The 71,921-nt window shown below is 40.6% G+C and overlaps 2 protein-coding genes across 7 annotated transcripts; one reads left to right on the forward strand and one right to left on the reverse strand.

Moving 5' to 3' along the window:
* The first annotated feature begins 15,185 nt into the window (after positions 1 to 15,185).
* On the forward strand, positions 15,186 to 55,751 carry LAMP2 (lysosomal associated membrane protein 2). 6 transcript variants are annotated; one of them, XM_057717459.1, is made up of 9 exons: positions 15,186 to 15,390; positions 25,072 to 25,190; positions 25,891 to 26,107; positions 30,691 to 30,849; positions 31,785 to 31,972; positions 32,769 to 32,891; positions 36,151 to 36,214; positions 36,809 to 36,973; positions 48,811 to 55,751. In XM_057717459.1, the coding sequence occupies exons 1-9, from the start codon at positions 15,327 to 15,329 to the stop codon at positions 48,951 to 48,953; spliced, it is 1,242 nt and encodes a 413-aa protein (XP_057573442.1). In that variant the 5' UTR covers positions 15,186 to 15,326; the 3' UTR covers positions 48,954 to 55,751. The 6 variants fall into 6 exon arrangements, with proteins under 6 accessions (XP_057573442.1, XP_057573440.1, XP_057573443.1 ...); XM_057717457.1 differs by lacking the exon at positions 48,811 to 55,751 and adding an exon at positions 46,031 to 47,437 and having other exon boundaries at positions 15,188 to 15,390; XM_057717460.1 differs by lacking the exon at positions 48,811 to 55,751 and adding an exon at positions 39,312 to 39,457 and having other exon boundaries at positions 15,188 to 15,390; positions 36,809 to 36,967.
* Positions 55,752 to 66,834: 11,083 nt separating this feature from the next.
* Positions 66,835 to 69,446, reverse strand: LOC130841249 (cell division cycle protein 16 homolog). Its single transcript, XM_057717305.1, is given in 1 exon segment — positions 66,835 to 69,446. A coding segment is annotated over 1 exon segment (1,581 nt). The 5' UTR covers positions 69,145 to 69,446; the 3' UTR covers positions 66,835 to 67,563.
* Positions 69,447 to 71,921: the final 2,475 nt, after the last annotated feature.

Raw genomic sequence — 71,921 nt, forward strand, 5'->3', positions numbered from 1 at the left:
ATTTTAATTATGTTTAATTACATATGTACAGAAGTCCCACAAAGAAAATGAAGAGTCCCGGGCAGTCAAGGTTCTTGAGGCTTCTGTACCTTCCTGAGCTAAGGAGAAGGGGATGGAGTCTGGGGCTTCAAAGAGGCAGAAGACAATTCACAGGAAGATGGGAAGAGAAAATGTTTAGTAAACAAATGTTTGCCATGCCATGCAAGGGAGTCTTTCTGATATAAAATTTCCCTGTAATAGCTCTCTTCCTGGTACAGGCCCCCTACCTCAATTCTTCTAGGCAGTTAAGGGGAGGCAAAAAGCTTTTCCTGAGTCTACTGGGGTTTAATTGCCTTCATTTCAAAACAATACACATGCCAAAGTGGCATTTTGGGGTGGTGTGTTCTGCTCCCCCTCGGAAGTTTTTGAGTTCTCATTTTTTGGGTTTGCTTAAGGTAATACACACCTGAACTTTTTTTTTTTTTTGAACACACGGCATGCAGTTATCTCAGTTCCCCAACCAGAGAGGGAACTCGTGCCCCCTGCAGTAGAAGCGCAGAGCCCTCACCACTGGACCACCAAGGAAGTCCTCTTTTTTTTTTTTAAAGTTTGGGAGTTGTTTGAGGTTTTCTTACAAATATACGTTTGAAAAATCCCCCAAACTGTTGCTCTAAGCATCTTTTGTGTTTTATCCAAAACACTTCAACGCCATGTATATCCATGAGTATCTACATCAGGGACAGCAGTGATTTAACTCTCTTCCCACTCGTTCTTTTCCACTGAGTAGAGGAGAGAAACTTGGAGAGAATAGGCAAGCACTAGCACGGCGATTAGGGGTGAGGAGGAGGTGAGATAAGGACTGAGCGCCTGGGGACTAGAGGGAAGTAAGAGTGTACTTGTCCTCAGGTGTTTATAGCCTGGCCAGTCAAAATGAAATCAAACGTGTATGCAATATTGGGCAGGCAGATTCTAGGTCACACAAGGTCTTATTCTTTCATAGCCCTACCCTGTGATCTGGCCTAGTGTCAGCACAGGGAAGAGAGTAAATCCATTCCTTCAACAATAGTTACTGAGTATCTCCTATGTGCCCGGCACTGTTCTTGGTGCTTAGGATCTATCAGTGAACAGGAAAGACACAAATCCTGCATTTTGTGTCATTAGCATTTTAATGGGGGAAGACAGACCCTAAACAATAAACATAATAATAAATAAATTGTATTTTATGTTAGGAGGAGATAGGTGCTATGAAAAAAATGGGCAGGAAAAGGGAGTTTGAAAGTGCATGAGTGTGTGGGGGGGTGTGGGGGGGGTGTAGGGGTGTTTCAGTGTTAAATAAAGTAGTGAAGATAGGCTTCATTAAGAAAGTGACAGGTAAGCAAAGACTTGAAAGAAGTGAGAGAGCCATCTGAGGGAAGACTATTCCAGGCAGGGTAGGGGAGGGATAAATTAGGAATTTGGGATTAACAGATACACACTACCCTATATAAAATAGATAAACAACAAGGACCTACTGTATAGCACATGGAACTATATTCAATATCTTGTAATAACCTACAATGGAAAAGAATCTGAAAAAGAAAATATGTGTATATATGAATCACTTTGCTGTACACTTGAAACATTGTAAATCAACTGTACTTCAATAAAAAATAAACTAAAAAAAAAAAGGTTGTTCCAGGCAGAGAAAACAGTCAGTGTTAAGGCCCTGGTGGTCCAGTGGACAAGACTCCGCGCTCCCAACGCAGGGGTCCAGGTTCCATCCCTGGGCGGGGAACTAAGATCCCACATGCGTGCTGCAACTAAGAAGCCCGCATGTCTCAACTAAGACCCAGCACAGCCTAAATAAATAAATAAATATTTAAAAATAAAATAAAATAAAATAATTGTTTAAAAAAAAAAGGCCCCAGGGTGTGACTGTACGTGAGGAACAGCAAGGCTGCTAACACCGGTGGAGAGGAGCAGAGCGTCTTGCTTAAATGAGTAAATGGCTAGACAAGATGTTAGCAAGAATGCAAAAAACCCTACCCATACTGCAAGTTGAAGGTATGAGTACTTGAGCAGCTGCTGAGTTGGGAAGTAGCTATCAGATGAAGATGGTTCTAGGTAGATTTCCTGGAACTTGAGTGGCAGAAGGGAGGGGGGGTGGGGAGAGGGCAAGGAAAACAGAGCCAGGGCCTCAAACTGCACCACAATCATTGTCCAGATGTGCAGATTTCCAGAGGGCTAGATGAGAAACCAAACTCTTTACTGAGACCATTTTAATATCTTACTGTTAGAAACTCTTCCTTCCTACTGGAATGAATCCTGGCTCCTGACTTCAAACTAATCTTCCTATTTTCTCTCCAGAGCTGTCCTCCTTCTTCCCTGTGTTCGCCCTGTAGGACTTTGAAGACAGCTGCCTTGTTAGGACTTCTGTTCTCCGGCCTGAGCAAGTCCCCGTGGGGAGATCTCCTAGTTCCTCTCCATGCTGGTCTTCCTTTCTTGGAGGCTCTCTAGTTTAATGTTCAGAAACTGTGGTACCTAGAACTGGATCTATGACTGGGGGTCAGAGTCCACAGGGATATCACCTCTTTTGATTGAGTTTTCTACCTAAGTGGTCCAAGCTTGCACTTTACACCTTCCTTTTTCTTTTTGAGTCACACTGTTGACTCACATTGAGTTTGTCAGTAATAAGAACCTGCAGATCTTTTTCATAAAAGTTTTCACCAAGTATGGTCTCTTTCATCCTGTACTTGTGAAATAGACTAAAAACAAACGAAAAAGTTTAGTTTTATCTCCCTGGTTTAGACCCACTGTACCAGTCTGTTCTACATTGTTAGAAATATTGATGCCTTTGAATCTGAGTCATCAGAGTAGCTCGGTCTCCTAGATTTGGATCATTTGCAAAGTTTATGACCACTTAATTTTAAGGAAAATGTTCCTATCATTTAAAACACAATTTTCTTTTTTCTTTTCCATACTTATACTCACTTCTAACGCATTGGAAATTAGCACTGTCACTCGATGTGAATCATTAAATACTGAACAAATCTTGGTGGGTTTTTTTCCCCTTTCTTTAGAGCAGAGAACTATGATTGCTTTTCCCGTATCTGACTTATAACAGCTACAGATTAATTTTCTGCCAAAAGTGTATTTTTAAGCAAGTAAATGGATCACAGACTTTTCTAGATATATTTTCATTTAGAACAGAGTTTCTCAAAATGTATCCCATAGACCAAATACGTCTGAATCACCTGGCTATTTTCTAAAAATGCAGATCCCTGGGCCACAACCAGACTCTTAGATTCTCTGGTAGTGAGGCTCAGAAATTATCATTTGACGTAAAGCACAGGTTATTCTTATGGACACTAGAATTTAAGAGCCCTGCTTTAGGACTTTCACGAAGTGATCTATAGCAGTGGGTCTGAACCCTAGCTGTATATGAGAATCACGCAGAGACCTTTTAAAACCTATGACACCCAGACCACATCTGGAATTAAGTCAGAATCCTTGGAGGTGGGACCCTAGCATCTGTATGTTTTAAAAAGTTCCTCAGGTAGTTCTAATGTGCAGTCATTATTGAGAAACACCGCTTTTTTAAAGTATAGTTGGTTGAGAAACACTGATTTGTATGTTCCACAGTATAGAATTTTTTTAACGTCTTTAGGTAAAATCTATATTTTATATACAAAATTGTATACCTAAAGTTCTCTTTTCTTTTTTTAAAATTTCATTGGGGCTTCCCTGGTGGCACAGCGTTAAGAATTTGCCTGTTAATACAGGGGACATGGGTTCAAGCCCTGGCCCAGGAAGATCCCACATGACGCAGAGCAACTAAACCCGTGTGCCACAACTACTGAGCCTGCACTCTAGAGCCTGCCAGCCACAACTACTGAGCCTGAGTGCCACAACTACTGAAACCTGTACGCCTAGAGCCCGTGCTCCACAACAAGAGAAGCCACAACAATGAGAAGCTCGCACACTACAACAAAGATTAGCCCCTGCTCGCCACAACTAGAGAAAGCCCTCGTACAGCAACAAAGACCCAACGCAGCTAATAAATAAATAAATAAATTTATTAGAAAAAATAAATTTCACTGAAGTATAGTCAATTTACAATGTGTGTTATTTCCACTGTACAGCAAAATGATTCAGTTATACATATAGACATTCTTTTTTTAATATTCTTTTCCATTATGGTTTATCACAGGATACTGAATATAGTTTCCTGAGCTATACAGTAAGACCTTGTTTATCCATCCTATATATACTAGTTTGCATCTGCTAATCACAAACTCCCCATCCATCCCTCTGCCACACCCTTCTCCCTTGGCAACCATGAGCCTGTTCTCTATGTCTGTGAGTCTTTCATTACAGTATAGATTTCAGGGTTAAACAATATTTAACAACTTGTCAAATCTCAAAAAAAACTCTGAGTTCATAAAATGTCACCTGCTTACTTTGGACTTTGAATTACTTGTGCTGGAGTGAAAAAAGAACTTGTCAGGGACTTCCCTGGTTGTGCAGAGGTTAAGAATCCACCTGCCAATGCAGGGGACATGGGTTTGATTCCTGGTCTGGTAAGATCCCACATGCGCAGAGCAACTAAGCCCATGCACCACAACTACTGAGCCCATGTGCTGCAACTACTGAAGCCTGAGCGCCTAGAGCCTGTGCTCCGCAACAAGAGAAGCCACTGCACTGAGAAGCCACTGCACTGAGAAGCCCACATACCGCAACGAAGAGTAGTGCCTGCTTTCCACAGCTAGAGAAAGCCTGGGCACAGCAAAAAAGACCCAATGAAGCAATAAATAAATAAATAAATAAATAAAATATTTTTAAAAAAAGAACTTGTGAGGAGAGACACAAGGTGCCTCTTATTCAGCACTAAACATTCCAATAGTTTACAGACACCATTATTATTCAGACAAGGAAGCTTGATGACTGTAGCACCATATTAAGCACTACTGGCAGTGCTGGGGATAAATATGCTAGTAGAAGGCATGCTCCTCAAGGAACTTAGTCTAGTTGGAGAGTCAAAATGAACCTAGGAGAAGCTAGAGTAAAAAGCTATACAAAATCTCATCTTAATGAAGTACCGAACTGTAGGACACATGTTAAATGCTAGTTTAGAAGCTCAGCAGAGGAGGGTTTGAACTACATCTTGTAAACATTTCATGATTTGAATTGTTGGTGGAGCAAATGGACAGTTTCCTGGATGAAGGATATTAGTTCAGATGACTTCAAGTGCAAGTAACAAATTTTCCTGACTAACAGTGACCTTAAGGTTATATGCACATTTATTATCCCACTTAACAAGAAGTTGGGAGGTGGGCAGTCCCAGGGTTTGTGTAGCAACTCAACCATCTCATCAATATTTTTCTCTTTTTGCTCTGACATCCTCAGTGCAACAATGATTTCTCTCCTCATGGTTCCAAGATAGCTGCCACAGCACCAAACATCACATCCTAATTCTAGTACCTCAAGCAAGAGGTTGATGGAGTGTTTTTCCACATTCATCTTATTTTGTGAGAGGAAAAAAATCTCCCCCAGAAGCTCCCTCAGAGTCCTCCTCATTTCTCATTAGCCAGAACTAGGTCACTCACTTGGTCATTCCAATATCCATCACTAGCAAAGGCTTGCATGAGTGGATTAGAGCAATTGTGATTCATCTTTTGGAGCTGCACACATTTTCACCTGTAACATAATCAGGTTCTGTCACTAAGGAAGTAGGGGGAATGACTCTTTGGTAGGTAACAAGTCATGTCTGCCACAGATGTAATGTCAATGAAAACTTATGCAGCAGTAAGGAGACCAACCAAGCTAGAGCTGAGAATGCATATTGTGAAGATAAGACTGGCTTCATTGAGAGGAACTAGATTGTGGAGGCCTTAAAAGTTAAGCAGAAAAATCAAGAGTTAATATAGTCAGAAAGAGAGAGCTAGTGAAGGGTTTTGAGTAGGAAGAGGATGTGGTAAGAGCAATATCTGAGGGAGATCAACGTGACATTGGTGTGTAGAAAGGATTGGAGTCAAGGAGACCAGCTAGACAATTCAGGCCTGGTCTAGGGTGGGAATAGAGTGTTAAGGATGGATTCAAGAGAAATAGTGAAAGAAACATAACAGAATTTGGTGGGTGGTTAGTTTGGGATGTGGAGGAGCTGGATTAAAGATAATGTCAAGACATTAAAAGCAATGTCTACAAATCTTTGTAAGGAGAAAGGAAATGGGGAGGGGCACCCGTCTTGGGGAACAAGAGAAATGATGAGTTTGGTTTAGGAGAAATGAAGTTGGAGGTGACAGCTGTTTGAGTGGGTATGTCCAGTAGGTAGATGGATTTTCAGAGATTAGAAACAGCATGTGGTGCTAGATACTTTGCACAACAGTGTAATGGTTAGGAACATGGACCCTGGAGCTAGACTGTCAGGGTTTGCACTTAATAGACATGTGACCATGGGCAATGCTATGATTAAATGTTTGTGTCCCCCCCCCCCCCAAATTCATATGTTGAAGCCCTAATGCCCAATGTAATGATGTTTAGAGGTAGGGTCTATGGGAGGTAATTAAGTCATGAGGGTGGCGCTCTCATGAATGGGATTAGTGCCTTATGAGAAAAAACATGAGAGAGATGGTCTCCACCGTGTGAGGACATGGAAAGAAGGTAGCTGTCTGTCAACCAGCTCTGGCTCTCACCAGACACTGAATCTGCCAGTACCTTGATCTTGGACTTCCCAGCCTCCAGAATCATGAGAAATAAATATTTGTTGCTTATGCCACACAGTCTATGGTAATTTATTATAGCAGCCCGAGCTGACAAAGACAGGCAAGTTACTTAACCTTTCTATGCTTCTGTTTCCTCATCTGTACAACAGAGACAATAATACCTACTTTATAAAGTTGCTGTGAGAATTACATGTGAAAGGCTTACAACAGTCTGTGGCATATAGGATGTGCAGCTGTTACTATTTTTTGGTGTCACCAGCTTGCAGGCGACCCTAGAGGCCTGCCATGGATGTGCTCTTCAAGTCTTCTCATTTCAGCTGCTCTTTTTAGAACAAAAGATACCAGAATTCTTCATTATCAGACAGGCCTATCTTGGAAACCCAGAAAGAACGTAGGATTTTAGACTGGTACAGCTGAAAGTGACCATGGCGATTTTCTAGTCCAAAGTTTCTTGCAATTTTTTTTTAGCCACAGAGCCCTTTGTTCAAACAAAATTTCTCACAAAAAGCCACGATCTAAAACAGAGAAAACTGAAGCCATTCTGGTTGGTGTGGAGTGAAAGGCAGGACGTCCTGCCCACCTGCTCTGAGATACTTTCTCTGACCCCATGGACTCCCTGGAACACACTTGGAGAAACACTGCTGTTGTTCAAACCCTTAGACAGTAGAGGAAAGTGTGATTAAGTGGCCTGAACAGGTCACAGAGCGAGTAGTGGCCAAACTGGGATCAGAAATTGGCTTTCCTGGGTTTTATTCTGAGGAGTGTGATCGAGTATTAGGTGTGAGCCCTGTGTTGGATGTGGCAGGAAGTTTGGTGTTTCCATCCTGGTTCACAGGCCTTCAGGTGGATGTGTCTACCCCGGAAGCCACCCTGGCTCTCAGAAATCACTGTGTTTGGGGAGGAAGGGAGGGGAAATATGGATGGAAAGAAAGGGATGCAATCAAGTGAAGTGTGCTTGTTTTTCTTGCCTCCTATTACATCCCTAATGAAGGAGTTGGCCAGATGGACGGTCTTCCTCAAAGCCCATTGTGAAGTCAACAAGGACTTCCATGAACAGTCAGCTGGAAAAGGGAAGAATAAATAACATCTGGAAGAGGGAAGTTGCTAGGAAACTTATACATTTCAATTCATAAGAGTGTTAAGGTCTCCACGTAATAAATTCCGGAACTGAACAGGGCCCTTAGTGTTTTCCTGGTCTTTCTCACTGACATGAAACTTTAATGAAGGGGGCCTTTTAGAGCACAGGGTTTGAGCCAACTGAGAATAAAGCACTAGGCAAAAAATTCAGAGGTAAGAGTTCTATTCCCAGCTCTGCTGCCTACTTGGCCAAGTAACTTGACCTCCCTGGGCAAAATGAAGAGATTGAAGGAGACAAGAGATCTTCTGATTTTTTTTATACTTTTTATATTTGTTATATTTTTATTATGCTTAGTTTGAAGAAGGGTGCTGATGGAGCTCTTCTGTTTTAAATGTCTATCATTCCCTATCAGGAGCCTGCAATAAGTGGCTGCCATCTTGTGCCAAAGAGCTGGCAGCAGCCTCTTCAGTTATACTTGAAGCCTCAGGTTATTGTCACCGTCAACAGTGTCATAAAGGGCGCGGGTAAGAATCTCTGGCTCTGAATCCTCTCCTCCAAACCCCGAATGCAAAGGAAAGGAATGATATGACATTATTGCCTAAGCAACACACCATCTCACAGTTTTGTGGGTCCTAATGTCCTGGGATCCCTCTCCTTCATAATCTATTCAGTTGAAAGAGAATTTGGAGAGTCCAGTGAAGAGCTAAGTGAGCTGTGTATGCGTGTGTGTGTGTATGTGTGTGTGTGAGAGAGAGAGAGAGAGAGACTAAAAAAGAAAGAGAAAGAAAGAAAGAGAGAAAGAAGAAAGCGAGTGCAACAGAGAAAGTGAGAAAGTGGTAGAAGCAGAAGTTAGAAGTTTGGCCCCAGTCGGCTGGCTGGTCTAGTGGAAAGAAGGCATGTATCTTGCCACTTTCCCTGATGTGACACAGATGGAAAAAACTTGGGAAATATTCTGCTGGGGAGACCATTCTGCCAGCTCAGCACTTAGGTCATATGATCTCCAAAAGCCAGAGCCTATTCTTAGATCTGTCATTCATTCTCAAATTCGATAAGCATTTACTGAGCACTTACTATGAGCACAGATGGGTGAAAAAAATGGCCACATCCTCTGCCCTAAAGAAGATCACAGGCTCTTGTGGGATCCAGGCCAGTGAACAGACAATTACAGTGTGCTGAATGCCATGTTGAGGGAAGTCCAGGGTTGTAGGGGAGCACGTTGGTGAAACCCCCTTAACTCAGCCTTGACTGGTTAAAGAAGATTTCTCAGGAGAGTCATGTCACCTGAAGGAGAAGCAGAAGCCAGCCTGGTGTTGGAGGAGGTGGGAGGAGGAGTGTTCTAGGCAGAAGTAGGACCACAGGTTATTTTAATCACCCTCTTTGTGTTTAGCAGCGTTTTACAAACGTTCTTCATTGAACATATATGCATTTATGTAGAAAGAATTTTAAAACTTGAAGGATAGCAATGACCCTCCCTTAGTCAGTGAGCACCAGAGAGAACTTCCTTTGGTCTGTGACACACTGGCAGAGAGAAGGGGACACTACAATTACTACTAATAATAACAGTAAAGGGAATGTTTGTTGAGTGCTTACTATATGTCAGCGTTTTCCATGTAAGGATACCATAATCCTATGTGATAGGTACTGCTATTATCATCTCCATTTTTTAAAATAAATTTATTTATTTATTGGCTGTGTTGGGTCTTCGTTGCTGCGCACAGGCTTTTTCTAGTTGTGGTCAGTGGGGGCTACTCTTCATTGCAGTGCGTGGGCTTCTCATGGCAGTGGCTTCTCTTGTTGCGGAGCACCGGCTCTACAACACAGGCTTAGTAGTTGTGGTGCACAGGCTTAGTTGCTCCACGGCACGTGGGATCTTCCTGGACTTGGGATCGAACCCATGTCCCCTGCATTGACAGGCGGATTCTTAACCACTGCACTACCAGGGAAGTCCCTATCATCTCCAATTTATGGATGTGGAAACTGACGTCCAGAGGTCACACAATTAGTAAGTAGTAGAGGCAGGAATCAAATCGAGGCAGTCCAATGCCAGAGCCCCGCTCTCAACTACTGCACTATACCACCCCTTTTTAAATGATTAAAGTGACACACACACACACACACACACACACACACACACACAAGACCAACTAGTATTTAAAGTTGGACCTCTTCTAAGAAGTAACTTCTTGCCATCAGCTGAGTATGTCCCTTCCCCTCCAAGTCGGGAGGGGGTGTGTGGAGAGGAAGATCAGATGCACACAGAGCATGGATGACCCAAATTTTCCTGTGCAGGCTGCATTGTCCTTGCGTGTTTCCCAGGGCTGAGAAAGGGAAGGCAAGGAATATTAACGAGTTGCTAACCCGTCAGCACCGTGCCAGCAGCTTTACAGGTGTCATTTCATCCCCACCACCACCTGGCGGGAAGTCTCATTGTTCCCACTTGCATTGAGGAGATTGCAGCTCTGAAGGGTGCTGAGGTGCTGGGGCTCAGGGGCTGGAGCTGCGGGTGGTGCATCCTGTGAACGAGTTCTGATGGCTGAATGGGTTCCAAAAATCCACTTTAGCATCACAACAGCTGGACCCCACTCTGCTCTGGCCACACCAGCAGTGCTTACCTTGTGGTAAGTTTCCACTTTTCAGAACAGCGACATAAGTCTAAATGATTTATTAAAATTCCCTTATTATTAACAGTATTGTTCTGAGATGCAATTCCTATGTCAACCACAGGGTGATGCTGCAGATAGATCTAGGGATTTGGGGAAGAGGGGTTTAAGAATATTTGTGTTTTTATAAATTATGGTACACCTACACGATTAAAGCTATTTAGAAGAATGAGGTAAAGCTATATAATTTTTAAGGACTATGTTCAAGTTATGCCACTAAGTGAGAAAAGCAAGTCACTAAATAATATGTAGCACATGCTCATAGTTACCTATTTTTAAAAATGTGCAGGTACATGCATAATTTTTTCCTGAGAGATTAAAAAAAGAGATTGTTACCAGTTATTACTTTGAGGAGTGGGACTGGAGTCCACGGGAGGTGAAAGTGTTTCCTTTAGCTTTTATACTTTAAAAAATTATTTGATTTTTTAAAAATGATTTGCACTCATTAATTTAAAAACCATTATTACAAAAACAATCCGATTGTTGTAAAAATTGAAATACTGCAGAAGTTCATGAAAGTCCCTTCTCCCCCACCTATTTATTTATTTATTTATTTATTTATTTTATTGGCTGTGTTGGGTCTTTTTTGCTGTGCGTGGGCTTTCTTTAGTTGTGGTGAGTGGGGGCTACTCTGTTGTAGTGCGTGGGTTCCTCATTGCCGTGGCTTCTCTTGTTGCGGAGCACGGGCTCTAGGCACGTGGGCTTCAGTAGTTGCAGCACATGGGCTCAATAGTTGTGGCTCACGGGTTGTAAAGTGCAGGCTCAATAGTTGTGGTGCACAGGCTTAGTTGCTCCGCGCCATGTGGGATCTTCCTGGAGCAGGGATCGAACACGTGTCCCCTGCATTGGCAGGCGGATTCTTAACCACTGCGCCACCTAGGTAGCCCTCCCCCACCTCTTAATCCCATCGCCCAGAGGACAGGTGACCTCCGTTTGGGGCCTCTTTACTCAGCATCAGGAGCACCTGAGAAGTTGCCAGGAATGCACATTCTGGTGCCCCACTCCAGACTTGCTCAAACTCCACAGTGAGGCCCAGTAATCTGTGTTTTCAAAAGCCTTTTTGGTGATTGTGATGCATGCTCCAAGTTAAGAACTTTAACAGCTTAGACCAGATCTTTGGGGGGGCAGGTTGAGAAGAATCCTGCTGCAGGAAACGAATAACTGCAATGGCCTGTTTCCACTCACCCAGCGCGCTCTAGCTCGAGGTTGGCAGCCCTTGGAGCACACTGTGACCTCTTTGTTGGGATTGAGTGATGACCATACAGTCACAGTTTAGAGGTTTACCCAGAAAAGGAGAAACTAAAAAACAGATGAGTAGGGAAAGGAAAAATGGCAGAGGAAGAATGCAAATAAAATAATTACATGATATGGGGACAAAAAAAGCTTGCCTGCTATTTCCGTAAATAAAGAATGTTACCCCCATGAAGCCATCAGCCACTGCAGCCACCCCCGACAGTGCGCCCCCAGGGGAATTCAGAATGGAGGAAAACAGGATACAGGCCCTAGATCGTTAAGATGCATATCTAAGGAATAATTTCAATGAGCCCAGATTCTTGCATTTCCCCATAAAGAGAAAAGCCCTAAAATCATTAACTTGAGATGTCTTGTTTTTTGTGATTAGCAGTAACTTTTTGATGTTTGCCTACATTTTTTTTTTCAAGCAAAAACTTCCATGTATCCTGTCTCCTCTCTTACCTCTTTGGAACAGTTCCTCAGAGCTATCTGAGAGGCTGTCTCGGGGGCTGTAGTTCTCAGTAAGCTCCCGGAATAAAACAACTCGCAACTTTTAAACAGTGTGTTTTTCTTCAGTCAACAGTTGGCAGGTAGATGACACTAGTAACTCAGGGTCACTAATTTATTTAATAAGCATTTATCACTTTTCCATTCTAAATCTGTATCTTTATGTTCATTTCCTCAGTCGGACCCACTCATTTCATTGTCTCATCATTTACCAACTCTGAGAGGGTCATTATTTCTCCCACCATTCAGTGTGTTCACATTTAGGGAAGTGTTTGCCAGTGATTCCCTGCTCCCCGGCTAAAAAGTCTTGAGCTCTCAAAGCAGTTCAAAAGAGTCAGAATCTATCTATGGCAGTGGGGGGGGGGGGGGTAGGTGTGTGTGGGGGGACTGAGGAGTTTTGCCCTGGGAGAAGGTAGGTCTGGTAGGGGAGGACTTGCACGTAACAGTGCTCTGTTTATAGCAGTATCAAGAATCAAGTCCACAGAGGTGAAGCTCAGATCTTAGGGGATCTCACAAATTTCCCCAAACCACAGACCCTAGTCCCACGTACGGATCTGCCATCAAGTGGGTGGGGGTGATTGGAGACAGTGCACAAAAAAGGGAGTAGTTCTCAAAATGTTGGGGGGAGGACATTAAATAACTGCGAGTAGATACTCAGACCAAATAAGGGGTTGAGAATTTTTAGCTTGCTTCTCCTGACAAAATAACCCAACCTCTACTCACCCCAAAACATTGTTCTGTCTCCTGAACGAGGTTGTCCCAGTCAAGGAACCAGCATTTGCTTTTGTCAGGGGAAAAGGTGGTGATGGGTGTGGATTCAGATTGTAAGCCTGCTGATATTTCCCCCGAGTTCCATTTTTTCATTTGATGACGTCTGCAAGAAGTTCAGGACAACAATTTGTTAAATGGGATATTTGACTCATTGGGATACTTTGTTTTCTTATATTTTAAACAAATGAGCATTTACTCTCATAGAATCCTAGAATTTGTAAAGCTGGGGTTACCTTAGAGAGATCCTCACTGGCCCATTAATATTGCCTTGGGGAGTTTTGAGAAAAACACAATGCCCAGGCCCCACTCCTTATCAACTGAATCAGAATCTCAAGGGGTGGGACCAAGGGGCATTTCTAGTTTTTAAGCCCTACAAGTGATCCCAATGTGCAGCCAGGATTGAGAAACAGCTCTAGTCACACTATCTTGTTTTATGGATAAAGATACAGAAGCTCAAAGAGATGAAGTGACTCACCCAAGGTCATGCTGCCAGTAAGTCATATTTCATCGCCAACTCTTCTGACTGCCCATCCAATGTTCTTTCCACTATGCTCTTTTGTCTCTTCTTCCAGAATTTGGAGTTTCGTTGAACATTAAAGTTATTCAGTTTAAGTTGAGGGAGAAGGGACAGAGTCCCTTCATTAAGAATTGGGGGGGGGCTTCCTAGGTGGTGCAGTGGTTAAGAATCCGCCTGCCAATGCAGAGGTCACGGGTTCGATCCCAGCTCCAGGAAGATCCCACACGCCACGGAGCAACTAAGCCCGTGTGCCCAAAAAAAAAAAAAAAAAAGAATTGGGGGGGGGGTGCAACTTCCGAGTGCTCGACTCAATTTTGGGTTCTGCAGGACATAGCCGATGCCTAGCCTTATTGGTAGTGGGGCAGACGATGACCTTGCTTTGCCGAAGGCAGTGCCTAATACTGTAGTGTATGTCAGCCCCTCTTAGAGCAAGTCACTTGCTCATGACTCAGTTTCACCTATTGACAGAATACATTCATTGCTTAAGTGTTCTTACTTTCAGGAATTAATCACATTAAAGTAAAGGACAGTGGGGGTAGATATTAATATTTGAGCAGGGGCGGGTGGTAGGGTGAGAAGTCATAGGTCCCACTTAAGATCTCGTAAAAGCTATAAACTTCCCCAGAAAAGTACACATACAGAAATCTTGCATGTAAATTTTGGGGATTCACAGACACCCCGCCCACCCCAAGTTCATCCATTGGAACCAGATTAAGATCTCCTGGACTAGATGATTTTGAAGCTCTATTTTAGTGTTTCTCAAAATGTAGTCTGGGGACCATAGGAATCAGAATCACTTGGGGTTCTTTGTTAAAAAAAAAACAGATTCCTAGGACTGCTACAGACCTACTGTTTCAGAATCTGTCGGGAATAAGGTTGAGGATTCTGTATGTTATTAAAAATCCCCAGATGATTCTTTTGGAAACTAACATTTGAGAATCAGTGCTTTATCCCAACGTTATATTTTTATAGTTTTTGAATGCTTTCATGTGTTGAATATTTTAGGTTTCCTCTGTCCAATTATCAACTATACCAAATAGTGTGTTTAGTATGAATTCTTTTTTTTTAGTATGAATTCTAATTAAAGAATATTTACACGCGTATAGGCAGAGGGAAAACAACCTGAAGGATGGACAGATAGATAGATAAAAGCTTCGCTCTGTGCAGTACGAATATGGATGACCTTTGTTTTTTCCCTTTGTCCTTCTCTTTTATTTCTCTCTTCCTCATTTTCTTTCTTTCTGTATTTAAATACGACTCTTCCTCTTTCTGAGTTCAGTTTCCCCATCTGAAAAACAGGGTGTTGTAACTAGATGAACTTATAGGCCAAGCCCTGCTCTGGCATTGAGTGACTCCCTACCACCCTCTAGCTCCCTTGTCCTTAAAATGATGTGAACTGCATGGGCAACAGTGTTTGGAAAATAATCATGTGTTATTTTTGTAGGTATTACGTTGAGATGCCTCGCATCCATTCTTACTCCAGCAAAAGTATTCTCTTCTTCAAGGAGTCGGAACTGAAATAGCCTCTACCATCTGCAACCCCTCACCCGCCAAGAAAAAAAAAGTTCGTTTCTCTTTAGACTTACGGCCGTCCGCGCACATCTCTTAGGAGCTTAAGCCTGAGTGTGAACCAAAAAGCCAGGGCGTGGTCGCCCCGCCCACCGGCCCCTGCATCACCACCTGGCTGCTTTCAAACGCGGAGATTGGCTGAAGGCAAGAAAGAGCCCCGCCCCTGGTCTTATGACCCGCGCTGAAGCGCCGAGTCCTGGTTTTTGCAGCGTTGTGGTCGGTGGTCAGTGACACTCTTGCCTCGGTTCCGCGAGCCTTTTCTCTACTATCCCTGCTGTTGTCGCCGCCGCTGTCGCCTGCTCTGCGGAATCATGGTGTGCTTCCGCCTCGCCCCGGTTCCGGGCTCCGGGCTCATTCTGCTGTGCCTGGTCCTGGGTGAGTTGTCGGGCCCTCTTGCTTAGTTCCTAAGTCTGGGCCCGGGGCACCCAGTTCAAAGGCCACAACCTGAAAGACTGGTCCGGGGAGAGGGGGTTGAGAGGCTGAACGACTGACACTGGGCGTTGGCGCTTGGCCCGAGGTGACGAGCGATGACCTAGAGAAGGCCCGACTGAGGGATGGTGGGGGAGAAGGGCCCACGAGAGTAAGACGGGGCATTAAGGGATGGGCGGTGGACGCCGAGGGAGTAGGTAGGGGAGAGTGAGGGGTGGAGCAGATCGGGGTAGAGAGAGTAACTTGGGTGGAGATACTAAGGAGTAGTGATGAGCGGAGGAGGGCGGTACGTGCAGATTCTGGCGTGGCGCAGAGTCCCGGTCCTAGGATCAGGGAAGAGTTTTGAAGATGGTGGAAAACTGTGGGGCGGGAGAGAAAACTGGGGAGGGAAGAGACTGCCTGCTTGGAGAAGCTTCGGGTAAGGGGAGTAACAGATATGAGTAGATTCTGAGGGGCAGCGAGAGGCTTGGGGGGGGGTGTAGGAATTTGAGGCTGTGGAGGAAGGGTGATTAAAGAGATGAGGAATGATGATGGATTCGAGTTTGGTACTTGAAGTTTTGATGAGGAAGGGGATCTAAGGTGGCTGGGGCAATTTTCAGGCGAGAAAACTTGGACTCAAACCGCTGGAGACTAAAAGGGATGAGTAGGAACTTTGGTGGGGAAAGAATATCTGACTTCGAGGTGCTGAGGACATCGGTTTGTTTGTTTTGGTTTTTTTGTTTTGTTTTACCAGTTGTGTTACTTCCTCCCAGCTAGACCCTGACAAGAGTCCCCAGATGTTGAGGTTTTAGGGGTGGTATATCTGAGTCTTGTATACTGCCTCTTTGCCTTCAGAAACTTCATTTCTTCTTCCCTCTCACACAACTGGCCTATTACCTCGTTTTCGGAGGAGGAGGGTAGGTAATTTCCTAAGGATTTGGGTTGTTACCAGGTCCCAAGAATAACTGGCTGAATGTTGGTTGATGGTGCTATGTGTGCCCCACCCCCACCCCCAAGCATTGGGTCCCTGAGGCCTTTTAATGCCTGAAAGGTGAACTTTGACCAGACTGTCTCTTCCTGACCTGATAAATCCTATACTTGTTGCTACCATTGACTTTTGCTGTTTGTGACCTAATAAAAGAACAGAAGGAGGAACAGACCCAGGTGGGAGTAGAGAAGAAGTAGATGTATTAGGGGCCTGAGAAAGCAGTGAGAGGTGCACATTTTGTAATTCACATTTCAGTAGAATAAAATCAACACCTGGAATGGTGGATTCTCAACCAGGGGACCTTTGGCAATACCTGGAGACCTTTTTGGTTGTCACAACTGGAGATTGCTTTTGGCATCTAGTGAGAAGAGGCCAGGGGTGCTTCTAAACATTCCAGAATGCACAGGACAGCACTCCTCCACCCCGACAAAGAATTATCCACCTCAAAATGTCAGTAGTGCCAAAAGATGAGAAATCTAGCTCCGGGGCCAGGGCGTTGGAAGGGGTCTTGATGATCTAATCTAGTGATTCTTTTCGGGGAGCGGGGGGTGTTCTGTCAGATCAAAACTATTTCCAGAATGATACTAGGACATTTGTCTTTTTCACTCTCATCCTCTCATCAGTGCAGTGGAGTTTTCCAGAGGCTATAGAATGTGTGATGACATCACTACTCTTATGGGTCTGATGCGTTTTATTCACTTCTTAGTTTTAATTTCTAGTACAGCGAATACCAGTAGATGTAAGTCACATAAACCAAAGCTCTTTGAGCTCTTCAGTGGATATGAGAGTCAAGGGGTCCTGATGCAAAAAGAGAGTCCAGCTGTGCACACAGTGCAGGAAATTCTTCTGTAGCCCTGTGAAAGGGCTTTGCTCAAACACAATCAGAAGCCTAAACTCCTCTGTGAAGCACTTACTGAGGGCCAGGCAACCCTAAGAGAGGATTGTTTACAACGAAAAGCACCTTATCAGTGACTAGAACACATCTGACCAAGGCATCTGGTAATCAGTAGTTCACTGCCAATTGGATCTGCACAAACAACACTGTTATTGTTTAGAGAAAGTGAAAAAAAATAATCATTGTCTTGTTGGCTTTCATGTCATTAAATTATTTTTTTCATGAAAGCTTTTTTTTGTTTTGTTTTTACAAAAGCAGTGCTTGCTCATTGCAGAAAATAGGCAAAAAGAAGCACATAAAAGAACCCATCAGCTCATCTGCTAGTTTGCCATTTATTGATTGGGACTAACTAGATTCATTCTCTCGGAAGATTTCCAAGATTGATTCCCTCCACTTTCAGGTTCAGAACAGGATTTGGAGAAGTAAAAGTTAATAATGTACTCAGGTCGGAGTTTTCAGAAATACCAGAATGAAATGGAAACTCCCTTTTCTCTACAGCTGCTTTTGTTGCCAGCTATTGGTTCAGTATGGAGCTCAAACTCCTTCCGTGTGTGTGTGTGTGTGTGTGTGTGTGTGTGTGTGTGTGTGTGTGCCCTTAAGAATTTAGTAATTCTTCAGTTGCTTGGTGGGTTTTGCACGTTACTTGTATAGATCTAAATGGATACAAAGAATAGTTTTTTTAAAAATCAATAAATATTTGTAAGGTAGGTGCTATGAATTTCATGCTGTTCCTGAGTACTGCAGAATGTACCAACCAAGGAGGATCTGTTTCTGAATTTATAGTCTCATTAGCATTAGTGCTCCAGCTGGGTGGTTTTCACTTTGTAACTTTATAACTCTATCCCAGCTCCACCAGGTAGCTTTTTAAAAATAGCTGCTCTAAAGTAAATATAGAAAAGAATTCTCAGAGCCTATGTATTGGTCTTTTTCACAGAGATTAAGTTATGCTGGTGTTTATTTGAATGAATTATAACTGACTAGAGAACTTTCTGAAGAAAAGCTATATAGAAGCATTATATAGTGGATGAAAAACTTCTACCATCATTGTCTATGTTCCCTTTGTGACATAGATTTCAGATTTCTGTGGTTATTGATTCGTGTAACTAGTCTGACTTCTGGTTTTTATAGGGTTGAGGCTTTTCTGGGTGGGGAAAAACCTGATGTAAGTGTCCTGAGTGTGTACTTCACTGGTGGGAGTCCCTCCTTCCCACAGTTGTTTATGGAATGACTGTTGTGTACCAGCCACTAGGTGAAAGGGGTAGATAGAGCAATGGAGAAAACACATCAGGTTCCTGCTCTCATGGAGCTTACATTTTAGTGGGTGAAGACAGCCCGACAGATAAATAATAGAATTTCAGATAGTGATAAGCACTGTGAAGAAAATGAGGCAGGTAATGAGGAAGAAGTAAGAGCAGATGATTGGGAGTGGGTGGCGGGGTTGACCCCCCCTTGACATTATATGGTCAGAAGGCCTTCTTTGTTGGGTGACATTTGAGTAGAGACCTGAGTATTGGAAGGAGGCCAGTCAGGGGACTTATTTGCAGGAATAGGAGTAAATCTTGTCTTCCCCAAACTCTTAGGTGATTAGGCTAGCTTATTTTCCACTCTTTTCTTCCCCCAGTACTAGTCAAGTCTCCCCTGTGGTCTTAGTTTCAGAGTGGAGACTGTCTTCTGTACTGTTACTTCCCATTGCCTCCCTAGCACAGGGCCAGGTGGCACATGGTTAACTCTCAGTAAATTTTTGTTGAGGGTCTTCCTTGGTGGATGCTGGGGATAGGGTGGTGAACTGGATCTACTTGCTCTCCTTTTTCTTCTGTGAATCTTAAGTTAGGCTTTGCAAGATTTTTCTGTGTGTGTTTTCAGTTGGAGAGCAAGATCAGCACTAAGCAGTACAGGTAAGTATAAGCCCTCTTATTAAAGTATAATCCCATATAATAATGCTCTTATCTTACCTGTACCCTTTCACATATACCTACATAGTAGTGAAGGTTCACCTGGGGAGCTAGGAAGTCCTAGGTGAGAAGGAGAATAAGGTTTTCACGAAGAACCAACCTCTCTTTTGGAGGTGATCAAAAAGCAAGAAAGTAAGCATTGAGATTTTTCTGTAGCTTTACCACTGATAACTTTGATTTCAAGGTTCTGCTAAAATTATTTTGGCTTTAATAAAGATACCTGAAAAGACAGGCTTATTATTCATCCACTTGTCATTGGTTATCACATCTGATAGGATTTATAGATACTCACATATTCCCATGAGTGCAGCTTTCTTCCCCTATATCATTGAGCAGAATTTGTGATCAAGGATTATTTCACAGCGTTATAGCTGACTTCAGTGATCCATGGTGCAGGAAGACTGCTCTTCCTCCTGTAGTGACAAAAGCATTCCAATCATAATTTCAGATTAAAGTGATCAGAGAGCCTGTCAGATCCAGAAGTGTATTTATAAGTACTTGTTAGTATCCTGCTGTGCATTACAAAAGAATTCTGGAGGTCTGCCAAACACCACTCAGCAATAAGCACTTTCCATTAGTTGAATGGTGTTGAATCTTATTTCCTTACCCACTCTCTGACCTTAAAAAAAAGTTATTTCATGGCATAAAATCTATTATTACTTTTATTTTTTAAGAGATTTACCAGAAATCCAGAGTATCAGAAACTGAAATGGTAATTGTACTTATATTAGGAATTGAGGAACAGTCAATTTTTGACTTAACAGACCTATGAGTTGAAAAGAAAGAGTAAGTAGATATTGTATGCCTAAGTCCTGATTTGTTTTGTTTTGGTTTTTATTTTTAATTCCCTTTGCTCAACCTCATTCTGAATTGATGAGTTTAAGAACAGGGAGTCCATAGCTTAATAGGATGAAAGTAGACATACCTAAAATTTGGAAAGGATCCCGTTAGATAACTGTGTTTACTAGAAGGGAAACTTTTAAGCTGGAATCTCTAACTTGCTTGGCAAAGTTCTCTTAGCTCTGAAGGGCTTTCATGCTTTCGAAGAATGTATTGGAGAAATACACACTACAATTCTTAGCAAGGTTAACTGGCCCAGAGTCTCCTAGCTAGTAAATTGGATTGCCTGATTTGAATTCTAGCTCTTCAGTGCCAGTGATGGGACTCTTAATCGTCTCATTATATTGCCTCTTAGATCATTGTTTGTTGTTGATGGGTTTTCTTTTACCGCTAGTATTATGTTCCCACCCCATCCCCATATTGTTTACAGATGTATATTTTTCAACTACACTTTGGGTCAAATAGACTTATAAAAACCAAGCCACTTTTTGCAGTGTGCCATTCTTGGAGAATAGAGTTCTGAGTTCTAAAAGAACCTGTAAATGATCTCTTTGGAAACAAGGTTAAGAGGATATTTGAATTTGAGAAAGTTGATTTTGCCTTTTTCTTTTCTTGGGAGAATAAACTCTCAGCTCTATAATTACACATTCTAGGATATATTCAGCTCTGGTTTTTTAATGTCATGAAGCCTTTTAGACAAAAATGGTATGGCTATTCTAAAATCAAACACTTCAATAAGGGTGGAAATGGATTTCTAAAGATTTCTTTTTTACCAAAGTGTAAATGTTTCAACTATAAACTTAACTTCTGGGAAAAGCATTATTCCTAGCTTGAAATCCATGTCAAAATTTATTGAGAAAAATGGACATGGGGGTTGAGGGAGCATCTAGAAGACTGATAGGTTAGGTTCATGATTTGAAAGAGCTTGGATTTCCTGTAATTAAGCTGTGTTCCAGGTCCTTATTGCGTGATGTTTTCACCTTGATATAATCAATCAGTATTTATTGAGAGTCTAATATGTATTCAGCACTACTAGGAATGATAGGAGATAGAGGGAAGTAATAGACATGGTTTCCCCCACCGTGACACCTGTGATAGATGACATTCATATAAAAAACACACTCCTAGGGGCTGTGGCATAGATAAGATCATCTGTCCAAGGGAACATATTGAAATTCAAATGAGTGGCAGAGACCTTATCAAAAGGGAATCTTGAATCTATCCATGTATATCATTCATTTATGGACTTTGGTACTTTTTTTTATTAGTTAACAAATGACTTGCTGTATACTATGGTTTACCATGGCACATCAGTTTGTTGCAAAGTAACAGTTGAAAACTTGTTTTGAAGCTTATGACAATAGGGGAGACAGAATTTACAGGCATAAAATAACTGAGTAATTCAGGATAGTATAAAATATTCTGAAGTGTGGGGATATGCACTATAACTACTCCTTGAAGGCTTTTATAGTCAAGGAAATCTTTATGGAGAAAATGGCTGCTGAAAAATGGACAGCATATCAGTCTGGGTTCTTAATTGTAAGAAACGAGTAAAATCTCATCCATTTTTTTAAGCAGAGAAGAAATTTATTAAAAAGATATTGGGACATGTGCATACCCTTTGACCCTGCAGTTTTATTTCTAGGCATATAGCCAATAAACACACATACACCCTTGTTCATCGATGTGTCCATTTGTAGTGGAACCAAACTGGAAACTGTCCAAATGCCCATCAGCAGTAGCATAGACAAGTAGTGAAAGAAGGCTACATACATACAGAGTGAGAAATGACAAATTGCAATTACACACAACAGCATGGGTGAATCTCACAGACATAATACTGAGTGAAAGAAGCCAGGTACAAAAGAGAACATAGTGAATGATTTCATTTACATCAAGTTGAAAAACAGGCAAAAGTAAACTATACTGTTAGAAGATAGGATGGTGGCTGGCCTTGGGAGGGCATTCGTAACTGGAAGGGGGGACAAGGGGACTTTGGGGAGTACTTGGAATGTTCTGTTTCCTGACACAAGCGGGCTCAGTTTGTGAAAATTCTTTGAGCTGTATACTTTGTGCACTTTAAATCCCTTCCATATGTATGCTGTGTACTTTTCTGTATGTATGTTACACATCAGTAAATTTTTACTTTATAAAAATGTACATTAGGTAACTCAGAATTACTGGAGCTCTTGACTATATATCCCAAAGCCTAGTTCAGTACCCCAGGTCATGCCACTGAACTCCACTGCCACCGCCAAGCATGAAACTGCAGCTTACAGTGCTTGGCTACTGCCACTAGCTCTGCTGGCCTTGTTGCCTGGGAGCGTGATCATGCTGTTGCTACTTCCATCTGAGTGTGATAGTTCCCTTCCTGGCTCCATTTCGCAGCCCTCCTATTCAGAATCTGGGGTGGATGCCTTTGTTAGATGGAGCCTAGTATAAGTGCCCATCCTTACTGCAAGGGAGGCAGGGAAAGCAAGTATCCAACATTTTCAGCTGTTGTAGTGGGTGGGGATATCTGCCAGAAATTGTAAAAAAGGCAGGGTTGGGGGGGCGTGTTTTAGATTTTGGGACAATGAGAAAGAGGGAAATCCCTCCTGAGGTGGACAAGTCGATTTCAAATGTTAGGAACGTAGAAGCCTGAGATAGAGGTTGAGTAGAGCATGGCGAATGCATCCAGTGGAACAAGTTCAGCCGGATTAAAGGGTGTATTCTGGGAACAGGGCTTGAGAGAAGTTTAAGGAATAGGGTGGGACAAGATTAAAGCTTGCTTTGAGAGTCAGGCAGAGGAATTTAAATTTAATGTGGGGATTTTGGAGCCAGTAAAAGGTTTTGATCAAGAAAGTATCCAGAGAGGAAGAGGAATTTAAGGACCATTAATCTGACAGCATGTTAGGGGCAGTTAGGAGGCATCTGTAGTAAGTTAGGGGTGTGGATTTGGAGTAGAAATAAAAAGCAAAGATTGGATTTCAGAGGAAATTTGAAGGGAAGAAATCAATAGGATTTCAAGAAGAGACTGAAGCAGAAGCTCATTCCCAAAACCTTTTGAGCCCGAGTGTCTGTACAAGGTCCTGCTTTTCCTTTCAAGCCAGTGAGGCTGGGAAGGGGGGACCAGTTTGGAGGAAGTTGAAGAATGGATTTTCGTTCTGAAATTATTGAGTTTGAGGTGATAGGCATTGAGTAAAAGTGGCCCCTGTGTGGTTGGACGTGTAGACCAGGATTCCAAGCAAGCCCTGGGAAAGGATAGCTCTCACAGGGAGAAGGGCTGTGAAGGCATGACAACAGAATGTGCTGGACCCTCAGGGCATTTCTCAGTTCTCATTTATGGGTTGGCAGGTAGGCTATTTTGGTGTTAACGTAGTAGCAAATGTGAACTACAACCTGTGCCTTCTGCTCCGTAGAGTTCTCCATCCCAGAACACATTGATACTAAGGCACGCATTGGTACTGATCACGGTTTTACACTGTTTTGTTACTCTGATACCTTTGGAAAGAAAATGGTTAATACTTGCCAGGCTTTTCTTGGTTGTTTCTGATAGTTTTGAATGCTTTGAATACAAGGAGAATATGTTAAAACGAGGAACTTTAAATGAGACCAAGAGAGACTGTGTATGGAAAGCAGGCCTCCAGTTGATTAGAGGAATTCTAAGTTGCAGTTCACACCTCTGCAGGGTAGCCTTGAATCAGTGATGACCGCTCCATTCCAGATTGTTCTGAGAAAAGAATGGCTGTAAAACCTACTTAGGCCTCACAAGGTGTTATTGGAGCCTTAGCCGATACATTTAGGCATTGTCAGTAACCATGAGCTTTAGCATATCAGATTCTGGCTTGGCAAGGCAGCCCGGTCTCCAGAGCATGACGAGAGCTTTGTGTACAGCTTGAAAGCTGTTGCTGAGACACGCCTTCTTGGTATTCCTCTTAGGACTTTATTCTCTATAGTCTATAGCGTGTCCCCACTTGTAGGTGACGCTGGCGTACTCAGGTATCATTCAAGGCTATGGGGCTATCTTAACAGGAAACAGCTCACCCCTTGGGTAAATGTGAGACCCTAAGGAAAATCCTTAGGTGGTGGCCCATCATTTATGCTGCTGGTGTGTTTGCTGACATATCGAATTTTGAGTCCTTGGGCTCTTCAATGTAATAGGTAATGTCCCCATGTTTAACCTAGTGCAGAAGATCAGAATCAAGTTAGCTGAAAAGTACCAAGGCTTTTCTGTCCCTGAAAGGTTTCTCTGCTAAAAGAGAGGGAGCAGGTTGAGAATGTAGGAAGTGACTTTGAGTCCATGTCAAAGGATTAATTAGGCTTTCTAATCAATTGGATTTTAAAATGAAACAAAAATGATGAACATTGCATTTATAAAAATTAACCTTTGCTTATGGATCTAACAACCTTTGCAACACTTCCTTTGGTCACATGGTACACATGGCCCACATCTTCACATCAGAATAAAATAGTTTGCCAAGACTTCTAAGTGTCATAGGTCACGTAGCTTGTGACAGGATTTAAAGCAACAAGACTGCAGAAATCAGTTCTATCATTATTTTTGTAGAGGAAGTTCCACTAGCTGGCTTGAGAAAAGCAGGAGTTTAACACCCCTCTCACACTTCTCCTTCACCTCATTTACCTTAAGAAACAAAAGTCCTACCAGGTAAACTATTAATTGCCTAAAACAAAACTAGGAAGGCACAGAGTGTGAAAACGATTATTAGGAGGTAAAAGGCAGATGTTTCCAGTCTGTGCCATTACCTAAGCATCCTAAGTTGAGTAAACCTTTTGGGGAAGGGGTAGTGCTAATTTTATCAACAGGATTTCTATAAAAAGATAAAAACAATTGCCAAGATACCATATATGTTAAAAAATGCTTTGTTTCATTTTAGAGCTGGTTGAACTTCAGTGGTGGATAGGGCTTATTTTTATTTTATGTATTTTTTTTGTAATCCAATTTAAAAATCTTATCTTTTTAATAAATCTAGGCGCTGTCTCATCTTATGCATTGGAACTTAATTTGACAGATTCAGAAAAAGCCACTTGCCTTTATGCAAAATGGCAGATGAATATCACAATACGCTATGAGACCACAGACAAACATAATGTAAGTATTTTTCTTTGAGTTTTATAGTAGGAATTTAATTCTACTCTTTTTTTATCCTTTGCATTCATTTATACAAGTAAGATTTCATATGTTACCTGACTTAACATGTAAATTCTGCGGACCTATTGTAGCATGTATACTTGAAGGTATTCTGTTTAGTGTTGGAATGAATATTTTTTATTTATTTAGGAGTGAGTATTTTAATTCATCAGTTCTTCAGAGCTTTTTTGGAGTTGGTTAAGGGCGAATGATCTGAAGACTGTTTGGTGTTTCAGGTCCAACTACTTCTATAATGTTTTTAACATGTACTAACATCAAAGCTTGTCCTTTTTTTAATACCTTGCTATTAAAGTCTCCTTTGGTGGGGGGGAAGGGGGATCTTCGCATCCCTTTTTGCCTTCTTCTTTTAGTTAAGGTCCTGCCTGCTTACAACCTGATTTAAAAAAAAAATCAAGTTAATAACAGAAGTTCAGGCCAGTTTTCCTTTTCCTTTTCCTTTTAGACATACATGATTTTGTCCAGAGGGACTGGTATGTAGCTGAAGAATCTGAGACTGGTCACAGACGGGGCAGGCTTCACACCCTCCATGGCAGGCTGGCCATGGAGGGTGTGAAGCCAACTGCAGTGGCACCTCCCTCGGAAATGCTTGCACTCATTGCTGCCTGTTTGGGCCTAACCCTCAGATTTCTTTTTCTTTTAGAAAACTGTAACCATTTCAGACTTTGGTGCTGCAACGTACAATGGAAGCTCTTGTGGGGATGACCAGAATGGTCCCAAAATCGCGGTGCAGTTTGGGTCTGGTTTTTCCTGGATTGTGAATTTTACAAAGATGATAATATCTGCTTATTCAGTTGACACCATCTCATTTTCCTACAACACTAATGATAACACAACATTTCCTGATGCGGAAGAAAAAGGTAACCTTAAGAATTGGATTGCGTTGTGTTCTCTTGCTCTCTAGTAATAGTAAAAAGTGTAAATAATTTAAAAGCCATCCTTATGCATGTCTGTCTTCCTAATTGGAATGGAAATGTCATGTCTTTGTATTCCCTTGCACAGCACAGTGTTTGACACAGTGAGGACATTTGCTGTCATTGCTTGGTGCTTTACTATGTACCATGTATCAATAGTATCCTAAGTGTGTTCCAGCAGCATCTCACTTAATCTTTAACAGCAGCCCTGGGAAGTAGATGTTGTGTCAACTTTACAGCCAAAAGGAATGAGGCTTGATGAGGTTAGATGCCTTTCCCAAAGGTCACTCAAGTTTAGTAAGTGGGTGAGCTGGTGTTTGAACCAAAGTCTGTTGCGCTTACAGAACCCATGCACTTTATTATTATTTATTTCATTCAGTAGTCGTCACTCACCAAGTGTTGAATGAATGAGAAAATCCTTTTACTAATAACTTATTTTAAATGTGTATAAGTTTAGTAACCTGAGACCAGCAGAAATACTTAATCTTCAAATCTTTTTACCATTTAGATAGGATTTTGACTGAAAAGTAAAAAAGGTAAGGAAAAAAAGTTAAAGGTAAGATGACTGAAGTCAACATTTGCTGCTATTTTGAGAGAATTTTAGGTCAAAATGAACTTGGGAAGGCATTGAGAATTAGGCCATTCTTGTGACTACTGGAACTGAAATGTGTATTAAAATATTCTGGGACTTCCTAGGTGGCGCAGTGGTTAAGAATCCGCCTGCCAATGCAGGGGACACGGGTTCGAGCCCTGCTCTGGGAAGATTCCACATGCCACGGAGCAACTAAGCCCATGTGCCACAACTATTGAAGCCCAAGCGCCTAGGGCCCATGCTCCACCAGAGAAGCCACTACAATGAGGAGCCTGCGCACCACAATGAAGAGTAGCCCCCTCTCGCAGCAACTAGAGAAAGCCCGTGTGCAACAATGAAGACCCAACGCAGCCAATAAATAAATAAAATAAATAAATTAAAAAAATATTCTGAAGGCATGGATAATGAAGATTTCAATCTTGTTAGGGATGTAATTCTCTCCTTTCTCCCCCCTCCATTGAGATCGGAATATTAACATGGTGTTTGTAGTAGCTTAGCACACATAGTATTTCATCGTGACCCCAGAAGTACAGGTAGGTGGGCTTTAGTTTCCTGGACTTGGGGATGAGTGATTCATTTGGATTTATGGGATAGCAAACGATCATATTTTAAATACCTAGAAGTGAATGAGCTCATGTAAAATTGGGAGGTATCACTAACTGAGACTTTGAAATCAAATCCTAGTTTTCTTTTTAGTGATGTCTTAGAGAGGATAACTAAAGCAAGTTTGTTATTGGATATCTTGGTATTTAGCTTTCTGCCATATATTGTCTTTCAGAACTAGTATTGGGATTTGCCTCTAACTTTCACCGAACTTAAAAACTAGTTGGAGAGACAAAGCAAATTTGTTTTCCCAAGTGATATGGATAAATTGGAAAGCATTGAGATCCATGTGAATTTGTTATTGTTTGTGTTTTGGGGGTGGAGGGTTCATAAATCTTTTCTGACAATGTGAGGAAAGCTCTAGACCCTCTCTCTCAAAGTACACAGTAGACTTTGTATGTGGTACATAGTCCCTGAGCCCATTAGTGGATGCCTGTGGACAAGAGGTCCTGATGAGGAGCAGAGGTTAGCGTGCATTGGAGGAGGAGAGAAGGAGGACCTGAGCTGAAACTTGGCCTAATGGTAGATTTTGAGTAAGCGGAGAATTTTGAGCAGAATATCTCCAGCAGGGGGAAGCATAGTATGCACAGCGGTAATTGGAGAGCTGCCTGATTAAAATAGAGGCTATGTGCGTAGTAGAAGGAAAATCAAGTTGGCTAGGTGCAGTGAGTCTAAATTATAGGGGGCCTTGGAAGCCAAGGAAAGGCATTTAGCTTGATGGGGTAGGCACTGGGGAAACATTTTACGTTTTGAAGCAGGAGAATGATGTAACAAAGCACAGACAGTAGTTTATAAAGAATGTTCTGCAGGATTAATTGGAAGTGAGGAGACTACAGGCAGAGATGCCATCTTAAGAGGCTATTATAGGAATCAGGGGATGATGTAATGAGTACCTGGACCGAGGATGGTGGCCGTAAAAGCAGATGGGGTTTAATCCGACAGATTTGATGGCAAAACTGTGGACTCTGAAATGTTAATGCCAATCTCTCCCCCATTTTATTTATTTATTTTTATTTTTTGGCGGCAGCTTGTGGGATCTTAGTTCCCTGACCAGGAATTGAACTGCGCCCTTGGCAGTGAAAGCGCAGAGTCCTAACCACTGGACCACCAGGGAATTCCCTCCCTTTTATTTTAAACAATGGAAAATGCAATTTTTATTGCTAGCTTCTGTGTAATATTTGAAACTATTTGAGATTTTAAATGGCTTCCTTAAATGGACTATTCATGATGGTTTTTGAAATAATTTAGTGTTATATTTTTAAGCATCTGATACTTGAAGTGACTTTGAAGCTGCTGGGGTTTTGTTTGTTTTTTGGCCATGCCCTATGGCTTGTGGGATCTTAGTTCCCCAACCGGGGATCGAACCCGTACCCTTGGCAATGAAAGCACAGAGTCCTAACCACTGGACTGCCAGGGAAGCCAGGGAATTCCCTCCTGCTATTTCCTTTTAAAAATTTTTTTCATGATTAAAATACAGTATAGAAAAGTACGGGGAATGATATAACAGACCCACACATGTACCCATTACCCAGAACTAATTAATGCCATTTCTTCCATATTTGCCTCATCTTTTTATTCAAAGAAATAAAACCTTACAGGCACACTTGAGGTTTCTTTTGTACCTACTCCCCAAAGCCATTTTCCTCCCTAGAGGCGACCATTCTTGGGAATTTGGGGTGTAGCCTTCCTGTCTATGTGTTTGTATTTGACTAATATATATGTCAATATATGTTTGTAAACAATACATCATTTTAAAAATGGCAGTTTTATAGTGTTAAATCCAATATGTCTACAGCTTGTTTTTGCATTTGTTTGTTTTTGAGGTCTGTCTATATACAGCCAGTTCATACATCTGTTCACTTATGTTAATGGTGAGAAACAGTTTTGGATAAAAATAAATGTTCTGGTTCATTGGTTAATTTTTTTTTTTCCTTTGGCCGTTTGGGGGTGCCAAAGCAGCATAAGTTTCCTGCCTTGCTATGGGATGGAGAGGCACAGAAGGTAGTCTATATTAAGGACCTTCCTTGCTGCTACTGCAAAAGAAGCTAAGCCATTTGGGTGGATAAGTGTGATCATAGTCTTTTGAAGTTTCACTATAGGCATTATAATAACTCTGCACAGAAAGGTGGTACTTACTGCTTTCATATTCTGAAATGGAATAGTCTGTAAATTCTATCCAGGAAGAGGTTTCAAAAACTCATTTTAGTTGCTATAAGTTACTTTGGAATAGTAGCACAAAAATAATCGTTGATATTCCATCTCTCTTCTTTCTTTCTTCACTAAGTTCCTGTTGATTCTATCTTAGATATGTGTCTTCAGTTTGGCGTTTTTTGCTCTCCTTTTTTTTTTTCACTTTAACAATTTTTATTGAATGTTTAAATATGGAAAGTACCTTTGATTCCCATCCTTACTAGGATTCCTTTTTTTTAAGAACTTTTATTGAGATACAATTGACATACAATAAACTGCATATATTTAAAGTGTAGGACTTCCTAGGTGGCACAGTATTTAAAGTGTAGGACTTTCTAGGTGGCGCAGTCGTTAAGAATCCACCTGCCAATGTAGTGGACACGGGTTCGATCCCTGCTCCAGGAAGAGCCTGTGAGCTGCAACTACTGAAGCCCACGTGCCTAGAGCACATGTGCCACAACAAGAGAAGCCACCGCAGTGAGGAACCCGCACACCACAATGAAGAGTAGCCCCCTGCTCTCTGCAACTAGAGAAAGCCCGTGAGCAGCAACAAAGACCCAACGCAGCCAATAAATAAATAAATTTATAAAAAATAAAGTGTACAATTTGATTTTTTTTTTTCTTATCAGTAATGTATATATGTCTTTGCTCCCTTCTTACTGCCCCTCACTATCTTGGTTTAGGCAACTCCTCTTTGCTTTTCCCCTTAGCCAGGTCATTAGCCTTCTAACTAGTTTCCTTCTTAAATGACTTTCCTTAAAAGTTTTCTGCTCTGCCTAACCTCTACAATTTTGCTATCTTCCTTAAAATAAATGCTACGTTGGTTACTTCCAGCTTTAAAAACTGAAGCTGACCTTCTTTTGCTAACAAAATAAAGCGCAACCCGTCCTTAGATGATCGAAGATGCTTCAAAGAGTGACCACCTGCAACTTATCTTTCCTTCCTAATCCCCATCACGTTTTTCCTCTTACTCCTTGTGTTTCAGCCACAGTGAATTTGTCATTTCTTGAACAGGCCTTGTCTTTTGTCACTTCAGGAATGGGGTGGGGCAGGCAGACAGAAGAGATGAAAGTCTAATGTATATTTATATGATCACTTTCCTCCTGCCTTCTTGGAAATAGCTATTGTTAATCTTGTTTTACAGGAGTTTTTACTGTTTTTGACCCTGTGGCATTACGCATTCCACTGAATAACATCTTTAGATGCAGTAGTTTATCAACCTTAGAAAAGAGTAATGTTGTCCAGCACTATTGGGATGTTCATGTGCAAGCTTTTGTCCAAAATGGCACAGTGAGCACAAAAGGTGAGCGCTTAAAATATATATATATATATTTCTATACTTGGGTCCTAATTTAAGATTAGAGTATACCAGGTAGCTTTAGTTGAAATTGTTATCTGAAAGCATTTATATGTTAAGACTTACAGCTTACACTGCACTATAAAGTTTTTATAAATAACAGCAATTCTTATTCTTGCGGAACTTGGACTGTTAAGTTTCTGATGTACCTGTTGTAGAATAGTCTTTTAAAATGCTCTACCTGTAATGTTCTCAGTGGATAAAACCTAATCTTTGTTTGAACAAATCCTCAAATAGCATTTGATCCTCAGCTCTTTAGCTTTTGACGATCCAAGACAAAAGCTGAGAAATGGGATTTCTGTGTTCTAATCTTGACTTTGATAAATTGATTTTGTAACTTTTATATGACTTTATTGGAAATACGGTAATTTCTCATGCACCAGTTCTGGAAAATACCAACCCTTCCTAAGAAGAGGTTGAAATAAGAGGTTCATTTGTATTTAAATCCTTCAGTGATTTTTAAACTTTTTTCAGTTAAAAACACTGTTTTTCCTTATAGTGGTTATACGTGAAAAACAAGAGGGCAGGCCTAGGTAGGGGCAAACCGTTTTCAAACTTTAACCTCTAATTTTCACTTCAGAGGCAGGTGAAGTTTGGGGCGAACAAAGGGGCTTGAGGGTATGAAAAGATGAATGTGTGGCCACGTGTGAGTAGATAAAGCATTTGTATGTGTCTGGAGCCTGTCTGCCTTGTTGTAATTCTTAAGATTGTCTGCATATGAAGCAGCAGTGTGATGACCTCTGCCTAATTTAGTTTAAAATAATACTGTCAAGATATTCCCTACCCCGAATAAAACCCTTTTGGACTTCTATTGCGAGAAATATTTTGCTCTTCCTGGCCTTACGAATTAAAAAATTTATTTTGTCCTTTGTTTGTTTTAGAGTTGTTGTGCGATAAAGATAAAACTTTAACCACGGTGAAGCCCATCATTCCTACCACTGGGCCTTCTCCTACTACAAAACCCTCTCCAAAGGAAAAGCCAAAGATTGGATCCTATTCAGTTGTAAATAGCAATGGGACATGTCTTCTGGCTACCATGGGACTGCAACTGAACATTACTCACGATAAGGTATTGTTTTTATTGATACATTCTTTCTATATCTCCTTTCAAATGTAGTGGGTCCAGCCTTCACCCCAAGAGTAGTGTTATTAGAATGATGCAGTTTTAAATAGAGATTTGATGTTGACTTGTAGAGTTTTGATTAATTTGAGTTACTGTAAGCAGGAAGAGTTAACGTCGCTGTCAAGGTGTTGTATTGGCCAGCAGGAAACCTAACAGTTCAAAGGACTCTTTGGGGTATAGATCCTGTTTGCCATCAGTAGATCAGAATACGAGCAGTTGATCTTTATTTCAGTTAGTTTGAAGTATAACTCCTTCACACTTTTGTCTGAATCACACTGTAGGTGTGGAACAGTGCAGCTGTTTCTCCAGCTATTTGATGACTTGAGTGTTTTAGGTAGATAGGTAGATACAGATATGAGTACACGATGGCACTTCTGGTTGCAATACTCCACTGGGCCTACAGAGGGCGTGCCAGCAAAGCAGTTCCATTTCCAGAGTCTTGGGACTTTAAACAAGCTAGACAGATGGCTCTTGTGCTCCATAAAAAAATGTGTCTTCATTTGGCTCATTATTTGAGGAAGCTTCCCTCTTGTCTTCCTTTTTTTTTTTTTGAAGTCTTCTGAGTCATAGCTTGAGGGCCTGTGCCAACTTTGAAAGTAAGACATCATACACTTAAGTATCCATATATCTAGGAGACAAAAGGTTGTTTTGTTCTCCATGAACTTGGTCTTATTAAGTATAAGGTTTTGCTCTGGATTTTTATGGTTCATCTGCACCTCTCTCCCCTCTTCTTCCCCTAAAGGTTGCTTCGGTTATTAACATCAATCCCAACCAAACTGAATACACTGGCAGCTGCCATCCCCAAACTGCTCTACTTAGCCTGAGCAGCACAACCATCAAGTATCTGGACTTCGTCTTTGCTGTGGTGAGTAAACAGGTTTATCAAAAATTAGGGTCATTCTCTTAGAAGCACATCTGAAAGTCTAAAAAGGTGTGTGTCTGTGTATGTCTCTGTGTATGTGTATGTGTTGAGAGGGATAATTACCTGTTTTCCATTTCAGCACTGTTTAATTATAAAGTGTAGTCCATTGATCCTTCTTAATCCCTCAGGATCACTTTGACGTTCTGTGGGCTGGACTCTTATATTCTCCTATTCTGTTGTTATATAGACCTTAGGGTAGTAGTAAGAATTAACTCATATTTTTTTTAAAAAGTCTAATCTATCTATGTAGATATGTGTTATAATAAAGTCTGTTTATAAAAGGCAAAGTAATTTCCATAATATTTTTCTCTGTTATTGGCTAGAAAATTCTCACGTTTGTCTATTATATTTTAGGCTCTTTCAAGGCTGTACTATTTATAGTAGTATCAGTAATAATGATAGCTAACACTGAGTACTCACTGTGTACAAGGCTCTGTGCAAGTATTTTACATGCATTACGTCAGGATAGTTTATAATGGCAGCATTTGGGTTTTTGTTTTTCATGATCATATCAAGGGCTGGACCCCAAACAGAAGTTTCCATGCGTGTTCTACTTTTAGCTAGCATAAATTAATCATTGGGGACCTTTATTTCCACCTTCTCAGAAGCAGTTGTTATCCTCATAATTTTTTGAAGGGTGTGTGTGTGTGTGTGTGTATATGTGTATGAGTATACAGGTGTACACACGTTATAGCAAATTGGAATGGGGAAGAGGCGCTAGCTATCAATAAGAGATTGTTGAACCACCAACAGTTATTTTATAAGTTGCTAAAAAACAGGTCTGCTTTTAAGTCAGATTACTCTTATCTAGGGATGGGGAAATAGTCTCAACATCTGATATATGAAAAGTTAGGTATGTCTTTGTTTCATGTCTGAACTCTGTATTTTGAAGCTAAAGCCTTTTTTCTCTATGGAATATATGCTAAGTAATTGAAGATTATATTTTAGAAAGGTTTATAAAAATCTTCCCTTTTCTAGCATTCAAATAATTACTCCATTATAATACATATATGACCAGTGAATTACTATTAAGGATGTCTAGTTAAGCTTGTCATCTTCAATGTGGTAAGAGCAGGCTTCCCAAGTTACCTCATAGAGATTACATTATAGTCAATAAGAATGAAGAAAGTAATATTTTAGATTCATTCCCTTTTGAGTGATTGAGCTTGATCTTTCTAGCTGAGGTAGGATCCTAAAAGAAACATGGTTTCTTCCTACTCTCATGGGGAAACATGTAATATTTAATGATTACAATATTTAATTGCCCAGAAGACAATTCTAAAATGTAATTCAAAATACTGACATTTTAACCATGCTACAGGCACTTTGAAAAATCAAGAAACATATGCAGTGTCACCAGTGTTCAGTGGGGCCCATCTCACCTTCAATACTGTCATGACAGATCCTTCTTAGTATAATTTTTTAGTGGTAAAGAGAGCAATGTACAAATAATTACCGTTTTTATGGAAGGCCTTGAATGCATGCTGGCTTTTGGACTTGATTCTGTGGGCAAGTTGAGTGCTGTGGGAGGTGCGTTCAAAGTGGGATGAGTGTTAGATCAGAGGAAAATACAAAGTGCTGTGGAAGTGTAGAGGAACGGGCCATTAATTCTCGCTGGAGGAGAGTCAGGAGGGTTTAACAGAAGAGGTGGCATTTAAGCTGGACCTTCAAGGATGGGTCAGATTTGTACACATGGGCGATGAGGGGGGAATAAGTGAAAAAGTACAAGCTATCCCTGGAGAAACAAACACAATCAAGACCAGGTGGAGAATGAGGCACGTGGCATGTTTAATGAAAGATAAGTTTGGAACAGTAGTTGGGACAAATCGTGGAGTGTCTTGAATGCCAAGCCAAGGAGAGATGTGATGAGGTTGTCAAGTCCTCCTTTTTGCTTCCTCCTGAAATTCTATTAGTCTGCCCCCTTGTTTTCATTCCCTACTGATTCCAGCCTGCATTACCTTGATGTTTCAGACAGCCTCCTAACTAGCCCCACCTCTTCCTCCCCTCCCCCAATGTACTTTAGCATCAGCTTAATCTTCTTGAAGCTCTGCTCTTCCTCAGAAACCTGCAGTGGTTCTGTTTCGCCAACAAGAAAACATCTAAATTCCATGCCAGGGTAGTTCAAGCCTCCCCTCCTTGCCATGCGGTGTAACCTGCATCCAGCTTTATGATTCCTTTGCCTTTTCATGAATCTCATGCTTCTCTCACCCTTTTCCCTGTGCACATCCAGTGTGGTAGGAGATCTTAAGAGTAACCAATACCTAGGCTCTGCAGCCAGACTTCCTGGGGTCAAATCCCAGCTCACTGCTAACTATGTAGCCTTGTGGAAGTTATTCAACTTCAGTTACCCCATCTCAAAGTGGGGGTGTTGTAATTCTTCCGTGAAGCCTCTATGTGAAGTTTTAAGAACAGCGCTTGTCATTTCATAAGCTCTCAAATGTGAGTGTGCTGTGATTATGCTCATTTTCTGACTACCTTTATTCATGCTGTTGCCTTCTTGCACACTCACTTCCGCTTGTTTCCTAATTGAATGCCACCCAGTTCAAATGGTCCATCCCTAAGCTTGTAACACAAGCTTGTTACAAAAGTAGCAACTTTGCTCCTCCCCTAGTTGGAAGTAATTTCTCTCCTTTTAGTTTTCATAACCTATCACTTTCTTTTTTGTAGTATGATTATTTATTTATATTCTGTTACCTGACAGATTGCAAACACGCTGGGGACAGGATCCAAATCTGGTCCGTTTTGCTGGCTCCCTGGAATACTTAGATACGTTACCTTGTACATACTAAACACTGAAATAAATAGAATGACTGGCTGATCAGATGAGTGCTTCAGAAAGAAAATAGCAGCGAAGGAAAGATTGGAGCTGGAGAGGCTGAAAGGCGGGAAGCCCCATGAAGAGGCTGTTGTGATCCAGGCTAGAGGTGGTGAGGGCTCGGAAAGTGACAGAAGGAACGGAATGAGGGAGTGAATTGCTGAGAGCCACCTCTGGTCCAAAAGTTGGAGACAAAATGAAGAGGAACAGGGTTTCTGTCACATTTTGAGTCCCTATACTTAGTTTTAGTTTATTCTGCTGGTCCAGGTCTAACCCATGGTTTTATCGTCTGGGTAATAATATTAGATTGCTTTCTTTCTGTAGATATTAACTGTACGTGTAGACAATTGTGATACATTGATTAACTGGAGGCTCTTTTTCACACAGAAAAATGAAAACCGATTCTATCTGAAGGAGGTGAATGTCAGCATGTATTTGTTTAATGGCACTGGTAAGCAAAACATTGGCCTTGGGAAAGAGTATGGGTTACACTGAAAGAATAGAAACCGTAATTATCTTGTTACCAAATAGTGCTTTATTTAATGGAACAGAAGATTCTATGTCAAAATTGTACTTTGGCTATAACTTAAAATCAGTAACTTAGAACTAGAGTGTTCTATCTTTTGCAGTATCCCGTATTTTCAAAGCATGGTAGATAATAGTTGAGAATGCAGCTGAGTTTTAGAGTGTTGAAACAACTATAGAAAGATAGGGAACCTAGTGATCTTAAGAATGGCTTTTAAAAATATATATATTTATTTATTTTGGCTGTGCCGGGTCTTAGTTGCAGCATGCAGACTCATAATTGCGGCATCATTCGGGCTCTAGTTCCTCGACCAGGGATCGAACCCAGATCTCTGCATTTGGAGCGTGGAGTCTTACCTCCTGGACCACGGGGGAGAAGTCCCAAGAATGGCTTTTTGTGGGTAGACCCTGTACCCTTAGCCCCCATATTTCACAGAAAAATCCTGAGGTTTTTTTTTTTTTTTTTTTTTGTAAACGTTGACAGGATAAGAAGTTCTAACATGTTTTTTTACCTTTAAAGTTTTCAGCATTGCAAATAACAATCTCAGCTACTGGGATGCCCCCCTGGGAAGTTCTTATATGTGCAACAAAGAGCAGACTGTTTCAGTGTCTGGACTGTTTCAGATAAATACCTTTGATCTAAGGGTTCAGCCTTTCAATGTGATGGAAGGAAAGTATTCTACAGGTAAGAATCAAGCAAGTTTTATTAATCATTTATGTTCTTAGGTTGACTGCTAGGTGGCTTTTCCTTTGAGTGATGGAAATTTAAGCATTGAAATAGAGAAATAAGAATTCACCTCTCAGCCCTCTTGTCGAGTCCTCATAGCCGTGAGCAAGTTGTGTAACTAGCTCATTATTTTGCTCAAGTTAGATTTGTTTTGTGACCTGAAACCATTTGCAACAAAGTTCTTAAAGGTAAAAGCTGATAGGAGCTTTAAGTGAACTTTAGTTAAGGTGTAGACACTCCTCTGTGGGTGTTGTAGTCTGTGGGAAGGATGGCACTTGGGAGCAGCAGTTTTTGAGCATCTTGCCTCTGCCTTCTTTGGGGCCATATTCTCGCTGAAAACATTTTCATACCTGAAGTAAAGCAGTTTGGTCTCATTCTGTTAAGACAAAAGATTGCTCTAGGAAAGCCTCAGATGTCGTGACCTATGTTTTGGCTAGCCAGAATGATCCGGAGAGTTTTAAAAGCATGTGCCAGTGTGAATGAGGCTTTTTAAAGGTCTGCTCAGGGCTAATGGTGGTATTTATCAGATTTTTAGTGAAGGGCTCATTACAGTGTGTTTATACGAATATGAAAGATGCATTTGGCATTACAAGATTAAAATTTTCACGAAGAGGAAAAAGTACATAAAATTTCTTACTTGACTTGTTCTTTAAAACCAATTACTTAAAATTGACGGTTTGTGGATCACAGCTCTGCTGGGCAGAGCCATCCCAGTCTTCCACATCCTTTTTAACAATTAATTGTATGGTTTAGAAGGAAAGGTGGAAGCTGTGTTTAAAAGTGAGTGTGCTGTGAGCTGCTCAGCAATTTTGCAGTAGTGCCGAACACCTAGCCTGACTTGGTTAGGCCAGCATAAATTGGGCTCTTCTCCCTACCATTCTTGTGATTAAAGGGGTTAATCACAACTTAAAAATACTTTCAAGAATTCATTTTCCCCTTTGTCAGTTTTGCTTACGTACTTCAATTATTTTGATCCTTTAATAGTTTTACTTTTGAGTCTTTATCAAGCTCCCCTACATTATTACCTTAATTTTAGGTCCAGATTTGTGTTTAGAACTTCAAATCATTTGCTATGTAAAATCAGCTCAAGCTTGTTTATCCAGTCAGCTGTAATAGAGATGAGCTGTGTTTTTTCTCTGATTTGAAACTTTGGTCTTTATGTACATAGAATTAAAAATGTCACCCAAACATTTAGTACAACATTTAGTACTGATAATGAATGTGTAATCTACTTGCGGAGTTAGGTTCTTGACTGTGAGTGCCTGTAAATACAACACACTGATAATACTTCACAGTTTAGAGGGGGAAATAGACTTTAAGTAAGGTAGTAGTGTTGATTAGATTTTACTGGATCAGACTACTCTCTAGAAAAGGAAAAAATAGCCCCTGTGGGCTGCCAGCCCTGAACAGATTGATAAATGTGGTAAACACACTCAAATTAGTAAGAGGTCCCAGTTTCTTGACTTTTCCAGCCACTAAAAGCATATACTCGAAGTCGGGAATCTGCAAACTTTTTCTGTAAAAGCTCAGTAAGTGTTTTTGGTTTGGAGGCCATATGGTCTCTGTCACAACTGTTCAGCTCTGCTGTTGTAGCATGAAAACAGCTACAGGCAATAAACAAATGAGTGTGGCTGTGTTCCAATAAAACTTTACTTGTGTATACTGGAACTTGAATTTCATATAATTTTCATGAGTCACAAAATCATCTTCTTTTGCTTTTTTTTCCAATCATTTAAAAATGTTCAAAAGGCATTTTAGCCCTTGGGCCAGATTTGGCTCACAGGCTATGGTTTGCTTGATCTCTGTGCTCTAAAGGATTCCAGAGTCAGCGTGGCTGTTCTCATCCCATGATTAAACCTTCTTGATCTGCTCCCAGTTTCCCAAAAGACATTCCACCCTACCGCTAAGAGTCTAATCCGGCTGTGTAGAAATCTGGCTAGATTAGCTCTCTTCATTTCTGATAAAGCAATACTCCTATCTTGGAAAGCACTTGGAATATAAATGAAGACATATAGACACATGTATGTGTTTTACTCATAGATATTAAATGAGTATATATTCATATATATATATCTATCTCTATATACACACATATGAATGAAAGGACAAATAAGTTTTAAGATTTTAATTCTAGGACAATCCATAATTTTATATAGCTTTATCATTAAAATATACCTGTTTTAATTACTTAAAGTTGTTCTTATGAGAGCATTTTTGACTTTTTAATCAACATCTTTTACTTTTGGACATCATTTTTTTTTATTATACTCATTGTTTGTTACACACTTTTTCTCACCTACAGCCCAAGAGTGTTCGCTGGATGATGACACCATTCTAATACCAATTATAGTTGGTGCTGGTCTTTCAGGCTTGATTATCGTTATAGTGATTGCTTACCTAATTGGCAGAAGAAAAAGTTATGCTGGATATCAGACTCTGTAACACTAATCCACATGTGACTCTGTTACAAAACAAAGCAAGTATAAGATGCAACATGCAATACTGTTCAATCTAAGGTATATATAGTTGCAGTTCTGATCTTAGAACAGGTGATATGGAGGCTTTCGAACTTAAAAAGATAAAAATACCCTTAAAACTATAAACTATAAATTAGTCACATGATTTTGGTTTTCCCAGCTAAGGAATTTAAAACTTATTTCTATAGCAAAAATGTGCAAAATCATGTGGATTATAGATGCTATTTTATTGTCTTGAATTAGTATATTATTGTTCTCACTTTAGACTAAACATTCTGACTAGTAATATACAGCTTAGGAGAGTCCTCGCCCCTCCCGCGCCCCCCCCCCCCCCCCCACATGTGGTCAAATTGAGACAACACATTCTACAGTGGATTTGTACTTGCTCCTTTGCATTTTTTGGTGATTTTGTTTGCAGGTTAACTTAGCTGCTTTGGCATTGCTGCATATTTGACTATGAGAGATATGCCAATAGATTTGAACAGGGTCTAGTTTTATTATGTTCTTAACAATGCATGCTTTTCTAATGTCTTTTGAATACATTTGTATTTAATGTGGTGTAGTGACAAAAGATACATAAGCTTTTAAAATTTTAGAATAGGTGTTAATCTTATTGTTTAATCCTTTAAAAAAAACTGGATATTTCAGTCTTTTAAATTGTAAGACACAAGTCTATTTCAACTGGGCATTTCAATCCATTTTCTAGATGCTTTAGAGATAATTGCTAGGCAGTGCCAATTCGGGGTGTTAGTCCTTTGTACCCGTAAATTGGCCTCTATATGCAGTGCTAAAATAAATGTAGATTTTTCTTTAGCCTTCTAGTATCCTTGTTGGTGGTAGTTTGTTTATTCTCTTCTTTTCTTTTCCTTAAAGAAGAAATGCCAGTATGTCCTAGAACCTAGATAAAGAACTTGCACCTAACCCCAAAGTCTTGGTCTTCTCTTCATGGAAAAGCTGTTCTTTGTTTCCAGCTTGTGTTGATTGCTACAACATTTACTAACTTGGCTTTCACATTTAAATAGTTCTGTGCTAATCAGAACTTACATTGTTATTGTTCATTATGGTAGCATCATCAGTTCATGTACTTTGTGTTCAGTTTTGTGCTCTGGGGAGATGCACCAGTTGTCCATTTAACCTACACCACCTAATGTTTATATGAGAAAGCAAAACATTTCAGCTTGATAGTTAGCACATCAAGTATTTCTTGCTGCTTCTAAGAGGTCTTTTTCTTTCTTTTTTTTACTGGTATTGAGATGGCTGAGCAAATATTAAAAAATTGTTAATATGCAGCAATATATGGCAGGTTCTGTGTTTTGAGGGGTGGGAGATTATGTGCCCCTCATTCACTAGAAAATGAGATATCGGGGTTCCAAAATGACGTTTACGTTGATTAAATTTGGTAGTCTGGTGATACATACACATAGGCAATTGCATGTTAGCATATGTATGTCTGTGACTACCTTTCGAGTTATATTGGCATCATAAATATTTTCTCCCACTTAAATTTGCTCTCTGTTTAGAGTAGCCCGAAAATCTCACTGGCTTAGAATCAGATTCCTGAGTAAGCCCCTCTTTAAAAGCTACATTGAGCTGCTTTGCCAGCTTAAGGCACTTTTTAAAGGCTAAGTATAAATCTGATTTTTAAAAAATATTTTTTATTTAAATAATGTTTTAGTGTAAGACTGTTAACCTTATAAGAATGGATAATGCTTACAGGAATGTGAGCTCTAGATATTTCTCATGAGTCAAAACAAAGCAGCTTTTTTTAAAAAATAAAAATTGGAAGTACAAGTGGGTGGCACTAGCTTAATGCTGTTAATGTTTCTAAAAATTTCTACCTTTAGATTATATACCTGATTCATATTAAAATAGCTCTAGTTAGCACTGTTTTATAGAAAATCTGACTTAATTGAATATTTTTGTATTTTACATGGGCCAGTTGATATGCTATTATTTACACTGTCATTTCCTATAGCCACGTGTTCTTTGTACCTTTTGTAGTTTTGTTTTAATGGGTTTACACCTTGGTGATCTAACACTCTATTTGGTTTCTGGGTGTTTTTCATGGTTTAGCATTTGTATAAAGAAACTGGTCCATGTAAATGCTTTCCATGTTTTTTCCTCAAATGTTTAAACCACTAGTTGATGTATGGTATTTCTCTTCAGATATTTGCCTGTCCATTTGCTCAACGTATTGCTTCTAAAACAAACAATAAAGATTCTTTTATTTCTTAAGGAAATTTGCTCCCATTTCTTTCCCGTTGGCTAAAGTCTAGATTTTGTATACTACATAATGGCAATTTCTTCCAAAAAGGAAAAACTTAAGAACTGCTTAGAAGTAGAACTAAATTATTTCCAGGATGTTCTGTGTATTATTATCTGTAAGAGTGGTCTCATACATAGGTCCCTACTGATGTTAGTGTGGCTACAGAGTAAGAATCAGGTCTGGGATGAGATGTGTGTGTGGGGGGGATGTGTGTGTGTGTAAGCTCCCCAGCTGAATCTAATGTGTAGCCAATTAGGAAATTAGTGATCTAGAATATTTATTTAATAGTAAAAGTGACAGAGTATCTCTGTACACTTTTCTCAACTCCTCAACTGAGGCTGATATTTAGTATCTGTACATTGCAGCTACACAAACTGAGCTATTGATCCAAGCCAAAATAGGGTTGTGTGTAATCTTTCTCTCAGATCACCTTAAAATGCTTGAACCGTGGAATTTCCAGATAGCTTCCCCATCCACCTTAGTATATATCACACCAAAATTTAGCAGCCTGGCTAGTAGCTTTCCTCTGGATTGCCCAGTTAAGACACGTGACTTCCAGTTAATCATCACAGCTCTCAACTCTACTAGCTACCATGTGATTTTGGTCAAGCTACTCAACTGAGGTCTCAGTTTTTTCATCTGGGGACTGAGGGCTTTCAAGTCCTGTTGCTGTTATTTGAGTGATAGTTTTCAGTTCAATGAAGAAAAATACACATTTGAGTATTTTTAGAAGGAATCTGATAAGAAGCTACTTGTTAGATATCAAGAACATTTTTACATATAGTGAAAAACACACCATCTGAAGTTCCTTGTGTTTTTTAGGAGGAATTCTTATAAGACTCAGATATTTTTAGGATTATAGCATTTTATCTCTGTTTATTTAGGTAGATAATGTTACATTGTGTTGGGCTCATCTCTGTCCTACCTGTCTCCTTATCTTTTACCCTGGTACCTAACTTTCAGCATCAATCATTACCATATCTTATTATGAAACTAGTATAGTCACGTTTAAAACTAGTATAGAGTAGCTTTAGGTATCTTTTCAGATTCATGTAATAATATTTCAAACAGTTCACCTGTAGATCTAAAAGGTATATGATAAAATGTCACATATAAGAATGTGCTTCTTAATGCTGATTCTTCCAAAGAGAATTTTTGACACGTTGGTTTTAAAGAGATGTTTGTTTTATATTTTATTATAAATGTACATTACAGCTTTTCAACCCTCACACTGAAAAATGTATTTGGAAAATATCTGAACTAACAGAAATTGAAGATTAACAGCATTTTAAAAATCTACATGAACCTTTTCATTGAGGTTTCAATGGCTGTGAAACTTTTAACTTTAAACATCTTCACTGCTTCTGTGACTATTAAACTCTTCCGCAGATACACTTTTCCTTTCCCCAGAAAGGTCTCAAGTGTACATTAGACAAATAGATCAGGTCAAAATGACTTATAGAATGAGGTTTTCCTTCTTCAGGATGTGATTTTATTAGAACTACTGTTTTACCAAAATTTCTTTCCATTACCTGAAGAATTTTTAAAGGCTGAATTCATAAAAATCAATAGTTATTATAAATTAATACTTCATATACTAATTGAGAGCATTTTAAGTAAATGACAGCATCTAGAAAGATCTTTGTATTAACGGAATTGCCTTTTTGATCTGCCCTGGGAATATTTGTCTTACATGAAAGCCTTATTGGCAGTATTTATGAAAATCGTTTCAGTACTAGGTCAAATACCCAATTTTGGGAAAGAGAGGACTATGAATTCGTTGCCAGAATAAGAAATTAATCTACTAATGAATTTTTTTAAAACCAAGTTATATTAAATCTAAGACATAATACTTTATGGTACATGTCACCTAATAGGTTATACACTGGATGAGGGGAGGAGCTAACGGGGTGCTCTTAACACCGTATATTCACATCATATCTGGCAACCTCAGCTATCTGGATTTTTAACAAAACCAGGAAGCAAGTAAAAAAAGATCACTGAGCTGGCAGCCAAAATTGATGTCATAAAGTCCATAAACTCTAGGATTGCATCTTGTTCCCAGTTATTGCCCCAGAGACTAGAAAAAGGCTGGCACATTTCTTATATGCAAACACAATCAGATTTGCCTTGCAGCTATTCATTTTTATTTTCGGCACAATTCTAATAAGCTTAATTATCTGATTTATCAATCCCTGGTAAATTGCAAGCTAGAAGGAGAACTAGGGCAATAAGAGGCAAGGAAATGGAAAACAGTGAGAAGTGGTGCTTCAACATGCTAGCCACCTCTGCAAACATATCTCCATCTGTACTATTCCTTTCTTCTCCAGTCTCAATAGGTTTTCTTCTGGACAGTGCTTCTGCAATCTCATTTCTCCTGCCTCCCAGGAGACTGTGTACCATTCATCATCTTCAACCTGTAAAATGCTCATGGCTCTTTCCCTCATCCTGTAACCACTTGTCTCTTCTACCCTGAAGGTATCCTTTCTTGACCCTGTGTCCCCCTTCTAACTACCTACCTCTTTTCTAATCTTCTGTGTCTTCCCCCTCCCAAGTTCTTGATCTAACCAATCACTTCCCATTCACTCCTAAACTGCAACAATTTGACTCCTAGCCCCCACCCTCCATATTGCTACATCCAATGGACATTTGTCAGGCATCTCTAATATTTTACACTATTTTCCTATGATAATTGAAACTGTTCTTCCTTGGCTTCTGTGGCACCATTTTCTACCTGCCTTTCCTACTTTTTCCTGCTCCTTTATTCTTCAAATATTGGTGTTCCCGAAGGTTTGTCTCTGATCCTCTTTTTATTCTGTCTGCCCTTGCTGAGAAATATCTTTGTTCCTGGTTTGAACTATCACTTATGTACGTCAACCACTTGGTTAGGACATAGGTGTCTTAAACTCAGCAGATCTAAAACTGAATGTCTCTCTTTCACATATCCCTCTATCCCTCTCCACCCTCCCCCAACATACAGATTTTAAAAATTAAATAAAAGAAAGCCCCAACCCACACAAACATAACTACAAACAAAATTGAAATGCATACATTCCTCCTGTATCCCCTATCACAGTGAATGGCACCATCATCTATATAATCATGGGATTGGAAGCCATTCTACAATATTATCTCCTACCACACCCCCTACATCCATTTGGTCAATTCTGTCTTCTAATTGGATCTCTAGTCCGTCCCTTCTGCATCTGCACTTAATTAACCAAGTTCAGGACGATATTACTGGTCATCTGGCTTCTAGCAGTAGAGTCGCTTCCTAACAATACCTCCAGTCTTTCATCTGCCATAACTTCTGAAACAAATATCCTGCTTAAAATTCTTCAGCATTTTTTTTTTGCCATCAGTATAAGGCTAAACTACTTAGAGCAGATAATGCCTTTGTGAGCTGGTCCTAGTACCCTTCCTCCACCTCTTCCAAGAGTACCTCTTAATCCATTGTTCTAGCTATGCCAACAAGCTTGCATTTCACCCAAAGTGCTGTTTTCTTACCCTCCATATTTTTGTCTGTGCTGTTTTCTATACTTGGAATGCCCTTCACCCCTTACCTGCATGATTAATCCCTACTCATTCTTAAAAACTCAGCTCTAGTGTCACCTCTTTCAAACTGTGTCTTGTGTAACAAGGCTGAATTGTGTGCCTCTGAAATACTTCGATGACACTTTGTCAGTTCCCTCCCCCTATTATAGCACATTTTGAAATTATAACCACTGATTTTCTTATCTGACTCCTACAGCAGACTGAAATCTTGAGGCAAACAGTTATGCAATCAGGGCCAGTTTATACTTTTTCTTACTACTAAATGACTGCATATTGCTATGCATTGAGTTCTTATATCTGCTTGGTATAGTTGTTCAGTTGCTTCGTTTCATTAGTACTTCCCAATCTGCAGTGTTCCAGGCACTGTGCTGCTTCAGCATCATAATAATTTACCTCTGAAAGCTCACAGCCTGATTATCAAGGAAAGGCTAATTATATTTATCCATTATCTTCCATTTAAGAAATCTGGGAAATATGCGATCATTTTATCTACCTTTCATTCAAAATGACTGCATTTTGGGGGGTACTTAAAAGTGTATGATTTGGTTATTTGGAAAATCACTTTTGTGGAACATCTCATTTGCTGGTAATGAATGCCAGTAACTTGTTGCCTTGGTGTAAAAAATATGTGTGTTGGGAAGCACTGTCATTTTAAAATGTACAGATTTGAAATTTTGTCACTGTTTCTGTTCTCAATTGTCCTTTCTCCACATCTAGCTCAAGACTGCAGTGCAGATGACGACAACTTCCTTGTGCCCATAGCGGTGGGAGCAGCCTTGGCAGGAGTGCTTATTCTAGTGTTGCTGGCTTACTTTATTGGTCTCAAGCGCCATCATGCTGGATATGAGCAATTTTAGAACCTGCAGTCTGATTGATTATTTAAAAATAAATGCACATAACAACATTTTCTTCTCTTTAAGTTTTGAAATACTTTGTTCTTTAAGATTGATATATTGAAACTTTAATTCTTAAGTCAGTCCCAGCATTTTGAGATAATTCTTTATTAATAAAAACTGTTAATAGAACAGCTTAAAATTAAAAAAAAAGTTTTATTTATCGGTCCTGAAGACAAACTTGTTGAAAAGAACATCAGTATGCAGTGTTTTAAGGTCTATCTTAAGAAACCTTGGTCAAATTTTGATTCTAACCTACAATGCCTTAAACTTATTAACATGGCCATTATGAAAATAAAATATGTAGTTGTCTCAATGGAATTAATAAATATTGTTTCACTACAGGTGTTCTGTTTCAGTGTATAAAAACTGTCCTGATTTAAACTCACCACAGTGCCTTTGCATAGAGTTCATTAAATAATTGTTGATGTGGCATCAGTGCCCATCAGATGCTTAAACTTGGTTTTCAGTTGAATGTCCTCAGGATCATCAGCATTTTTTAGGTTATGTGACTTTTGCTGACTTCTTTGAAGATGAAGTCAGTATCTTAGGCTTGTGATTTTTTTTTCCCTAGGTAGAAAACAGACCCAAGAGGCCGCAACAGAGCTTACTGGCTTTAGAATTAGAGTTTTTAAAAAACTGTTTCTTTTTCAGCAATATAGACTGAAAAGATTCAAGCGTATTTAACCACTTGCCTTTTTTTAAATGTTTTTCTCTTCCTTGGATGTCTGATTAGCATTGAAAGATAGAAATATTCTGTGAACTAATTAGGAGAGATTGTGTTGTGTTTCTCAACCTCATCTTGTTGATCTCTAGAGCATTAAAATCTATTTAGTGTTGTCATCAGACTGGTACTTATGAAATGTAAGCTAACAGCAATCTCAGAAGGGAGGCAGTGAAGCATAGCAACTAGGCTCTTGCTTTTTCCAAGACAGCCCCTGTGGGGCAGAGCATAGATGGGGGTGTAGAAAAGCTGTTGGCATTAAAATGAGGTAGATTATCAGCCCCTATTGAACCATGCTCCATGTTAGGAGTGTAGCACAGATATTGAATGTATAGGCAAATAAGAAGGAAGCTTAAATCAGTAGACTCAAGAATTTCACATTGAAGTGATTATTAATTCATTCTATGTATATATTGGCTTGTTCAGAATTTTTGTAATTCACTGATTACAGTATTTTGGTACCCAGCTATCAGTCTCTAAGGCTTTCAGTGAAATACAGTAAATCCTTTTAATAAAAGCCTAATGTCATTACTGAAATTTGTACTATATACTCAGAACCGTGGCAACTTTTTTTATGAATGACAAAAGTGCAAGAGGAGGAAAAGATAAAATTAGAGGAAAAATGCAAGTTATTATTCAATCATAGATTGCACTAAATATCACATTTTGTTAATTGCATTAGACATACTGGAGAATACCTTAAAGATTATTTACTATAACCCCATAATTTTTACCAAAAGGGGAGTGATTTCACTGAGGTTACATACCTAGTGGGCAATAAAACCATTATTAGCATTTTGATTAAAAAATGTCCCAATGAAATCTAGTCACTCAATAGTAAAACTAGTTTAAACTTCAAACTATGAGATCAGAATTGGGCCCTTTGAGTTTCTGTGCTAACTACTTTCAATAAATGACACATGATACCAACTTTGCTTAAGTATTTTTAAAAGTATTGAATATTGGCTTTTTCAGTGGCTCCTATTTTGATCTCTGTTTGCTATTTCAAAGCCTTAACCTCGTTGGATAGGATCACAAACATGGGAGGAAAAGAGAAGGGAATGAACACTTGTTGGCCTTCTGATATGTATCAGATACTTTAGAAATATAATTGTTTTTAATCCTCAGATACTTCATAATATAGGTATTCTTAACCCCTTTTACAGATGAGGAAAGTGAGGCCCAGTTTAAATTACTTGACCAACAGCCTTAGCTAATAATTAAAGGAGTCAAGATTCAAACTCAGTTCTGTCTCAATCCAGAGCTCATATTCTACATGGCATGTGCACACCGCCTTTCTGGTGGTCCAGTGGAGTGGACTGCAATGTCCATTGGATTCTACTATTCTTCTAGGCCAATGCTCAGCTAAAAATAATTGTATATAACCTGATAGCCACCTAATGCTTGTATGAAAATATGCTGCATTTTCTTGATCATAAGCCCTTTTTAACTTACATTTTATTACTCATAACAGAATTCTTATATTTTCACGATAGTTGTGGCAAGGGAGAAAGGGAGTGGGGAAATACACAGGCAGTGGTATTAAATGAAGATGATGGACAATTCAACATAAGATCTTCCCATATTAGGCAAGCACAATTCTTTGTTTTGGACCCTTTCCCGTTCTTCCCTTAACTTCTGCTTTTTGTACTGAGGAATTAGGTGTGGTTTGAGATGAAGTGACAGTGAGAGATACAGGAGGATCAGTTGCTTGGAAATATTTGGGTGAATATAGTGAAAATAAGAAAATAGCGGTGTCATGCTTTAAAAGACTAACCTATGTATATTTTCAAAATGTTTTTTCTTGTTTACTTGTTTCTGCTTAATTGTATTCCTTACTAACTTCCTTTCCTTGCTTTCTGTCTGTTCTTTTCTAACAGCTGAAGAATGTTCTGCTGACTCTGACCTCAACTTTCTTATTCCTGTTGCAGTGGGTGTGGCCTTGGGCTTCCTTATAATTGTTGTCTTTATCTCTTATATGATTGGAAGAAGGAAAAGTCGTACTGGTTATCAGTCTGTGTAATCAATTAAATCTAGTGGAGTTTTTTTGTTTTGTTTTTTTGCCATCAGAGGTTGTGTTTTCCATTGGCTAAAAGCCAGGAAATGCTGTGCAATTGATTAAGATATGCAGATTAACCTCAGTGAGTTGCTAGCTAACTTGGGCATGAGTAGCACCATTAGGACCAATTTCTTTTTTTTTCTATTTTTTTCTTCCTTTGTAAAAGTGTAATTGAAAGAAAAATTGTGGCTTAGAATGTTTTTTTTTAGTAAATAATGATTTTTAAGCCTCTGAATCCAGTTATGAAAGCATTTCTACTGAAGTATAATTTTGTATGTTGCACTTACTTGTATTTTTGCCTTTTTGACATTATTTGCAAAGTCAACGCTGTTAGAGAATTTAACTTGCTTCAGGAAATAAATTCAAGAACATAATGAATTCATCTTCATTGGTGGCAAACATAAAATTTGGTTTGTAATAAGACTTAGTTTCCCCACTGCCTAAACAAGATTATTTAAATTTTGATTTAATTTTCCTGCTAGTTAAAAAAAAAAGGAAAAGAAAGGAATGTCTTCATAATGTATTTAATAGCAAAAGTCTGGCTGTTTATTACTGTTAGTGGCTACTATATTTTAACAAGGATGTCTTTTTTTTTTTTCCCTACTGGAGTTTGGAATATATTGATTATCTCAGATTTGCCATTTATGCTGAAGGATGAAGTAAGATCTACGATGTGTTTTTTTGTTTGTTTTGTTTGTTATTTGAGGTGTTGATATAGAACGGGTTATTTTTTTTTTGAGTTATGATTTAGAATTCTTTTTCCTTTAGAGCCTTAACTTGTTCAGAAAGTTAATTCATCCTCTGCTAAAAAAACAAAACAAAGCTTCTCTGTTTTGTGTGCCTCCTGCACTCTCTAAACCCCTGTATGAATAAGTTCTAATTGGTATTTTTAACGTATTGGTTTCTTTTTTCTCACAGCAGCAAGCACTAACTCTAGAGGCTAGTGTGCCCTGAAGTATCATCAGTCAGATGGCTGTCTGGCCAGAGCTGGACCAGGATGATTCTGTAAATTTGTTCATCTTGATACAGACTTATATCCCTGTAGGGACCTCTAATGGCTCTGGCTGCTGGAGTAAGGTACTAGAGGCCACTCCCAGTGTCTGCTTGATTGGCTAGGCTATTGAATTGTCCTTTGATTTGGAAGCACAGTGTTGTATTTCTCTAGTGTCCAAATGGCTGCTTTGCATGCCTGTTATTAGCATAAGGCAGATGTTTATTTTATCAGGCTATTTTATCTCTATATAACTCAAAAACAAAAGTTTTCCAAAGATCTGCCTTCATTTTAAATATGTTCCTTGGATTAAAAAATTTAAGCTTAAACCTTAAATAAAGTTAGTTATTAAATCCAAGGATTAGGTCCCCATCTACCTCTCAGCACAGTGCAGATGCTCAGCACTGTATTGCTGCCATTAACTGATGCTAGAGCTCTTTGCCAGTAGTTGAAATTGGAAAATTTTGTTTAAAAAAGAATTCATCATCATCTTTCTTTACTATCTTTATATGTGCATCTCAAAAGCATATATTCCAAACTGGAGTAGAAATAGATCGCTTAACTACATTTCTCTTAGAACTCTCTGGTTCTGACTTGCAGACTCAAGCTCTCCTCCCTTTGCTAGGTATATAAAGAATGTCTTTTAAAATGTTCTCCTTTGAAAACAATTGCTTATTTGTTATGTGGTCAAAATGATGGCACCATAAAGAACAGTGGCTTCATTTCAATAAATATTTTTGAGATGATTGTCTAAAAGCCAGGTTATTTAAATCAGCTTGTGACCTTGCTAGGTATATGGGTTGGAAAATTCAGATACATTTAAAAGTTTTCTACCTTTTGGGTAGAAGACTAACATCACTAATTCTTCATTGGGTATCATGGTTTTATCTTAGTTAATTAGCAAACGTTTAATTCTTCCTTGAGAATTAAGATTAATTAAAATATAAAATATTAACAGAGTTAAAACAAAAACTGCTTCAACTCCAGTAAAATGCAGGAAGCCCAAAATATATGAACGCAGTGTTCGATAAGCTTTGCTCACTGAGTTCATTTTTATGTCAGTATAATAATGGATCAGATAGTAGGACTTTGAATTCATGAATATAAAGAATTGTTTTTACCTAAGCTTCTTTGGAAGAACTGATGCTTGCTGCTACCTAAAGTTTTGGATATATCAATATAGTGAACTAATAATACCTACAAAATAAAGCATACTGTGATACTCCTGTTTGATCTGATATGTGTGAATTTTAGACTGATGGATTAAAATATAATAAAGATCATACAATCTGTATCACTATGGATAACTTCATTTTTATTCCATGTTCTCAGTCTTAAGAGCTTGGATTGATTTGTAAAATTTGAGTTCCTCAAATTCTTGTCTCTTGAATTGTCAGTAGGACTCATATGATCTCATAGGTCTGCAAATTAACCAAGTGCCTTCATTAAGAAGGCATTAGAAACTTTAATGCAGACATTTCAAATATGGGGGCCTATGTGGTCATGAAAATTCCAAGAAAGTATTGAAAATATAGTATGGAAATCAAATTTAAGAGCTTCATAATTAAATGTATTTTTAGCACATGTATGTCTGCGTTGATAAACTGTACTCACTGTTGAAGTTCTTTCCATTCTGAGCAAGATACACATCAGGGATATGATGGGCAGAGAAGGAGCTATCCATTTTCTGAAAATTCCTTTAAATTGCTTATAACCCAGCATAATGCTCAGGTGTTATATGATTGGATTAAATGACATACATTCCTTTTTACATAAGAGACATTTTTGGTGGGAGAAGGAATTGAACTTTGGATCTCTCCATAGTTCCTAAGTAACAGGGTTTCGTTTTCTCATAAGTGTTTGATGGCTTTTAATTCAGTCAAAAAATGGCCTTACCTTGCATTTGTGGGACTGGGGAGGGGGTTCTCTATAGAACCTGTCTGGTCTCAGCTTCGCCGAATATATTTCAAAACTACACCTCACAGAGCCTCTGAAAGAAGCACTTTAAGATTACTGATAACAAGTAGAGTGGTTCTATATATGTTGCCATGTATCTAAAAAAGTCAACTTGGAGGTCCATCTTTTTAAATTCATTGTGTATACTAGAACTGCCTATTTCTAAGGAAACATTTTGCTTTCTCTTTGCTTTCATTGTCTGTATGTATTTTGATGGCAGTTGTAAATTTGAGTCCCTCTGTTTCAGGAGATAATGAACAGGAGAAATCTTGGTATGCAATACATTTTTAGTAGGAAAATGCAGCTATAGTTTATTGAGCAGTTACAGTGCTGTGCACTTGACATGCATTTCATTTAATTCTCACAGCAACTCTCTGAGGTTGGGCAATATCATTCCCAGTTTACAGGAGGTAACTGAGGCTTGAGTTGGTTACTTAACAATAAGTCCCACAAAGAGTAAGTGACAAAACTGACATTTGAGCCCAGCTCTGTCTGCCTTCAAAGACTGTGCTCTTAACCACTATGCATCCTGGCTGCTAAGAAGCAGTAGATTTTTAAAAAGCCATATACCTTATATTAAATGGTTACAGAAATCTGACTTCTGTACTCTCCTGTCCTGCATGTGGTCACCCTGTAAATGTTCTTCAGTATTCTTAAAATAACTTGAGTTTTGTCGAGCCCACTTGAAGTGAGGACAGATGTGGCAGCATGCCTTTGAAAGATCAAACCAAGGCCAGTTTGTGCTTTACCTCATTAGTAATGTTAAGCCTTGAATGTCACTTTTTTTTCAGAGTTGTATCATCTAGTTATTCTGATCATGTATCATTATCATTCTGCCCTCAAACTGTTCTGCACCATGAAATCATTTTGACTGTGCATTAGTGTGTTTAAGAGACTAAATGGAACTGTCTCTCTCCTCACTTTACCTAAATTAATGCTATCCCTACCCCCCAGCCATCCCCCAGCTTTAAGTGCAGTATAGCCATGACCCTCAGCAGTTGTTGCTAGGTGGTTCTGAGCCTTAATACGCAGTTCTTACTCTTCGATCTAGAGCCTTTTTGAGAGGATTTCAAGAAATCCTTATGTACATAAAGTTTCCAGCCATAATCTGCAACACTTCCTGTCCCACCTCATTTACTCTCTTGTACTCGCTCCACTCCAGCCATACTGGCCTCCTTGCTAATCCTCAAAGACCCTAAGGGTGCCCTCACTTCAAGGCTCTTTGCTTGCTCTGCATTCTACCTGGAAAAATATTCCCCAGCTATGCTCATGGCTCACCCTCTAGTCCCATTCACCTAGTCAGGGAAGCATTCTCTGAGCACTCTTATCTAATACAGCACTTGTCACCCACCACTTCCCATCCTCTGTACTCTTTCACTTCTATTACTTGTCACCTGTTACCATCTGACATACTATGTATTTGACCTGTTAATCTGTATTTCATGTATGTCTCCCACTAGAAGGTAAACTTCGAGAGAGCAAGAATCTGCTGTGTTTACTAGTCCGTCTCAGTTCCCAGAAGAGTGCCTGGCACATAGTTCACACTGAATAAATATTTGCTGATGGATGAGTGGTCGTCTTGTGTAATAGCTAAACACTTATCAAGCACCTACTACCTTCTTTCATCAAATCTAAGATGCCATCAGTTGTAAGATAAATACTGCCAATTAAACTGTGAGAGGCCTACTGGTTTCAAAAATGTGGGAAAAAATGTACATCTTACTGTTTTTCTTCTTTTTTGGCCGTGTGGCACAGCATTTCAGTTCCCCAACAAGGAACTGAACTCGGGCCACGGCAGTGAAAGCCTGCAATCCTAACCGCTGGGCCACCAGGGAACTCCCCAAAATGTACATCTTAGAGTTGATATGCACCACGCACTGTGGAGAGTGCTCTATGTGGATTATAACACTATTAATCCATTGAATGCATTTGGGATTCAGACCCAAGTGGTCAGAGCCAATGCCTTTAAGCACTCTACCATTACAACCTCCCTTTAGGATGACATACTGCTTCTTGTGTCATTTTCAATTCCAAAAATAGAAGTCTGTCTGTGGTGGCTATGATTTTCAATTTTAAAGCAGAATATTTAATATTCATGTTTCCTTTTAAATGCTACATAGCATAGGATGGCAGGTATATCAGAAAAGAATTTGAATCCTAGCTCTTAATGCACAGCGGTGCAGTAAAGTAATTTAGACACGGTACTGAACCTCTCTAAACCTAGGTTTCTCCATCTGTAAGATGGAGGTGGTACTACTACATATCTTGTAGGGTTTTAAATGCCACCAAATATACATAGTAAGCAATAAAAGTGAGCTTTTTTTATGATACAGATTGGAATCTTCCTAAAGATGGTAGATGTCAAATGTTTAGACAAGATCATGGAAAGAGGAAGTGAAGAGAGAGAGTAGGGCTGAGATTAAAGCTTTAAGGAACAGAAATCCACTCAAACTAGGTTAAAAAAAAAAGAGGAGTGAATTATGAAGTGATTGGATAAGTCTCTCAGAATCCAATTGAAGGAAGTACATCTGGGACTCAAAGGAGTAGAGTTAAATTACAAAGCTTCAACTAAGAATAAACAGGTGATAACTACTAAGAAAGTTTAGAAAAAAATAAATGTGATAACTTGCACTGCATTTATTAAGGTGTGTTATAAAGCTAGGGTGAAATGTTAGGTGGATATAATAATAGACCAACAATTTAATGGACAACACACACACAGTGTATTTGGTATTTGATAAAGATGTTCTTTTCAGATCAATGGGGAAAGAATGGAACATTGAAGAATGATGCTGAGATACTAAGTTGGTTATTTGGGGGAAAATACTTTGAGACCTACCTCATAAGTACCAAAATAAATTCCAAGGATGATTGAGTTAAATTTTTTAAAACTGTAAAAGATACAGAATCAAATATAGATGGTTGTATCTTATCTCAAAAGAAAGGCCTTCCTAAGCATAAAAGAAAAAGAAGTGACAGTGGAAAGGATTTCAGTATATAAAAATTTAATACTTCTGACTATCAAAATGCCATCACACACGAATATAAAGATAAACTACAAACAAGGAAAAATACTTGCATCTTAAGTATGACAAAGGGTTAGTTTAATATCCTTACTATTGAATAAATACAAAATGATAAATATTGCATGAGTACACTTGAATAAGGACCTGAATAGCTAAGTCATGACAGAAGAAATACAAATGGATAAGCAGTTTGAAAAAAAAATCCATCTTTCTAATAAGCAAAGAAATATAAATCAAAACAAGATATCTTTCAAACTGGTTAAGATATTTTTAATGATTATATTTACTCTTGGGCACAGTACAGAAAACTCTGCACACTAACACAGTGTTGAGAGTGAAATGAAAATTTGGAAAATCTAAATTCCCAATGAGGTAGAACTGCTTAAGTAAATTGAAACACTGACATGACAGCATGTTACATGGCCATTTAAAGTCAGATTCTCAAACAATTCAAATATGAGACAATGTTCGTGTTTTACTGTTAAGTGAAAAACAAATGTAGGAAAGAAATACGTATCATTTTTATTTTTTTGGTAGGTAAATCTATGTATCTATATAACTGCTCCTCTGCCATCCAAGAAATGCTTCTCCCAATCCCTATACCTTCCCCCATGCGGAGTGCAGAGCCCACCACAGAAAGGATCCAGATTTGAGCCACTACTTTCACAGCTGAGGAAGCTATGGAAAAGTATGTACCATGTTGTGTCTTCGTATATATGTATGTGGATATAAATATGCATATGTGTGTATGTATAAAGTAAATACATTAAAATATAAACAGCAGTCACCTCCAGGTTTGGGGATTGTGCGTGGTTTTAATTGCTTTTCTTACTTCTGTTTTGGTGAATCCAGTTTACTTTGATAGTCAGAAAGGGCCTCAGGAAAATGATTTCCCAGGAGAGTGCGTTTCGGCTCTCCTTGGTTCTCTCTTGCATCCTGCTCATAAATAAGAGTTGGCTCTGTGAGAAGACAGAGCCTCCACTCCTATCAGATATCAGGGCTCTGCCCTCATTTGAAACTTTTTATCAAAGAAAACTTTATTTGACATTGCTCATTAATCTGGTGAGCTGGCCTTTGCCACGCATGAGGCACAGCTCTCACCCGCAGAGGGATGCAGAGGCACACCTATCATCGATTGCTCTTTTGTTGCCTCCCATGACACCAGAGAGGTGCTTCTCCCCATCCCTACACTTTCCACTTACTGCCTGCAGAGACCCCTGCAGGAAGGCTTGGAGCCACTACTTCTGCAGCTGAGTGAGCCGAATGGGAGCGGAAGTGTTGATGGCAAGGGGCTCCTTGGAGGTGGGGCAGGGAACCTGGCAGCCACCGCACACTGCAGCACCTTCTGCATCTCTGTCTCTGCAGCTTTCACCAGGCTGACACCCCTAGGAGCCATGTCCACATTCCTTCTAGGACCTTCTTTTCTAGCACCAACACTCCATGGGGACCAAGCCTGACTCACCATCTCCACTCACTTCCTTTTCCACCAGACCGCCGCTGTGATTCAGAGTCCTTCCATTATAGTCAATTATATCCATCAAGGTATTGACAGACCCTGTTAACTGCTATTAATTGGTAAGGGTACAAAGTTGAGGCTCTGTGATATAGTAGAAAGGGCATGGAGTTTGGTGCTAGGCAGACTGGGGTTAGAATCCAGGCTTCACTGACTCCCAACTGAATGACTTTGGGTGACTTATTGAGTTGCCACATTTGTAAAAATGGGAGTAAAATATCCTCCTTGAAGAACTATTAATAGAGGTGTCTATTATACCTATACTTTACAGAGCTGTGATGGTCACCAATGGAATAATGGCCATACAGTGTCACATAGTAGGCACTCAGTGGTATGAGAAGGCACACAATATATGGTATCCTTTATACCCATTACCCATCATCACAGAGAAGAACCCTAACAGTGGGGGAAGGGAGCCAATACTTTTTGGGGATCAGAGAAGTTCAGTAGCTTGTTTTAGGTCACACAGCTAGTGAGTGGTAGAGCAGGTGTATGAACCCAGTTTCTCTGGCTCCAAAGCCCAGGCTCTTAAACAACTTACTGCCTTTACCCGCATGTGCCCAGCCTAGAACAAAGGGGCAATTGACAGCCAACCTCAATGATTCTGGCCAAAGATTCATGCAAGTTGCTATGAAAAAAGTCAGCTGTGAAGTATTAGGTGATCACATTGAGCCATGGAAGAGTTGTGCCTGAGACTCTGCTTTCATACAGATCTACAGACACTCCAGTGGCCATCAGAGTGTGTTGTGAAGCCCTAAATGAACCAACCATAACGAGATCCAGGGCAATTTGTTCACATTACACTATGGGTTACAGACAAAGTTTCTCAAACTTTAGTAAGCATCAGAAACACCTGTTAGGCCCCACCCCAAAACCTCCAGAGTCAGGAGGTCTGAGATGGAGCTTGAGAATTTGCATTTGTAGTAAGTTCCCAGGCGATATTGATGCTGCTGGTTCAGAAACCATTCATTGGGAGCTGCCAGATTAAAATGTACTATAATATTCCCAAGTCTCATATGTGTCCCAGCCTCCCAGAATCTCAGGGAGCTATCAGCATACTCAAGTGTTATCACAAAGCCAACCTCCAACCCAGGAAACCTAGCTTTGGGTTGATGTCTCTGATGGTTCCCTTCATCCCCAGCACCCTCCCGAGTTACCAAGGCCTCCTGGTAATCAGGACTGTGAGAGAAGAGAGAACGCTGGTGGGGCAGGTTCACGCCTGTTCTCTGCCCCATCCCTGTCTCTACACCAAGCAGATAGCCAGACGCTACCCCACTTTGCCTCAGGGAACATTTGTCTTGTTAGCTGACTGTCTAAGCCTGGCTGTTCTCCAGAATCCTGAGCACCTTGATGGGATTATGAATAGGAGGGAGGGGGCAGTGCCTTGCAGGGCAGAAGTGCAGGAAGGAAATTTCTGCTCAAGGGACCCCTGGGAGATAGGGCCTCAGGGAAATGGCTTCTTAGTGCATGTAGGGAGGCTGGACACCAGGCATTAGGGCTCCCAGCCTAGGCAGAAGCCCCCTCCTCACCTCACCTCTCATGCTCTATGGGCCCAGGAGTAGCAGAGATGCCCACCTTCAAGGAACCCTGTGGACTTGGACAGTGAGGGGAGGGGGGACAATCACAATGGATTGAAGACCCTGTAGAATACCCTCCCCCTCCCATTCCTGAGAAACTCACAGGAAGAGGAGGGGCCCTTCAATAGTGAATGAGATTGAATTTTCTGTCACTTCAGTGGGATGGAGGGAAAATGCAGATTTAAACTGCCACTTCTGAGCAAACCTGCCCCAAGGTACACAGTACACAGAAGACACAGCAGGTAAGTGCACACTTTATTATTAGTTAGAATCAAAAAACTCTGACAAAGGTTGAGCTCAGTGAACGGGGATCACCTGGGGGAACTCGAGGACACCTTTTGTTCAGACTGGAGGCTGATCTAACTTCCCACACCCTGGGCTCAACCCTGGCTCCCCTTGGTTTGCAGCAGCTGTCTCAGGGGAGCAGAGAGCCTGCAGAGAACACACCAAGTGGAAGAGAAGGGCCCAGGGGCATTGTCAAGAGTTAGGGTGGAGCTTAGAGAAACAAAGAACAAGGCGAAACCAATGAATGTTATAAAAACAAATCAAGAAACAAATATGGGGCTTCCTAGTTGACACAGTGGTTAAGAATCCACCTGCCAATGCAGGGGACATGGGTCCGAGCCCTGCTCTGGGAAGATTCCACATGCCACGGAGCAACTAAGCCCGTGAGCCACAACTATTGAGCTCGTGTGCTGCAACTATTGAAGCCCATGCGGCTAGAGCCCAGGCTCCACAACAAGAGAAGACACTACAATGAGGAGCCTGCACAGCGCAATGAAGAGTAGCCCCCGCTCGCAGCAACTAGAGGAAGCCTGTGTGCAGCAACGAAGACCCAATGCAGCCAATAAATAAATTTTAAAAAAGAAACAAACATGAACATTGCTGCAGTATACAGCATAAAAATAGCATTCTCAAGGAAAAGAAGTGTTTCTAGAATAAAATGTATCTTATATTCTAAAAACATAATACCAGGTCTTTATTCTCAGCCAAAGACCTGGTATTATGCGAAAGAGGGGGTTAGAAGAATACAGAAAGGAGAAAAAGAGAATGTTTAATCACATCCGCCTAGCGAGGTTGTCAACAAATTGGTAACAGCCATCCAGAGTCCATCACCTGTGGACTTAAATGCAGTTAGAGAAATTTTCCTTTAAAAGATTAACTTATTCAATAGAATCTCTTCTTTCTTTAAAACAATACACATTATATACACACATATATGTGTATAACATGAAAGTGGGGGAAGAGATCCATATGTAGAAACAGATATATTATTGTGTTAAAAATAGTTATTGCTTGATGGTAGGATAATGAAAATTTTTGTTTGATGGATTTTCAAATTTTTTATGAGGTAAATAAAAGAGTTTTTGATCAGAAAGGGGCCTCCAGAAATTCATTTCTCTTTAGAATATGTCTCCATTATTTTTCTACATCCCTGAATTCAGTGAGGAGCTTGTTTGGGGCAAGACTTCCTACCTCACTTAGTATCTAGATTTTCTTGCATTTATCACAAGCCAAGTGTCAGGAAAAATTAATCACACTTTATACCTTAGGTAGTTTTAATCCTTCCTCCTGAGGTCTGGTGCAGGTTTCTCCTCTTGCTGGGGTTTAAAGGCTTTCTTACCTTCTGGTGGCCTGGGCATCTGTTCCTGAGGTTGCTGATTCGTTGGGTCTTCTTGGCTCCAGCTGTACCCCGAGGGGTTTATGAAGTGGGATCTCACAGGACCTTCCACTTGGCCTTGGATCCTCCGGTCCCACTGCATGGCTACCTCCTCCTAGGACACAACTGTAGGCCACATGCCAGGTGGGTAGATTCCCCCAGCAGGCATCTGGGGTGGGAATGCTCCTGCTGCTGCTGCTTCTGAGATTACCCTAGGTGGGGGAGGGGATGGGCAAGGGAATGGCATGGGGACTGGTGGAGGGATGGCATGGGGAATGGCATGGGAGGAGGAGGGGGTTGAACAACCTGAGGCCAGGAACTCGGGGGTCCCGGCACGTAAAGCACACCGCCAGCCGAGGCATTCTGGGCCTCCTCCCTCTGGGCCTCCTCCATCTGCCTATGCTGCGACGTCGCGACCAGCAACCTGTTTCGCTCCCCTGCGGTCAGGGGCCACGCGTCAGCCCCGAGCTGCTGGGCTAGGGACTGGGCCATGAACTCCTGGGACTGCCTCTTGGCCTGGCGCAGCTGCCCGTGCAGGGCCTCGTGCTCGCTCAGCGCCTGCTGCAGGTCATGGCAGGTGCAACGCAACTGCTTGACCATCTCCTCGTGCTCCTCGCTCAGGCGCTGCAGCTGCGAGGCCAGAGCCCAGGAGGTCGTCTCCCGCTCACCCACCTGCTCCTGCAGTCGCTGGACCCGGCGCGCCTGCTGCTCCCGCTGCCTCGTCGCCACACGCACGCTCAAGGCCAGCGCGCTCCAGACTCAGGCCCTCTTAACGGCGCGCGGCACCTGCCGGTCGGCCACGATGGACTGCAGCTCGTCCTCGATCTCGTTCCAGGGCCGTGAGCACAAGGTCAAGTAGAAGTCTGGGCCGCCGCCGTTACTGAGCACCTCTTCCTTGATGAACATAACTACCTCGTTGTGGTGGAAACCGCTTTTGGGATCTCTGAAGCCTACGGCCATGGCCGCCACGGCCTAGTCAGCAGAGCCCTACCTCTGAGGTGAACGGTGGCTGCCAACGGATCTGCCTCTCCACTCCTCACTCAGTCCTTCTTCAGCCCTAGCTCAGTCCTGGCCTCCTCTTTGGCCTCCTTCCCCTCTCCCCCACGCGTACTCCTAACAGACAGTGAAGCCACACATACTCACCACACCGACTCCCTTCAGGGAGACGAGCTAGCGCGTCAGCGATGTGGGCTTCAAGTCACACCGCAAGGCATGTTGGGAGCCACCGTCCTCAGGCGAGCGCCCCCTGTTTGTCAGGCAAGTTGGGCGACTGCTCCCGGGTGCACCTGGGAAGCACCTTCCTTGGCACAATGCCTCCTACAGGGCAGGCCCGCTGGTGACTGTGCTCCCAGGGACAGCAGTGTGCCCCCACAGTGATTCTCGTTTCCAAGAGCTTCTGAAGGACAGCACCTGGATACGTGCAAAAATTTAGAACCCGGGAGTCAGGTGAGTGGGCGTGGGGGGGGTGTCTTTTGGTTCAGCTCCCTCTCGCTTAACTGTCAGCTGCTATCTCAGACTTTCTATACGGTCTCAAGCTGTCTGCACTCTTCCCTCATCCTAAAGGAGACAACCTTGGAGTACCTTTCAAGAAGATCAAGTGATTGAGCCATGAAGCCCCTCAGGTTTCTTTGCTAAACCCTACCTTCATGCTCTAGATCCCAGTCCCTCCTATTCCATTTCCTCAGGGACCTCACTACATCTTATTCCCCCTGTATTTCCTGCATCTCTGCCACCCCCCATCCCCCACCCCATGCTACTGGATATTTTTCTTCCTGACAGTAAACCTGTTCAAGTTCCCTCTGTGCTTGGAATATTTTCCTCCCTCTAACCCATGTCCTGGCCTTTCTCTCTTCTCATTAGAGAATAGTCTACACTATGTCCATTTCATTGTGCTCTCTTCACCCTTCAACCTGCTGCACTTTGGTTTTCACCCCCCAGAACTTTAGTGAAAATTCTCTGATAAGGTCCCCAGCAGTATCTACTTCAGTACAAAAGCGAGTGGATACTTTGAAAGTTAGTTTTCACATGATTTTTCAGTAGGGTTTGATTCTCTTGATCATTCCCACCTGACACTCCATTCTATCTTGGTTTCTGTGACATCAAATTCTTTTGATGTTCATTCTATCCCTCTGGCTTATCTTTCTGTTTCTTTAAACTATTTGTTCTTCTTCTGCCCATAGCTCCAAAGTTAGTATTTTCCCAGTTTTATCTTCAGACCCCTCCTCTTTTCATTTTATATTTTCTCCTTGGATGAGCTTATTCACTCCTATAATTTTATTTTATTTTTATTTTTTTCTCTGGGCTTCAGTTCCATCAACTGTAAAATAGGAATAAAGATAAGACCTACCTTATAGGGTTGTGAAGATTAAATATAGTAATCTATGCAGAACCCTAGGGACCCCTGGGGCTAGTGCTGGCCACTGGTGGGTGGAGTAGGGGTCCAGGAGATCCTGGGGGCTGGTGGCTGCCCACCAGTGCATGAAATGAGGTCCTGGGGCTAGTAACAGCCTGCTGGTGAGTGAAGCCAGGTCCTGGGATCTGGCTGCAGGGCTTTGGGGGTCCCAAAACTGGTTCCTGACACAGCTGGTAGCAGGGCCCAGAGTGACCTGAAGCTTGTATTGACCTGCTTGTGGGTGGGGCAGGGCCCAGCCAGACACAGGACTGGTGTTGTCCTGCTGGTGGTTGGTCTGGGTGTGTAGGCTGCAGGGCTGTGCTTTTCCTGGGGCTGGTGTCCACCTGCTGTTGGGTGAGGTTTGTTTTGAGGCTAGAGGAGGTTTGCTGGTGGTCAGGGCCAGAGCCCAGCTAGTACTAGAGCTGGAGCTGGCCTGCTGGTGAGTGACTTGGGTTCACAGGTTGCAGGGCTGTGGTTTTAGTGGGGCTGGTGTCTTTTTGCTGGTGGGTGAGGCTGTTCCCTGGGCTAGAGCAGGCTTGCTGGTGGGCAGGGCCTGGGATTCTGGGGCTGGTGTCTGCCCACTGTTGTGTTGCTGGTGGGCAGGGCCTGGGATTCTGGGGCTGGTGTCTGCCCACTGTTGTATGGAGCTGGGTCCCAGGGTCTCTGGCCACAGGAACCTGGTGGTCCCAGATCTCCTGCATGCACACTGATGTGTGAAGCCTGCTTCTGGGCCCTCTAGTGGGCAGGGCCTTGTCTAGGGGTGGCTGTGGGTCTAAGGGGTCTTAAGGCAACCTGTCTGCTAGCAGGTAGGGCTATGCCCCCTCCCAGTTAGTTGCTTGGCTTGAGGTGTCCCAGTACTGGTGCCTACAGGCTTGTGGGCACGGGCAGGGCTGGGTCCTGAGGCTATTAAGCTAGAGGGAGGATTCCAAAATGGTGCTTACCAGCACCAGTGTCCACATGGTAGAAAGAGCTCTCAGAAATGGCTGCCACCAGTCTCTATGTCCCCAGGGTTAGCCGTGGTTGCTTCCTGCCTCTCTGGGAGATTCTCCAGATCAGCAGGTAGGTCTGACCCAAGCTCCTTTCAAATTTCTTTTTTTTTTTTTAACTTTTTATTTTTTTATTTTTTACAATAAACTGCATATACTTAGAGTGTACAATTTGGTATCCCAGTCTCCCAATTCGTTCCCCAGCCAACCTTCCCCGCTTTTCCCACTTGGTGTCCATATGTTTGTTTTCTACATCTGTGTCTCTATTTCTGCTTTGCAAACCGGTTGATTTGCACCATTTTTCTATAGTCCACATATATGTGTTAATATACAATATTTGTTTTTCTCTTTCTGACTCACTTCACTCTGTATGACAGTCTCTAGGTCCATCCATGTCTCTAAAAATGTCCCACTTTCATTGCTTTTTACAGCTGAGTGATATTCCATTGTATGTATGTACCACATCTTCTTTATCCATTCATCTGTTGATGGACATTTAGGTTGCTTCCATGTCCTGGCTATTGTAAATAGTGCTGCAGTGAACACTGGAGTGCATGTGTCTTTTTGAATGATGGTGTTCTCTGGGTATATGCCCAGTAGTGGGATTGCTGGGTCATATGGTAGTTCTATTTTTAGTTTTGCAAGGAACCTCCATACTGTTTTCCATAGTGGCTGTATCAATTTACATTCCCTCCAGCAATGCAAGAGCGTTCCTTTTTCTCCACACCCTCTCCAGCATTTACTGTTTGTCGATTTTCTGATGATGCCCATTCTAACCGGTGTGAGGTGGTACCTCATTGTAGTTTTGATTTACATTTCTCCAATAATTAGTGATGTTGAGCAGGTTTTCATGTGCCTCTTGGCCATCCATATGTCTTCTTTGGAGAAATGCCTATTTAGGTCTTCTGCCCATTTTTGGATTGGGTTGCTTATTTTTTTGATATTGAGCTGGATGAACTGTTTATATATTTTGGAGATTGATCCTTTGTCTGTTGATTTGTTTGCAAATATTTTCTCCCATTCCGAGGGTTGTCTTTTCGTCTTGCTTATAGTTTCCTTTGCTGTGCAGAAGCTTTGAAGTTTCATTAGGTCCCACTTATTTATTTTTGTTTTTATTTCCATTATTCTAGGGGGTGGATCAAAAAAGATCTTGCTGTTATTTACGTTGAAGAGTGTTCTTCCTATGTTTTCCTCTAGGAGTTTTATAGTGTCTGGCCTTACATTTAGGTCTTTTATCCATTTTGAGTTTATTTTTGTGTATGGTGTTAGGGAGTGTTCTAATTTCATTCTTTTTTTTATTTTTTTTAATTTAATTTATTTATTTATTATTTTTTTGGGGGGTACACCAAGTTCAATCATCTGTTTTTATACATATATCCCCGTATTCCCTCCCTTCCTTGACTCCCCCCACCCTCCCCACCCCAGTCCTCTAAGGCATCTTCCATCCTCAAGTTGGACTCCCTTTGTTATACAACAACTTCCCACTGACTATCTATTTTACAGTTGGTAGTATATATATGTCTGTGCTACTCTCTCGCTTCATCTCAGCTTCCCCTTCACCCCCTGCCCCCTCCCAAACCTCGAGTTCTCCAGTCCATTCTCTGTATCTGCGTCCTTGTACTTGTCACTGAGTTCATCAGTACCATTTTTAGATTCCGTATATGTGAGTTAGCATGCAATATTTGTCTTTCTCTTTCTGACTTACTTCACTCTGTATGACAGACTGTAGTTCTATCCACCTCATTACATATAGCTCCATCTCATCCCTTTTTATAGCTGAGTAATATTCCATTGTATATATATGCCACATCTTCTGTATCCATTCATATGTTGATGGGCATTTAGGTTGCTTCCATGTCCTGGCTATTGTAAATAGTGCTGCAATAAAGATTATGGTGCAAGTTTCTTTTGGGATTACGGTTTTCTTTGGGTATATGCCCAGGAGTGGGATGACTGGATCATATGGTAGTTCTATTTGTAGTTTTTTAAGGAACCTCCATATGTTTTCCATAGTGGCTGTACCAACTTACATTCCCACCAACAGTGCAGGAGAGTTCCCTTTTCTCCACACCCTCTCCAACATTTGTTGTTTCCAGATTTTGTGATGATGGCCATTCTGATCGGTGTGAGGTTATACCTCATTGTGGCTTTGACTTGCATTTCTCTGATGATTAGTGATGTTGAGCATCTTTTCATGTGTTTGTTGGCCATATGTAGGTCTTCTTTGGAGAAATGTCTATTTAGGTCTTCTGCCCATTTGTGGATTGGGTTATTTGCTTTTTTGGTATGAAGCTGCATGAGCTGCTTGTATATTTTGGAGGTTAATCCTTTGTCCGTTGTTTCATAGGCAACTATTTTTTCCCATTCTGAGGGTTGCCTTTTAGTCTTGTTTATGGTTTCTTTCGCTGTGCAAAAGCTTTTAAGTTTCATGAGGTCCCATTTGTTTATTCTTGATTTTATTTCCATTATTCGAGGAAGTGGGTCAAAAAGGATCTTGCTTTGATGGATGTCATAGAGTGTTCTGCCTATGTTTTCCTCTAGGAGTTTTATAGTGTCTGGCCTTACATGTAGGTCTTTAATCCATTTGGAGTTTATTTTTGTGTATGGTGTTAGGAAGTGTTCTAATTTCATTCTTTTACATGTTGCTGTCCAGTTTTCCCAGCACCACTTATTGAAGAGGCTGTCTTTTCTCCATTGTATATCCTTGCCTCCTTTATCATAGATTAGTTGACCACAGTTTATCTCTGGGCTTTCTATCCTGCTCCATTGAGCTATATTTCTGGTTTTGTGCCAGTACCATACTGTCTTGATCACTGTAGCCTTGTAGTATAGCCTGAATTCAGGAAGCCTGATTCCACCAACTCCGTCTTTCCTTCTCAAGATTGCTTTTGCTATTCGGGGTCTTTTGCGTTTCCATACAAATCATAAAATGTCTTGTTCTAGTTCTGTGAAAAATGCCATTGGTAATTTGATCGGGATTGCACTGAATCTGTACATTGCTTTCGGTAATATAGTCATTTTCACAATGTTGATTCTTCCAATCCAAGAACATGGTATGTCCCTCCATCTGTTTGTGTCTTCTTTGATTTCTTTCATTAGTGTCTTATAGTTTTCTGAGTACAGGTCTTTTACCTCCTTGGTTAGGTTTATTCCTAGGTATTTTATTCTTTTTGTTGCAATGGTGAATGGGATTGTTTCCTTAATTTCTCTTTCTGATCTTTCATTGTTGGTGTATAGAAATGCAAGAGATTTCTGTGTGTTAATTTTGTATCCTGCAACTTTACTAAATTCATTGATTAGCTCAAGTAGTTTTCTGGTGGCATCTTTAGGATTTTCTATGTGTAGTATCATGTCATCTGCAAACAGTGACAGTTTTACTTCTTCTTTTCCAATTTGGATTCCTTTTATTTCTTTTTCTTCTCTGATTGCTGTGGCAAGGACTTCCAAAACTGTGTTGAATAGTAGTGGCGAGAGTGGACATCCTTGTCTTGTTCCTGATCTTAGAGGGAATGCTTGCAGTTTTTCACCATTGAGAATGATGTTTGCTGTGGGTTTGTCATATATGGCCTTTATTATGTTGAAGTAGGTTCCCTCTATGCCCACCTTCTGGAGAGTTTTTATCATAAATGGGTGTTGAATTTTGTCAAAAGCTTTTTCTGCATCTATTGAGATGATCATGTGGTTTTTATCCTTCAATTTGTTAATATGGTGTATCACATTGATTGATTTGCGTATATTGAAGAATCCTTGCATTCCAGGGATAAACCCCACTTGGTCATGGTGGATGATCCTTTTAATGTGTTGTTGGATTCTGTTGGCTAGTATTTTGTTGAGGATTTTGCATCTAAATTCATCAGTGATATTGGTCTGTAGTTTTCTTTTTTTGTAGTATCTTTGTCTGGTTTTGGTATCAGGGTGATGGTGGCTTCATAAAATGAGTTTGGGATTGTTCCTTCCTCTGCAATGTTTTGGAAGAGTTTGAGAAAGATGGGTGTTAGCTCTTCTCAAAATGTTTGATAAAATTCACGTGTGAATCCATCTGGTCCTGGACTTTTGTTTGTTGGGAGATTTTTAATCACAGTTTCAATTTCATTCCTTGTGATTGGTCTGTTCATATTTTCTATGTCTTCCTGATTCAGTCTTGGAAGGTTATACTTTTCTAAGAATCTGTCCATTTCCTCCAGGTTGTCCATTTTATTGGCATGTAGCTGCTTGTAGTAATCTCTTATGGTGCTTTTTCTTTTTTTTTTTTTAATGGTTTCCCTCCTTTATTTCACTTCATGTAACTATTTTGTAGGATCAGAAAACATCTGCTGCAAGGCATGCACTCCAGTCTCTTAAGGCAGGTCCACTCCTAAATGCAGAGGTGGGGTCTGGACGCATGTTGAGAAGGGGAAATTTTTAAGACAAGACAAGGATGAGAGGAAACACTGACCTACTCTAAGACAAAGGGGAGCAGGGACGCATCTGGAATCACGTACTGTGGTCCGACACAGGTGTCTCTAACATCATGTCACTTTCATTCATTTCAATTTCAAAGGTTTCTTCCAAGGAAGGTCTGCAATCTGGAGTTTTCCTTGAGGTTTCTAGCGGTGCAAGCCCTGCTTCTTCCACAGTCTGTTTTTCTACTTCAAATTCCCTGAAATCCCACGGAGGTGAAATAATGTTTTTTAATGTCTTCATTGTATGCACATCAAAGTCATAACATTTTAATTTGTCTTTGATGTCTGCTCCAATATAAGCTTCAGAATCACTGATGTACATTTCAATGCAATGACCCAGCATTGTAACAGAAAATGTATCATCTCTCCTAAGACCAAGTGCTGTGTGGAAATAGTCCACAGTGTTTTCAAAGTTGCCCATCAGGCTGTGGATGTAGCCTATGGCAGAACAGGTGGACACGTTATGCGGAATCAGCACCAGGGCCTGCCGGTGGTAGTCCAAGGCCTCGGCGTACTTTTTAAGTTTTCTGCAGACATGGCCCAAGTTGTTCAACAAAGGTTCCCATTTGTCAACTGTAACCTCATTCCCAATTGCTTTAATTTTTTCCAAAGCATCGAGAAACCATTTTTCCGCTGTTTTCCATTATCCATTTTGAAATGCAACCACGCCAACCTCATGCATAACAAAAGGATCTTCTGGTGCGATGCTTAGAGCTTCGCCAAAGAATCTTTCAGCCAATTTTGAGTTATTGGTCAATCCATATTCTAATCTAATATAAAGCATTGGCAAATGACACCCTTTCATCAGCTGTGCTGCTGTGAAGTAAGCGGCCATCGCTTGGTCATGTTCACTCTTAACTGCGAACGAATGCCCATATGCGATCCACGCTGGCCCATAGGTCTTCTCCAGTGTCGTAGCTTTGCTGAGATATCTTCTGGCATGTTCATTTTTATGACCAACCATGAGATAATAGCATCCCACTGCAAACCAAGACACAGGATTACTAGGATATAAGTCCACCAATTTATGAGAAAGATAGAAAAGTTCGTTTGCTTTATTCAGCTCCACAAGTGTCCCTATATGTACAGGTAAACAATTTGCATGGAAAGGGTCTTTTTCCATTACTACAGAAGTCAGCTTGTAGCACATTTTAAAATCACAGTTATAATAATGTCTTTCAGCTAAAGACACCACCACATCCAGATTCTCTTGCAAACCATCCACAGACTCAGGGATGACAGTTTCACTAGGCTTATTTTACTTTTTCAATTTGTTTTCAAATAGAAAACGTAGCAATTCCTGTTCTTCAATACAGAGCTTGCTAAGAGGTAGTGATTCAAGAAGTTCTTTTTCTTCTTGGGCTGTCAACATGTGGTGTGACGTTAAAAGATCAAATGCTTCAAAGCAGTAGACGTCAAGCTTCAAAGCTTCTTTATACCTGTAGGTAGCAAGGGTTCGGTTATCTAGAGCGTCATAGATTTTTCCTCGTAAAAGACAAATAGAACTCTTTATTGAGGACTGTGACATTTCCCAGTCACTGGAGGGGTCTCTCAAGCTGCTGTCATCCTTCGAGCATTTCTCAAACAGCCTTTTGTTGATTGGCTCATCCATGTCGAGAACATTGAGAGCCTGCTGATGCTCTTTCACAGCAAAGTGGCATCTAGCTGCGAGGTAGCGACACACTTCATACAATTTGTCCAGTTTTCGTGACCTAAGTGCATGAGCTGCTCTATGATATTGGGCTGCCAGGTAAAGACACTGAGCCAACCAGTAAATGTCCTAGGGTTCCTCATGAGAGAGTGAAGCTACTTTATCTGCCCAAAATAGAGCACTCTGATACTGTTGCTGGTCCAGGTACTGCCGGACGTGCTTCCACAGCCTCTCCAGAGTCATGGCCACGCGCCCCCCGCCTGTGGCCCACTGGGCGGACCTGGCCCCCGCGCCGCCACCGCCCAGAGCCCCGGCCCGATCCCCTCTTATGGTGCTTTTTATTTCTGCGGTGTCTGTTGTAACTTCTCCTGTTTCATTTCTAATTTTATTGATTTGAGTCCTCTCCCTCTTTTGCTTGATGAGTCTTGCTAGAGGTTTATCAATTTTATTTATCTTCTCAAAGAACCAGCTTTTAGTTTTCTTGATTTTTGCTATTGTTTTCTTTGTCTCTATTTCATTTATTTCTGCTCTGATCTTTATGATTTCTCTCCGTCTACTCACTTTGGTGTTGTTTGCTCTTCTTTCTCTAGTTTCTTTATGTGTAAGGTTAGATTGTTGATTTGGGATTTTTCTTGTTTCTTGAGGTAGGATTGTATCGCTATAAGCTTCCCTCTTAGAACTGCCTTTGCTGCATCCCATAGGTTTTGGATCATTGTGTTTTCATTGTCATTTGTCTCCAGGTATTTTTTGATTTCCTCTTTGATTTCTTCAGTGATCTCTTGGTTATTTAGTAGCAAATTGTTTAGCCTCCATGTGTTTGTGTTTTTTACAGTTTTTTTCCTGTGATTGATTTCTAATCTCATAGCATTGTGGTCAGAAAAGTTGCTTGATACAATTTCAATTTTCTTGAATTTACCAAGGCTCGATTTATGACCCAAAATGTGATCTATCCTGGAGAATGTTCCATGTGCACTTGAGAAGAATGTGTAATCTGCTGTTTTTGGATGTAATGTCCTATAGATACCTATTAAATCCAGCTGATTTATTGTGTCATTTAAAGCTTGTGTTTCCTTATTAATTTTCTGTCTGGATGATCTGTCCATTGGTGTAAGTGGGGTGTTAAAGTCCCCCACTATGATTGTGTTCCTGTCAATTTCCTCTTTCATAGTTGTTAGCATTTGCCTTATGTATTGAGGTGTTCCTATATTGGGTGCATATATATTTATAATTGTTATCTCTTCTTCTTGGATTGATCCGTCAATCTTTATGTAGTGTCCTTTCTTGTCTCTTGTAACATTTTTTATTTTAAAGTCTATTTTATCTGATATGAGTATCACTACTCCAGCTTTCTTTTGATTTCCATTTGCATGGAATATCTTTTTCCATCCCCTCACTTTCACTCTGTATGTGTCCCTAGGTCTGAAGTGGGTCTCTTATAGACAGCATGTATGTGGGTCTTGTTTTTGTATCCATTCAGCCAGTCTGTGTCTTCTGGTTGGTGCATTTAGTCCATTTACATTCAAGGTAATTGTCGATATGTATGTTCCTATTACCATTTTCTTAATTGTTTTGTTGTTATTTTTGTAGGTCCTTCTCTTCTCTTATGTTTCCCGCTTAGAGAAGTTCCTTTAGCATTTATTGTAAGGCTGGTTTGGTGGTGCTGAATTCTCTTAGCTGTTGTTTGTCTGTAAAGCTTTTGATTTCTCCATTGAATCTGAATGAGATCCTTGCTGGGTAGAGTATTCTTGGTTGTAGGTTCTTCTCTGTCATCACTTTAAATATATTGTGCCACTCCCTTCTGGCTTGTAGAGTTTCTGCTGAGAAATCAGCTGTTACCCTTATGGGAGTTCCCTTGTATGTTATTTGTCATTTTTCCCTTGTTGCTTTTAATAACTTTTCTCTGTCTTTAATTTTTGTCAATTTGACTACTATATGTCTTGGCATGTTTCTCCTTGGGTTTATCCTACCTGGGACTCTCTGCACTTCCTGGACTTGGGTAGCTATTTCCTTTCCCATGTTAGGAAAGTTTTCAACTATAATCTCTTCCAGTATTTTCTCAGGTCCTTTCTCTCTCTCTTCTCTTTCTGGGACCCCTATAATGCGACTGTTGGTGTGTTTAACATTGTCCCAGAGGTCTCTTAGGCTGTCTTCAGTTCTTTTCATTCTTTTTTCTTTATTCTTTTCTGCATCAGTGATTATCACCATTCTGTCTTCCAGGTCACTTATTCGTCCTTCTGCCTCAGTTAATCTGCTATTGGTTCCTTCTAGTGTATTTTTCATTTCAGTTATTGTGTTGCATATCTCTGTGTGTTTGTTCTTTAATTCTTCTAGGTCTTTGGTAAACTTTTCTTGCAACTTTTCAATCTTTGCATCCAGTCTTTTTTCAAAGTCCTGGATCATCTTCACCATCATTATTCTGAATTCTTTTTCTGGAAGGGTGCCTATCTCCTCTTCATTTAGTTGTTTTTCTGATGTTTTATCTTGTCCCTTCATCTGGTACAAAGTCTTATGCCTTTTCATTTTCTCTGTCTTTCTGTGGCTGTGATTTTCAGTTCCACAAGATGAAATACTGCTGATACTGCTTGATTCTGCTGTCTGCCCTCTTGTGGAGGAAGCTGTCTAGGAGGCTCATGGGTGCTTCCTGATGGGAGAGACTGATGGTGGGTTGGGCTGGGTGGGTGGAGCTCAGTAAAACTTTAATCCAATTTGGTGGGTGGAGCTCAGTGACACTTTAATCT

Source organism: Hippopotamus amphibius, chromosome X, assembly GCF_030028045.1.
Source record: "Hippopotamus amphibius kiboko isolate mHipAmp2 chromosome X, mHipAmp2.hap2, whole genome shotgun sequence".
NCBI lineage: Eukaryota > Metazoa > Chordata > Mammalia > Artiodactyla > Hippopotamidae > Hippopotamus > Hippopotamus amphibius.

Coding starts and splice junctions, on each gene's coding strand:
- LAMP2 (XM_057717455.1), top strand. CDS start 15,793: ATGGTGGAAAACTGTGGGGCGGGAGAGAAAACTGGGGAGGGAAGAGAC. Junction 32,892..36,150: donor TGGACTTCGTCTTTGCTGTG/GTGAGTAAACAG, acceptor TTTTTCACACAG/AAAAATGAAAACCGATTCTA. Junction 36,974..46,030: donor GGAAGGAAAGTATTCTACAG/GTAAGAATCAAG, acceptor CTCCACATCTAG/CTCAAGACTGCAGTGCAGAT.